Source organism: Abrus precatorius, unplaced genomic scaffold, assembly GCF_003935025.1.
Source record: "Abrus precatorius isolate BTA unplaced genomic scaffold, Abrus_2018 Scaffold6, whole genome shotgun sequence".
NCBI lineage: Eukaryota > Viridiplantae > Streptophyta > Magnoliopsida > Fabales > Fabaceae > Abrus > Abrus precatorius.
In genome coordinates, this window is record NW_020874406.1 from 3,453,507 (window position 1) to 3,516,199 (window position 62,693).

The window sequence follows — 62,693 nt, forward strand, 5'->3', positions numbered from 1 at the left end:
ATTATATCGTCAGGTGACCATACCTCGGTTAATTAATAGATCTATAGGGTAAAACGAGACAAAGGATTAGGTGGACCAAACCAATCTTTCTCTTCTAATCGTTATTAAATTAACAAGTTCGTAGGCTCCTAAAGCTTTCTTAAATTAATGTCTTGCATGACCATTGAGAATGTTAATTTAGAGAAAAGAATATTAATATTGCATGACCATTGGGTATTAATAGTATTCGTATGAATGATTGATAATCATAAGGAAATCGAATTTAGAGTTAAATAAAGAAATAACATAAAGGATTGAATGAGAAAACCCATATGCCCTAGGTTACTCTCCGTTAAGTTTAACCACGACGTGCATTGTATTCCTTGCTCTTAGTTTTATAATTGATTTTATAAATTCTTGTTTTTAATTAATTTCATATCTTTGAAGCTTAAACAATTGAATTAAAAAATTCTTAGTAATTGAAAATCAATTCATGTGGGACGATATTTCAGGAACTTAATTTAAGAACCCTTTATTACTTCTCGATGGGTACACTTGCCCTCCGAACATCTACCCCACTAAATACTTTATTTGATAAAATAATTGAATGGTGCAAAAAATATTATCTAACACAATGTCACAACCCTTTTTTACAAGGAATCGAGAACATTATTTCTACACCACATACTTATTTAAGATAGATAAATAATAGATAATATAAGTATAAAATTCACTTCTCATTCAAAATAAAACAAAGTTTCTTACAACAAATAAACAACATAACAACATAATTTACATTTAGTTCTCAATACTCAAAATACACAAAATTATACTACATAGCTCCCTCTACATGAGGTCTCAAAATATAAGGAAAAAAGACTTTGATGCAAAATTACTCGACTCCAGCTTCAACCATTTCTCCACTGGCCCCTCAGCCTGTGAAGTAGATGAAACACCTGCTACATCTGCTCACGTACCACCGTACGATCATTGCAGTACACACGCACACAACGACATAGAAAGAAATGCAAGGGTGAGCTTATGAAATAAAATAAAATAAAATCTTATATATAGAGCAAAATATTACTCATAGCAACAGCCCCATGCATTACCAGCCCATCTAATGCACAACATGAAAAATGGTTTCCAACTGGTTTTACTGCCTAAGTAATCCAAAAAGAATCGAGCTGGTCCGAGAGTGACCCATTCTGGTATTTGGATCCAGACAGCATAACACAACTTAGCGTGCTCTACTGTTACACGTCTACCCACCTAAACGTGCAACTCAGCTTTATAATGATGCAAGACATATATCTCAGCATGATGCAACACAGCTAAAATCATTTCAACAGCTCAGCGAAGACAAGTTTATAATAAATCAGCCAAATCTCAGTGTTATTAAATTAGTTATTAGCAGCTACAAAATAGAAAAATAACTTTCAAGTATTAAACCCCTTATATCTCAGCTTTTACCAAAGAGATCTAACAAAACTGACACAAACCTTTCTTTAATTGCATATTAAACTGTTCAAAATATAGTTCATATACTAAAGTAAGATCCCCTTACCTTAGAATGGTGATTCACTCTAGATCTACCGAATTTTATTTGTTTTATCGCATGATTCATCGAAGATTTGGCTTTAGAACGAAGTTTCTCCTAAGAACACCATGAACTTCTATGAGAAAGAGAAGAAGAGAAACAAACAGTGAATCTAACTTCAAACTTAAAGAAACTTACTTCAAATCCTTTAAAACAGATGCAGAATCTATGATTTGGAGAGAAATCTAAGCTTAGGAGGGTTTAATATGAGAGAAAATGGTGGTATATGGCCTTGGAACCTTTGAGAACCTTGGATAGGAGTGAAGAAATGAAAATTTTGTGTGAACCCCCTTGTTATAGAAAAATTTTGAAATTTACTGTTCACCATCGGAAACACTGTCACTGCCTTATTGTTCACACTGGAAACACTGTTCAGGACATTATTCACGCCAGAAACACTGTGCACACGTACTGTACACGTATGTGACGTCATGGTATGTCACTGTTCACTTTTATATATATATATATATATATATATATATATATATATATATAATTTCAAACTCCATCTAAATCAATTCCAATACCAAATAATCCTTCAATTAACATTTAACAAGTATGAAGTATTATAGATTACTCAATAATAGATTACAAGCCTGACACACAATATATAATATGTCAATTAATAATAACTCAAATTATACTAACAAATTTCACAATAAAGCAAACACTAAATCCTCATAGTTATAGTATTTTATAACATGCATTTTTACACCAATCTATATGTCATAGTACATGTATTATATCACATCAATTAACGTGTCATAATACATGTGTTATAATCATACTTGTCGATGTATTACAACACATATATCATAATCACATAAATCAATATGTTACAACACATATATTATAATCATACAATTTATATCACATCCATCACAATTTCATATTTTGTTGCCCCTAGGATCCCTTGAGATCTTCCATAAGTATAGATAGTTGCTGGTTAGCCGCTGCAACATGGATACAACGTGTACCAACCCGGTTCTTTTTAGCAAAAGCATGGTTAGAAGTTTAGGCCAAAAGATGAGTGTGAGGCCTATAGTGCTTTTGATCTCATTAATTATGCACAATCCTATATCATATGTATCTATACATATGCTCATCACTTTTCATGACATACATTTTTTCAGCACTTGTCTATCCACTTTTGATCTCATTAATTATGCACAATCCTATATCATATGTATCTATACAATGATTTACATTAATTCTATTTCATCATAACATAAATTTAGCCTTTTCAAACAACCATCTAAAATCACTATAACCTATCATTAAATACTATACGTTTTGATATATCTCATGCAAAGTTCTCAGAATACAAGATATCATGCAATCAATTTCACATCATGTAAATAAATATAATACGCCGAAGGTCAGATACCCTCAGATTCAACCTAATCGAACAATTTTAAAAATATATTTTCGGAGATCAGATTCTCGATCTTAATAAAATCATCTATCCTAGAGTTTCGCATCATCTAATACATATCATTCAGAATAACAAAACTATATATACATAATAATAACAAAATCATAAAAATTTTCTTAGGAACTAATTTTACTCATAACTTTTACCATACAAATCTTATCTAGGTGCTCTTTAAACAAATCAGTTTTCATACCAAAAAATCTATTTTCTACATTATGATTTCAAGAAAATCTTATAGTTTTGTTATTTAGAATAAGGTAATTTGGCTTTCTGAGTTAAAATGCATAGATAAGATTTAGGGTTTGGTGGAACACCCCTATTTTGTTATTTATTAATTTTATATTATGTCTGAATTGTTAATGCTTGCTAATTGAAATTATAAGAGTTTTAGGTGTGTGAATTGCAGGATTTCTCATTGTAACGAGATGTGTTTTGCTGTAGCGAGAAATGAACGTCCAAAATCAGGCTCTCTGACGCTTTCTTGCTATAGCGAGGAGCTCTCGTTGTAGCTAGAATGACAGACGGTAAAGTAAAATTTTGTTTGGTTTTTTTGCTACAGCAAGACAAGCGAGAATCTCCTATTGTAGTGAGAATGTTGCAAGTTGAGGGGTATTTAAGGGTTTTCAAGTTAAGAAACTTGGATTGTAATCCAAGTCACGACCCTTTCCATTCTCTCTGACCTCTCTCCTCATTTTTAGAGGAAAATCCTTGTAAAGCTCCAACCTTTCTTTGATCTAAGCTTGAGAGTTCACTCTCCTTGCTCTTTGGTATGTTCTTAGAGCTTAGTTCTTCATTCCTTTGGTTATTTTCTTGTTTCTCCTTCTCTAAATAAGATTTCTTGTGATATTTAGGAGAAACCCAACGTTTTGAACAAGTTCTTTTAAAAACCCTTCACTAAACTTCTATTTCAAGGTAAGGAGAGCTCTATCTTGTTACTAAGAAAGTGGTATGTTTGTGTTCATGAAAATGTTGTGATGAAATACATGATTATGAGTATATGTTAGATGAGAACATGTTTTTGTTATGCTTGAAGCATGTTTTGTGGTGTTGATGATGTGTATGATCCTTGTTTTGAATGTATATGTATGTATGTTGTGGACTAAGACCGGGGGTGATCAACCTTCGACAACGATTAATTGATATATCACGTAGTAATGAACTTGAGTAAAATAGAGAAATGAAGAGATGGATAATATGATAGAAATAGATAATGAGTTCAGGTTATATTAAATAATAAGTTTAAGTCATAATGACTAATAAGAAGAGTAAATTTATAGTGAGAAATATCAAGATGAGATGAAAAATATGGAAAGAGAAGTGAAATGAGGAAGGAACATGATAAGGACAAGTATGAATAGTTCAGAGGTACACTTGGGGTGTGGAAGATGGAGGCGATTGAGAAATCTTAGGAAAATGAGGGTGGTGGATGCTCTTCTTGAATTGTACATAACAAATGAGTATAAGAGCACCACAGGCCTCACATTTATTTCTTGACTTAAACTCCTAACCACGCTTTTGCTAAAAGGGGCTAGGTCGACACACGTTGTATCCGTGTAGTTGTGGCTATCCAACAACTATCTATGCTAAGGAAGACCTCGAGGGATCCTAGGGGCATTGAAAGTACAAAATGAGAACTCTGAGTATTAAGAGAGAGGAAGAGTAATAAGCTGAATAATTAAGGATTGTTGCATGTATATGAACATGATTTTGTGATGTGATTGATTGCTACATTACTTTGCTGTATTGTGTGACTTAAATGTGAATGTGTGTTCAGTAATAAGAATAGAGACTCATCCTTACATAAACCTTTCAGTTGACCAGGATGACAGCACCTAGAGAGAGCATTAGACTTATAGATAGCTTTGTACAGTGTAGGTTAAATTGTGTATTTAACGAGTATAATAGATTTTGCTATTTTAAGTTGGCTTTACATGTTGATAACATACCTTGTGTAACACCTTATATTTCCTTCCTCAATATATGATAAATTTTCATAAAATTTAAATGGTAAAGTAAATTTTCTTTCAAAAACTCTCAAATAAAAAAGAGACATTGAAATGATATAAGGTTCATAGAGTAAAATTTCATTAATTCATAAGTACTTTTAGAAAAAAAAAGATCCTAAAATTTTCATCAGTAACAAAAAAGAAATAGTAGTTTTACAACTGTTTCAAAAGAATGCTATAGAACTGAAAATATTCATTACATAACTCAAAATAACTAAGTCCTATAGCAGTTCTCATCCATCCATGCACTGTGAGCCTGGTACTATTTGTCCTGGTTTCTTGAAAATGTTGTGTAAGGGTGAGTCTCTACCCTACCACTCATACATAACACATATTCACCATAAAACACATCTTAACACAATTAAAGAAAACATCATGGCATTACATATCATAGTGTCATATAAAGCATGTTCTCATCTCAACCTATATTATATTCCATAGATTCACAATTTCTTTTACTTTTATCCCCGCTTACCGCGCCCTGTGGCCACAGTTATCTGATGTCTCTATGTCGAGGTCTTACACATCCACGTAAATAGTCATTGGATGGCCCAATGCAATACGGATACAACGTATGCAATAGATAGCCCCTTAGCAAAGGTAATGGTCAGGAGTCAAGTCAGGAAACAAGTGTATGGCCATGTGGTGCATTCAAACACAATATTCCGTACACAGTCCCGAATGTCACTCACCACCCTACATTTTTCCAAGATATCGCATATCGTCTCCATCTTCCACTCCCCCAGTGTATCTCTGTAATTATTTACATCATATCTTTTTCCATCTCATACTCTTTGAAGTATATTCACATGTTCACATATGCCATTTCTCATATTCACACATATTTTTCATTATATTTCCACATACTTTTCATCAAATCATAGCATATTCACAATACATATCATTTTTACATGAAACACAATATATTCAAACATAAAACATCCATCTCTTTGTATATTTCATATCACAAAATCATAAAATCATATCATTCATCCTTAATATACCTTATCATGCACTATTTGAACATAATATCACATTTTCACCATGTATTCATCATAAAATCACAAAAACAACCAATTATTCTCACTTTTCACCAATTATTTCTCATAAAACAAGGATTATTCCACATATAATCACATACATGACAAGATCTATGAGAATACAAGTAATAAACATAATAAAATGATAAAGTAGAGCCCCCTTACCTCAAAACAGAGCTTTTACAAAGATTTAACCGAAGATTTTAACTCTAAAACGGAGTTTTTCCTTAGAACATCATGAACATCTATAAGAAGAAGAAGAAGAAGAAGAGAAATGAATTGTAAATCTAAGTTCAAACTTAGAGAAACTTACTTGAAATCCTTTAAACAGACGTAGAATCACAGATCTGAAGAGAAATCTATGTGTACTGTACGCGGATGTGACGTCAACCATGACGTCATGCTGATGTCACTGATGACGTTATCGATCACTGTATATCGGCTGTTTCACTATTCATACGCGGTTTGTATTGTTCATAGGCGGTTTTACTGTTCACTTTTTATTTATTTATTTATATATATATATATATATATATATATATATATATATTCTATCCAAATCTATTCCAATTATACTTTAATAAACCTCATTTTATTTAAATCAAAGTACAGGATGTTACACCTTGTATTATTATTATGCTAGAAACGGAACTATCCTATAGTGTACTTTTTGATTTCCCCATAAACAATAAAATCCATTATACCCTGTGTATGTATCTCTACCAAGACACAGTTAGAACTCTAGTAGCTGTGACATACTTGTTCACGTATCATGATCATGACCACTTTGGAAGAGTAACTCGATGGACTTTTGAGCAAATTACTGGCAAGTAGGCCATTATAGATTTAGGAGATCTTTATCTCGGGTTAGATAAGGACCTTGATTCTAAGAATTTTGCATAGATAAAGAGGTGGCATGGGGAAAACTAATATCTTTTTTAGTCTTTTGGTGGATAGACTGCTCATTAGGACTTGTTATATTTTGTATTTTGTAAATGAGTCCTAATGCGTTTCTTTATGTATATTTTGCTAATGATAACCTCTTGTAAACTCTTTAGAACAATGTATATATATTAATGTTATTTCGATGTTTTCTCTTAAATTTGTTCAATTTCTATTACTTTGTTATTTAAATTTTTATAAGTTTGAGCAAAATAAACGGAATATTTTATAATTCCATTTGTTATACTTCACTAGTAAATGGATTTAACTAAATTATTCCTTTTCAACTCTGAAATTATTTTCATATTGTTTTGAATAAAATGAATATGTTACAAATTACCAAACCGAACTGGGGTATGGGACTAATTTGTCTATTCTACGTACTCTTATATTCTTGCTTAACAAGAATATACATTGATTGATTGTTAGAATAGCTTGTTTGGTTCTCCAAATGGAAATGTATGTGATTTGCTTGCCTTGATTATTTATGTGCACTGGCGTGAATATTTGTTGTTGATAAGTTGATTAACTTCTTTCGATATAGAATCATGACTGGTAGAGGTAGATCCGCCGGAGTCATGAATGAAATCATGAATCATATGACTCAAGTACTAGAAGCTCTAGTGCAGAACCAGGAAGCTAAGATTATCATCTTTTACAAAACACAACCCTCCAAGGTTTAAGGGAAAGTTTGATCCCGAAGGAGCCCAAGGGTGGATCACTGATATAGAGAAGATTTTTAATGCGATGGGCTGTCCTGAAGAGCACACAGTGGGCTATGCCACTTACATGCTACATGAGGAAGCCGAAGACTGGTGGAAATTTGCCAGCCAAACCCTGCCTCAAGAAGAGGGTATATCTCCTAGAAGGCATTTAGGACTTACTTTCTTGGAAACTACTTTCTGAGAGACTTGCAGAAACAGAAGGCGAGGGAATGATTTTACTCATTTTTCTAATATTCTCACCTAAGTGAGAGACATTCTCGCCTGAGCAAGAATAGGTCTAGAGAGCTCTTTTTTTCTGTAATTCCTTGCCTAGGTGAGTCAGTTCTCACCTGAGCAAGAGGTTAGTTAGGGTGATATTATCCTCTCTCTCGAGCGAGAGTGCCCCAGAATGCCTGGTCTAGAAAACTCTGTCTCGCTTAAAAACATAGGCAATAAAAATGAGGGTGTTTCACCCACAAACTAGCATAGGTATGTACCCTTTTGATAAATCTTCAATAATGTATTTGGTTTGAGATAAGTGTAGTGTCCCATTTAAGCTTTGAACAACTTATGTACTTCTAATGTATAGGTATGTAGCCCCGTTCAGAAGAAAAAGAATATGAATTTTAGATATGCGAGGTGCAGTAGATTCATGATTTTGCAGATTAACTTTCCATCTTTCTAATTTTTTCTTCAACTTCTAACTCTATTTTTTTGTTACTTTCATTTCTAGTATATAATAATCGTTGCATGCTCCATTCATCATTGTGTCTTGCATTCTTTACTTGCAGTTGTAGACCTTGTTGCTCACTTAGTCACTTGGCTCTTCTCATCTTCTGATAAGTGTTGGAGGCATCTCTGCTTGCATTGTAGATTCTTTCTAACTCTTTTTCATCAATATAAAATCTTTAGAAACTTCCTTGGTTGTGAGCTAATTTTTCCTAGTCTTTCTAAACATTCTATTTGTGTACTTCTTGTAGGGAGTTAAACATGGATAATGCAATAGAAATTAAAGATGAATAAAAATTCTCTTTTGCGTGGGCATGAACATGATTGTGATATTCGTGTCTCTATAAAAGTCCTCCTAAACACTTCCACTAGAATATGTTAGGAATAAGTGTGTATGCCCAAGACCTAAAGTTATCATGTACTTCATTCCTGTTATAATAATAAAGTATTATTTTCTTTCTTTATATTATATACACTATTTTGACATAATAGTTTATTTGATAAAGGTCCTTGATTAAATTAAAGACTTGTTATCATAATAGAGATTATGAAAAAAAGAAACATCTCTCTCACAATTTGATCTAAATTGTTCTTGATCATAGGATTATTATAATAGATATGTGATAGTATTCATTGGATGAATATTAATATATCTCATTTATTAATTTACATATATAGATAACACACATATGAATGTGGTCATTGAACTGACTCAAATTGAGAATTTTTTATGATTAATATTACCTTATATTATCAATAAAAAATTCCCTAGAAAAATATAAACTTTCCTTTGACCTGAGATTATCATAGTAATCAACAAGTCATTTCTTATATTTTAATTTTGGACACCTATTACTTTAAAGCATTAGTTGAATAGATATTGAATATAATTAAATACTTGTAGGATTAATGATAATTCAAGAAGGGATCCATCAACTGTGACACCCTTACTACTTATTATGCCATCAATATAAATATAATATTAAAATAATCTAAGCAGTAAGAAAGCCACATGTATGAGTTTACATTTGTTCACATTAATAGAAACTAAATACACCATCTGCATCAGTTATCCAAATACGTATATAGCAATCATCTGTCAAAATATATAGTCATCAAGTCATATATAAACATATACACATAGCTAATTTACATACAAAATAAAGTGGGGTCACGATATCAGAGACAACAACAACAAAAATGACCTCACAAGCTTTCCCCCTAGACCCATGATTATCAAAAATACCATTTTCTCCAAAAGTTAACAGTACTCTAGGAGTAAATGGATAAGTGAGTCTCATGGGTACCCTGATGGGGATGGGGTATGCCCGTGGGCCTGGCCCATTTCTATCTAACAAAAAGGTAATAGTGCCAGTATGGGTGAACTGTTGTCGTTTCCAATCGTACGCCCATCTTCTTTCAAGATCATATCTGACCATGACGCTGAACTGGTATGGTGGTCGGGCCATTTGTGTCATCACCTACTAAACATATTCACATACAACATACATAGCAACTAAAAGGGTGAGACAAACCCATTTCAACCAAAGTACAGTAGAAAACACGTCAAGATATTTACAATCATTATAGCAAATAGCAACAACTCAACACGCAATGTACATGCCATGTATGATTCTGTGCATCACCTAATTAATGGCTATACTGACACATGCATGTGGGCCCAAACCATTTTCTTTTTCTTTTTCTCTTTCTTTCTTTCTGGGAAGGATCAGGAGTTCACTGTCACCAATCATTCTTGGTCATAACCATCTCATTAGATAGTTTCAAAGATATAGCTCAACTGATTCTGATAATCCATCGGGTTCTGTCAGGATAGTCTGGTTTTGCAGTGAGAACCGACAACACAGGGTTGCGAGCCCTGGCCTTTGCTCGGCTCAATCACACCCAACTATCCCCAAGACTAACCTGGAGTCTCCCCTATATTTCGTATACTTCCCATCCAACACCATCATCCACGCTTATGATGCATGAACCTAATTTCAGTCTTTTAATTAGGTATTAAACATTTCTTTTCAATCAATAACAACATATGTTTCAAAATTTCACCAACAATCCGGCAGAGTTTCCTCTATAATTTAGATAATTCCAAATTTTCTTCTCTCTGCAAAACAGCCAGAAAATTCCAATATACTTCGAATTTTAAACAGAGTCTCACCACCACCACATTTCACAACTTTTCTTTCATTTCAATGGCTCTTAAATACCTTTTTCCAATTATCACCACATTTCAAAATACTCATTTAAAATAATACTTTAAAATGAATTAAAATCCTTTAAATTATTTAAATATGTATATAGGTATATTTTAAATATATAAAAACTATTAAATAAATTTTGATCAAACCACTTAAAATTAAAGAATATATATTTTTTTAAATATCTTTATTTCACAATTCTCCAATTCTTTTCAACTTTCAACAGACCTTCTATATGCTCACTCCACATGAATGATAGTTCATTCCTCAAGTATTTTAGGTAATCAATTATTTATACTGAATTCAACAAACAATTATCATAGAAACATCATCACACATAAAATCAATTTCAAAAAGGAATATCAAACAATTGTACACTAAGTATGGAAATAATTATAAATTCCTTCAAATAATTCATATATACATAGCAAGGAATAAAACACCCATCTCTCAATGTTTTTCTACTATACCCGTGAAAATAGATATGTCCTCCCTTACCTTGAAGTGTATACCGATTTTTTTTCTCACCAACGATTTCTTTCCACCACTTCTCAAACCACGATCCTAACCAAATAATCACACATAATCATGATCAATGTTAAGAGGCATTAATCACCCAACCCACTACTAGTGAGTTGAAACTATCATTTTCTAATCTTCGCAAAAATGACTTACGGGCCTTACAATTGTTTTCTATGATGTAAATGAAATACTATAAGCCTAAAGGTGATTAAAAATAATTATTTTTCCTTCATAACACTCTTGGGACAACAGCTCTAGACCAAGGGTTTTAAGCCCCCAAATGTATTTTTAACAAAACAAAAAGCACCAAAATTATTTATTATAAAATATAGAATGATTAAGCTAGTTAAAACATAATTTAGAAACAAAATTTTTGGACAAAATCTCACTCTCATGCCACTGTTCCAGCACCCAAAAAGAGGGAGAAAATAAAAAAATTAATCGGTTAAAAGTGTTCAAAATGATGAAAATAGATGGAATATTAAAAAAAATTAATGAACTTACTTGGAAAATTAAAAGATTAAGACCAAAGATGATCAAAGCTCTTTGGAAGAAAGAAAATGGGGCTTACGGAAGTGAAAGGAAGAAATGGGAAGCTTTAGAGACTAATCCTTATCTTAAATAGTAAAAATAATAATATAATATTAGAATTTTCACTAATTCTTTAGTAATTAATTGAAATAATTAGATAAAAATCCCAAAATTTAAAAATAATCATGAAATATATTAAACATAATTATAAAATAATTTTTGACACTATTGATCCTTTAGTTGGTGTCCAAAATTTTTACACGCAATTTCTGCTTGAGCATATAACTAATTTACGTAAAATTAACCAGAAAATCCACAAATACTCATTAATTACAAAAAAATTATTTTTATATTCCAAATAATATTTATAAATAAAATATAAATTTTTTTATAATTTTTACTATTATTATTATTATTTTCAAAATAAAATATTATTTTTAACTTTATACAACAATTTTAACCAACACAAATTGACATTTTTTGAAACTTAAAAATTACCAAAAATTTCTTAAAAATATACCTAACAATTTTGTCTAAAGCATCTCATGCTAATTCTATCCCAATTTTTCCCAAAAAATCAAGTACTATATATTAACTTAGAACTATATTAATAAATTAATCATTTAGCAAAAACGAGGATGTTACATCAACTCTAGGTAATGAGTTTGAGCTCTATTAAAATTAAGACCTTGGCCAGAGTAATTGAATGAAAGAAGAAATGAGTTTTCTTAAGTCATTCATGATAAATTAGCTTGTTAGAATATTGACAAATTATACCATACTCTATAGTTAATTCAAAGCTGGATGAAAGGAAATGTTATATTATTTTCTAATGGTTCTTGAATGTAAACTATATTACTTCATGCTATCCAAACATTAAGGAGTGTTGCTAGACACCAACCTTGATTAGTAAATTAATGATTATTAATTTATTAACGGCTTAATATTAAACCTATGGGGTCACACACTAACGAGGGTTCTAATCTTTGCAAAAGAATTTTTTTATTTGATAATTAAGATTGTAGAATCTATTTTATCAAATAAATAATATTTTTTTAAGTAAAATATTATCATATTTTTTGCTAGCACCAAGAATATTAATAATAAGACAGTTATGACATCCTACTTTTTGAATTCTAAAAATAAATAATAATTTATTGTAAAGTGAAAGAATAAATTTATTTTATTCAATTCCTAAAATATAAATATGTGAGAAAATTTGAACTTTTCTTCAATTGAACATATTTGCAATATTTTTACTATTTAAATTATAAATATTTGAAAGAAATAAAATCAATTTATAAGATAAAACGAGTAGCATAAAAATGCAATGACATTGAAACTTTCTTAAAAATGAATTATTTCATAATACTTTGCAAAAATATTAGAAATGCATTTTTTCAATTTAAAAAAAAAGTTCAACGTAAAAATAATAGGATTAATGAAGTTAACTGATGAATGCTACAAATATAATTTAAATTATTATTTACAATAATTCTTATCAAACCTTTCAATGTTTAAATTCATCATACATTATTTACATATCAGAAATTTAATTCTATTAAGACTAAATCAAAACTTTCACAACTTTAAATACAATTTAAAGCCTACAAAGCAGATTCCTCCTTGCAACATCACTGAAAATATGATCCTAGAACGAACCATCCTTCATTTTAAATTCTTGAAAAATGTTTATAAGGGTGAGCAATCTTGTTCCCAATAATTATGTAGTTTAAAAGTCATCCAAATTAAAACAAGAGACATAGATTCTTGTGCCAACATAGTAAATAATACTGTTTTCAATGCAAAATTAATAAAATCATAGCAGTAACAATCATGTTAATTATAATTTAAATCATGCACCGACATGATATCAATCCAAGCTTTTCACTAACATACGTTCCACAGATCAATAGATTATCCTATCACATCACTATTACATCAAACATTTACAATTTCCTTACTACTTCATTCATTTCATACTGAGCATTATGCTATAATAAGTACACTACAACCATATTAATTAATGCATTATAATACATGCATTATAATTACACCCGTTGATGTATTACAGAACCTGTATTATAATTACACTAATTAATCTGTTATGATTCACCTATTATAAACACATCTCACAATTTTACATTCATTGCCTCTGGGATCCCTTGAGCTCTTACAAATGTATAGATAACTGCTGGTTAGCCGCAACAACACGGATACGTGTATTCCCCCGGTCCCTTTTAGCAATGGTATAGTCAGGAGATGAGTGTATGGCCTGTGAATGCTTTTTCTTTAAACAAATCATTGTGCATTCTCTTAAAATTAGTATTCACCACCCTCATTTCTCCAAAATTTTTCAAATCTTCTCCAAACTCTATACCCCCAGTATATCTCTATAACTATCTATACCAGGTCTCAGCATTTCTCATGACTCTACTTTCTCAATAGTTCATATACATTTAATTTCTTAGTCTTTCTCATTGCAATTCATTTATCAGCACTTCATCATTTCATATGACACATATCTCATCATCATTTCAACATTTTATATTTCTCATAATTCATCAACATTTCCTTTTTTATTTTGATAACTCAAATAACTTTAATTTAACATTAATTTAACATGCTCACTTATTCATGTCACCCCTTTTTATTCATGAATTCTTACTAATAAAATATTACCATTCAAAACAATCAAATACCTTTCACAAGAACACAAATTCACTAACTTTCACATTCATCAGTTATCAAACACGAATTCATATTCATTACACTACAAAATTTCATTGATCACCAATCCACCTATTTCATATCAATAAAGTGTGCTGAAGGTCAATCACCCTCAGACTCAGACCATTGCGCATTTTTAACACACGTTAAGCTAAATCACGGAAGAAAATTTGCTGGAGATTACGCTCTCTTGGTCTTTTATAAAATCGTCTATCCTGGGGTTCAACACTTTTTATCATCTATTATTCAAAGCATCACTAGCAATAATTATACATACATGTTAACCTTAAGGTTAAAAACTTTCTTAAAAACTTGTTTTACTTCTAATTTCTATTACAAAATCCTAGCCAGGTGTGTTAAAAAATAAATCATCTTGCTTTTATATTCCAAAGATCCCAATTAATGAAGGCTTTACTATTTAGCACAAAAGTATTAAAGTTTCTAAGCCAAGACATAGAATAATAGTTAGAGTTCGGGATCTACTCCCCTTACCTGGAAATGAGTCTTTACTAACAAATTCTTCTAGCAGTTCAAAGGGAAGGTACAACACATCTAAAATAAAAAGTTTAGTCCAAAATGTAGAGATATTCCTAAATATTACAAGGTGAACACCTATTGAGAAAGAGAAAACCAAAGAAAAGAGATAAAGCTTAAGATTTGAGCTCTGAGAAACTTATTTGGTTTCAAAATGGAATAGATGTTTAAGCTCAGATTTGGAAGAGATTCAAAGTTTGGTAGAGCTTCTCTTGAGAGAGGATAGAGAGAGAAAAAGAAAAACAAAGAGAGAAGGTTGTCTGGTGAAAAAATGAATATTTTTGGGGTTGGGGTTCCTTAAATACCTTTCTTAGACTGCGCATTCTCGCTTGAGTGAGCAAATTCTCGTTTGAACAAGCTCTACCCTCGTCTGGGCGAGCATTCCTTGCTTGAGTGAGACAATCAGATAGTGAAACTACTCTTTTTTTTGCTATTCTCGCTTGAGCGAGGATACTCTCGCTTGAGCAACATAAAATCTCGCCTGAGCGAGATTGAGTTCAGAGACCTCCTTGTTTTCCTACAACTCCTTGCCTGGGTGAGCTCCATCTCGCTTGAGTGAGCCACTTCTCGCCTGAGCAAGATTCTCTCTCGCCTAAGAGAGATGATAGTTGGGTTAACGTTACCTTTTCTCGCTTGAGCGAGACTCATTTCGCTTGAGTGAGAAAGTTCCATAATGCCCTTTTTAAAAAATATCTATCTTGCTTGAGCGAGACCTATCTCGCTTGGGCGAGAAACCCTGTACTAAAGTTTTTATTTTTCCCATACAAAGGCACCAAAAATTGAAGGTGTTACACTTCTTCCACCTTTTTAGGATTGGTAAAATCTATCACCAAGGGTTTGTAAAAACAGTCGTGAAAGGTTGGTAAAACCATTGCAAATATATTACTAAATATTTTGGGCAACATGCTACATGGACCGTGAATACAAATACAAAAGGGATTTTTTCTCTCTTTCTCATATTTTGTTGGTGATTGTTTCACAGTCAAAGAGTTGACGCAAGAGGCTTAATCTCGGTGTGGATACATGTGGAGTCTTCACACTATTGAAGAAATTTTTACAATTCGAGAAATCAATAGGTGCACAATTTAAAGTTTTTTCATTTGCTCTAATATATTTTGGTAGAAAATAAATCCTATTTTTTTTGCTGCTAGTGTTATGAACACCAATTTAACACTATAGAATATTCCTTTGCCACAATGCTAGTAGCTTAAGGAAGAGAGAGATGGCTAGGGTTTCTCCATATGGTGTTTTGGGTCTAAGCATCTCATACTCTATTTATAAGCATGTAGATGTGGCTAATCCTAATTCTCTCATACCTGTTGTGACCTGCCTCGTTCTTAATGAGTTCGATTGAATAAGGTATTATTTCAGTTCAATTGAAATATTACTTTTTTAGTTCTATGTGTGTGACCTCTATAAGTATTTCTTATATTTGGTTATAATAAAAAATATTAAAGTTTTTAGTGCATATACCAACACTGTAACACCCTAATTTTCATTGTTTTTGTTTTCAAAATGGAAAGAGTTCTAAAAAAAAAGTGTTTTTAGCTTAAGTGAGAAACGTCTCGTTCAAGCAAGAATAGATAGAGATTGCTCATTTGGACTCTCGTACAAGTGAAAATGGATGACACAAATAGGAATTCTCTAGAAGGTTTTCACTTAAGCAAGAATGATTTTGTTTAAGCAAAAATAATAGCAAATGTGTAGAAAATTTTTGTCTAGTTTTCTCACTCAATTGAGAATGACTTCACTCAAGAGAGAATCCTTGAGAAAAAGGGTATCTAAGTCACTAATATTTTTAAAACTTAAAGGCAAATAACCATTCTCATCTCACTTTTAGTTCTCTCATTCCCTTCCCCAACTAGAAACACCTTTGAACTTCAACATCTCTCTTGAATTCGAGCTTGAACATCTTGTCCACGTGATTTCTAGCAAGTTTCTTAAAGATTTTTCTTCTAATCTCAATCCTATTTCATCATTTTCTTTCTTCTCAAGATTTACTCTACTTTGTGATATTTAGGAAGAATTTGGTCTTTGAACAACATTTTTCCATAAAAACTTTGCACCCTTCCTTTTGATCTCAAAAAGAACTTGGTTATAGAGACATCATCTTTCACCTCTTTATTGTGAAAGACTCATTTTCAAGTAAGGGGAGTTGATCGCAAACCCTAACTCCAATAATGTGTTTTGACTTGAAAACTGCTTATTCTAAATAGTAGAGCTATAATGTTTTCTTGAAATTATAATGTCACAAATGGGTTCATTGGGTATGAAAACATAGCTTGGTTTAAGAATCACCTAAAATAGAATTTTAAAGTAACAGTTAAGTCGTAAAACAAGTTTTAAGAAATTTTCATGATTTTGCTATTCATTATCATGTATGTGCTGTTAATGTTGTGAACTATTATTTTTGAACAGTATATGTATTGGAAGATGAAAAATAGGAAATACTAAACCTTAGGATAGGTTTTTTTTTTTATTAAGAACAATAGAACATGATCTTCGACAATGTATCTATAGTAAGTGGTTTAGTTTCAACGTGTTTTAAACTGTATGATTGGGTTGAGTTCGAAGGTATCTGACCTTTGGCATATTGAATTGATTTGTGTAATGTGATATTTTGAACTGTTTAGAAAGTGTGAAATTGATTGCATGGGAAAGAAAATTATGAAAAGAAAGTTGGTGTAAATGGTTGTGAATGTGGATTTGGAGTTACGTTCCCAAAATGGAAAGAATTGTTGAGAAAACGCGTGTCACGAAAGAGTGACAAATATGTGTGGAATAGCAGAATTTAGTGCAAACTGTCACTGTTAAGTTTTCATATAGAAGGAGTCGATTTTAAAAATCTGAGGGAAATGTAGGATGATGAATGATATTAACAAACACAATTCATTTGAAAGCAAATATATCATATGGCCTCACTCATTTCTTAACTTATACTCATGACTATATCTTTGCTAAGGGGCCATATAAGGCATATGTTTTATCTGAGTGTGGTTGTTATCTAATGGCTATCCATATCAGCATAAGTCCTTCATGGCCAGGAAAGACATGTTGGCTTGGCAGCGATTTGGAACTCATGAATACTGAAAGTACCGATAAATGATGGATCCATCAGAATTGAGATGATCAAAGTGGTATGAATTCACAAATTGTACAATCGGATTAGGTTGAGTGCGAAACATTATGTTGTGGTGACTTTTGGGAGAAATTTATATAAATGAGTTGTTATTATTTTAGTGCATACTTGAGTTCGATTAATATTTTCTATATTATTTGTTTGTTATATAAAATAAGGATTTAGTGGGACATAGAATACTCTCCCTTAAAATTATTTTCATGAAGTAAAAATGAAGAAGCAAATGAAGTAAATGAGAATAATATGTTCGATGAAGATTGATCCTTTCTAATATTATATTATTAGTTGTTTTGTATAAGGAAAGATTTATTCTGTTAGGACTTATTTTATTTTGATGTTGTAATAAATTTGATTAAGTCACAATTGAAGTTGATAATGGGATATAAATATTTTAATACTGACTTTAGAATTTATAATATTTTGATAAACTTTGTTTTAAATAATAAATTAAGGAGTATTTGTAATAATTAGTAGGTTAATTATTTTGCTTGTAATTTAAATCTGACCTTATTTAGAAGTTTAATTTGCTGCTATGAAGTTTTGTTTATATCTTAAACTGTTATATATATATATATATATATATATATATATATATATAACATAAAGTAAGTTAATTGCTTAATTGTAACTTTATTCTTTACTTTAATTAAAAATTTAAATTGCAAAGATAAATTTTCATCTTAATTATGAATAAAACTAATGTGAGTTTCCTTACAATTGTGTAATGAAGAAGATTTATAGGTAAAGTTTTAAGACTTTACTAACTTCTATTATTTTAAAATTTATATAAATATGAACTTTTCTAATTTATTTATAATTCTTATCTATTTCAATTAAATTTTATTAAAAAATTATTTATGAAATAATAGAAAATAGTTAATTAATTAAGAGAGTCACAAACACTTCCTCCTAATTGTTCCCATTCAATTATAACTAATACTTGACTCTAACTAAATGAAAAATATACTCCTTAGGCCTTAAAATTGATGCCATTTTGGATGTAAGCTCAAGTTGCTAAGTGAACGTCCAAGTTAATTAAACAATTGGCTTACAATTCCCTTAGCTTTCATGTGGACTACAAGCCTACCTTTAGTGTTCAATTTCTAAGTTGAATCCTAAGGGCAATATTCCTTATGTAAACCTCATTTAACAAATAACAATACAATCCTTGATTAAATCAATTAGACCTCTTAAGTTCCTTAAACATATTTCTAGTTGATTAAATTCTAAATTAACTCCTACGTTAATTTCAAAGCAACAAAAAATTTCTAATTAGTTGAGATTACTAAAGGTCTATAATTGGTAAAAGTGATGATGTTACAATTGTTGTCATAATGAGCTACGACATGAGAGGTCTAGGAAGGAAGAAAATAATGTAAGTTTGGGTTACAAAAGGAATTAAAAGCACATAATTGTGAGAATGATCCTCAGGAAATTGTGGTGAATAGATAAAGTCATTTTTAGTGTAGCGCGAGCCTATTATTTAAATCATAACAACAACAAAGTCTCATTTCACTAGGTGACATTGGCTACAAGGACCATATGATGCTATTGAACTTGCTCAAAAGTTAAATTTTCAAAGATATTATTTTTCATGAGAACCCTTTTGATGATTTCCTCCAAGGTTTTTTTTGGTCTTCATGTACTCTTTTTCTTAAGACTAAAGACCATACAATCAACCATCTTCACTGATGCATCTAATGACCTTATTTGTATGTCTAAATCACCTTAACCAATTTTCTGTCATTGTTTTCTCGACATGTGCTACTGCAATCCTTCCTTTCATATAATAAAACTTTTATCTTGTCTTTTCTCATGTAGACATACATTCATTTTAATATTCTCAATTGTACTACTCTTACGTTTTTCTTGTGTAGTTCTTTTAAAACCTAACATTCACTACCAAATACAATAATTGGTCATATTAGAGTTCGATAAAACTTTCTTTTGATTTTGATATGTAGTTTTTCGGTCACAAATAACTCTTAATAAATTCTACCTATAGTTTCATAATCGGTCCCAAGCCTTAGTAAAGGAGAAGGGTTGTGTTAGACCCTCAAAAGCCAATGTAAAACTTGTAGAAACTCATACATAGATTTAAATCCTAACATGCAAATAAAATTCGTCTAAGGTTATTGTTGATACGTAAGTATGGTAATTAGGAACACAATATCAGAATTACATTTATGTAAATACAGTAATTAAAAATGTAACATGAGGATTACATTTATTAGATAATATTCTCTACTTAATATAGATCCTTGTACACTTGTATCAATTCAGACTTTTGGGTCAAATGCAATACACAACAATATTCAAACAGCTCTTCTCTTTTCCATAGTTATAATTCCATTCTACTACAACTAACCACTGTTGGATGAGATGTTTTGGGAATTTAAGGACTATAAATAAAAAAATCTTTGCAGAATAGATTCTTGTTATAAAAAATGCTTTTGGAACAGTTGCTTTATGAGTTCCTTTACATTTCTATATTGACTATTTAGTGCACTGATTTGTCGTACCTCATAATTATATAATAAGTAATCTAGCCTCGTACCTTTATTATCAACTACACATTCAATGCACTTGATGACAGATTCAATGCTTTAGTATTAGTTGAAATTTAAAAGTGATCAATTCACTTCATAATCCATTGTTTCAATGTCACAAAGGATGATTCTATTACATAAGTGGCCAATATCACCATTGCATTTGATGGTAATATACTACCTTCTACAATGCCAGAAATTTAAGGGCAGAACAACAGTCTATGGGATCAATTCCTATCATTTTACAAATTTTACTGTTCTTTCTTCATGCTAATACAAAGATTTGTCCCCCAAGTGAACATCTATATAATCTAATTTAAAAAGAGGCCAAAAATAAAATGTTAACAGATATTATGAAACCTACCCTGCCTTTTTGCTATCACAACCAATACAGTATGGATGCCACTAAAAAAATACAAGAAAAAGGGAGGGGTGGGGGTGAGAGTGGGTGGATTTACATCATGGTGTTTAATTAGAGAACAAATTTGGAACCTTAAAATCTAAGCTGCATAAAAGGAGGACTAACAATAATCATGCAAAAATTGGAAGTTTGCATTCTCAAGAAGTTCTGCAGGAGGTTTTACTTTTGGCATGGTCTTATCTTGAAGGGAAGTAGGAATCTCTTCAACGATAATAGGAAGACTGCAATTTGAAAAAAGTAAAAGGTGTTACTAAAGTTTTCAGTTGAAACAAAATTTCTTGTATTTGAATTTATATGTCTGTATCATATGAGTGAGTTTACCTTGAATTGTCTTCCAACAAGAAAGATTTGTCGTCTTCATTTTCATCATCTGTCATTAGAAGCTTCAATCTAGAAGTGACCTGCACAAGTACATAAGCATAAATTACAATAACTAATATTCTTATAAGAGAAAATTGCCAAGTTGAAAGAGTTTGGGTATTTTTCTTGCTTTCTGCAACTTACATCTGACGATACACTTTGAGTATTGTCTTTTTCATCACAATAAAATGTACATATTCTATAAAGCTGCTGAGCACTCAGGACCTGAATTCAGCATAGGTAGATGTTAGAGTGACAGAAATATTGAACTCACTTGTCATCTATATTACCATTTAATAGAATCCAGTGATGCCCTTATGCATGTTGCTGATTGCACCTACTGGGATAAACTTAGACAAAGTTATGGATCATTTTTAGCTTTGTGATGGGTTAATGTTTGGCAGTTGAGAATTAGCTATTTATATTTATTTTACAAGTATGTTCATCCATTCAAAGATTTAATTTATTCCTGTTATCAATCACTCGTGTTAGAGGGAAAAACTTACAGGGCAGAGGTCATTTGTAAGATCATCATAAGACAGTCCATCCTTCTGTTGTGCAACCTGGCGAAATTATTGCATCCAAATTACGTTAGGGAGAGAAATGAATTTTTGAGGATTTAGGAAACTTATTCTGCTGCATTCTAAATTTATAATATATTATTAATTATGCATACAGTAATAACAATAAAGGCCAAAGTAAGGCAGTGGCCCTTCACATGGAATCTTACTAATCTTGGAACGGGAAAGGAAAAAAAAAATCGTTCACAAGCCTAGGGAAAAATCTTAATGAATTTGCTTAAATGTATCCAAGGTGAGTGAGACACCAAAGGAGAAAATAAAATATGATGAGAAATAGAAAAGAAAATATTACTTAAAATATCAATGATCAGTAGTCTACTTGAAATCTGTCTATAAAGCAAAAATGTTTATAGATAGAAGTAATAGGTGTACCAAGAATCCAACTGCTTGCGTTGCGTTTTTGAGTTCATCCAAAGATGAGCCAATGCACTGTAAAAGAAATGGTTACTAGCGAAATAAGAACTAATTGTTCACATGATATATGTGGCCTAAATATGGCCAGGAAAATTATTAAAGGGTCAATATAGTGTACCTCTTCTGTTGCTTCATTGCCCCATTGTTCTAGTTGATCCAGCCCTGATTTTATATATTCTCCATTTTTGAAAGTGCAGCATTCTCGATTTAATAGAAGGCTATAGAACATTGCATTGCCAACTCATCACTCAACCCATATATGCTTATAATTAGTCTATTACTATAAAAGGGGCTGAATGAAACAAGACGGCTTACCTATTAAAGAGCTCTGCATTGATGTATTGTAAAATTTGACTAAAAAGCTTATGAACTAGAACAGGAGTCACCTGAAACAAAACTAAAATTTAGATAACAGAAAAAGAAGTGGAAAGGCTAGGCGTGTAAGGATACCAATTCACAGTATTGTCAAACCTTCACATACATAATTTTCTTTCAGAATCTTGAGAAATCTATTTAGGCATTCAATAATGCTGAGCCAAGAAGTAGTAGGTTGACTGTTGTCATTTGATGTTCCATCCGCCTGAAGTCACAATAACATATTTAAGTGGAATAAGCATAATTTCACTGAGATAGTCAACTAGATATAGATTGACCTCCACCTACAGGCATATGGAAGACATCTTCATGCCAACCATGAGCCCCAATTTTATTTTATTTTATTTTAAAGGTTTAAGAGAACATCTTTTATTTTTCCAGGGAAGTACCAACCTAAAATCTAAAACATAGTGTTCAATAATTGCGTGCATATGGAAGTGAACAAGACACCAATATATATAAAGACATCAGGAGAAAACAGTAGAGCAGAAGAATAATATCCAGTGGGAGAGAGAGAGACTTGAGAGGAATAAAAAAAATTAAAATAAAATTCTTGATGATTTGGATGTTAAATAAATTTCAATAGGAGGCTACTGTGAATGTTCTGCACTGAAGACAAAATTGCTGGTAAGATTTGCACTAGATTAGAGCACAAAGTTAAGTCCTGGTAGAAAAAGCTACCACCTATGATACTGCTCCTAATAGCATAAATTTTACTGCAAAATGGAATCATACACATGTAAATACATAAGACTTATTTCATGACAACATATACTGCCACCATACCTTAATGCAGGAAGAAAGCAGGGGTGACAAGTCTTTCTTAAAGTTTTCTCGAATGATTCCATATATCTTTTCCACATAAGCTGCAAGCTGCTGCTTGAAAAGCAAAGCTGGATACTTGGCATCAACCTGATTTACAACATCGAATGCACTGCTGGAAAGACTATTAGATGAGCGGAAACCCTGATACACAACATTTAATTCCATACAGTGAATTTAATGGCATTATCTATAACTACAATCATTAGTTACAATACGTATAGGCGTCTATTTAAAATGAAAATCATGAATGTATGGCTGATACTACTGAGGAAAAGCATAATATTTTTTCATAAATCTATCATTTTTTATCAACAAAAAAATGTTAGACCTAGAACAAGGTGTATAATAGAAATATAATTGAATTACGCAAATTGAAAGTCTATTGATTTTGGATACCAATCCATCCATATTATTTTCCTTTCATTTTCTTTGGCCTTTATTGATAACGATATTTAGACACTAGCATTCTAGAAAGTGTATTCATATAGCATGTTTTGGATAATAAGGATACAAACAAATCCTACTAATAGCCTTCAATTATTGCACTTGTATTTTGGAAGCACTGCATAGCCTATCTAAATCCATAGCAGTGTATAATATATAGCATCTAAGCAATATATGTGTAAATGAAATATTTATGGCAGTATGAGCAAGAAGTTCACATGGCACTTATGTTCAATATCTGTTAAATTAGATAGCTAGAAACAAACTTAATACCTGGGCCACCCTCCCAAAAAAAGATGTTGGAGTGGGTGGTTTTCGTGCTGTAGGTACTCTAAGACATTGCTGAAGATGGAAAAACAAAGCAGATGTGTTGGATAACCAATATACCATACAATCATTATTGTCCTGATCCTGAAAGAAAGTTAAATGGAATACTGTGTGACAATATGAAATAACCGTTGGTCCCAACTTTGATTGTTGCCACTTCCTATGTATCACCCTTTTTAAAGCATCAAGTACACCATTTCTTAATGTGTATTTTGTTTTTATTTTTAGTTGATATGTTTTCATTTATGATTACACAAATGCCACACTGTTTTCACATTCTTTTCAATTTTTTTTCAAGATTTTGTTAAAGAAATGGTGAAAACAAGTTCATTTGAAAATTATTGAAATCAAGAAACAAAGTGAGATGTGCCAACTTTTATGGGGCTTAGTGAAAACATATCAATTGAAAAAGGAAACAAACCAAACCCTACCCTACTTAATACAATACTCACTGTAAAAGATTAGCAAGGTTCAATTCATGTAATAATAGGGATTGGAGTAGGAGGACCAAATCCAAATAGGTATATGAAGATGGTGGGCATTCGTAATTTGAAGTGCCTCATTTTCAGAACATCTACCTTTGAGTGATTTTGGTAAGCCAATTCATGTCCGCATATCTTTGTGACAACTATTGGGATGTCATGCTACACTACACGCACATCTTGAAAATTTTATAGAAAACCGTGATATGTTATCATCTACAAAAATAATAGGCATTGTAGCTTGTAGGTATGGAGCGTTATTTTGATACATAATAATCTGAAGGCATACTTGGTTGTTGTTGCATCCCCCAAATCAATTAAAATATAGTTCTTAGTCCTCTCATAACAAATTTACCCTATTGGCCATTGGCATCAAAGGTCCTCTAAATATTAAGCTTTGGGGTGGCAATCAAGCTGTAATCATACTGCCATGAAATAAGTATTTAACTAGCTGAATTAGACAACCAACTAACTACAAATCATTTTCAGTATTACAAAAATTATCAGTATTTAAGTAACATTGAGCATAGACTAAGATGAAACTAGGATTGTAAAAAATCAATTTGGTTTTATGCTAGATAGGTCTACAACAAAAACTGTATATCTTTTACAAAAGTTGATGGAAAAGTATCACTACAAAGTAAAGGACTTATATATGGTTTTTATTGACATAGAAAAAACATATGACCATGTACCAAAAGAAGTGTTATGGAAGATTTTAGAAATGATAGGGGTTTGTGTAGCAGATATTTGCGCTATACAAGACATGTATGAGGGGGTACCTACATGTATAAGAACTCATGAAGGTGTATCAAAGTACTTCCTTATAGGGATGGATTTACATCAAGGCTCTACCTTGAGCCCTTGTTTAACCTAGTTTTAGATGTGCTTACAAGTTACATATCAAAGATTATCCCTAAGTGCATGTTCTTCATGGATGACATAATGTTGTTAGATGATTCAAAACAAGAGGTAACTTGAGTTATGGAGGAAGACTTTGGAATCTAAGGATTTTCACTTGAGTAGAAGTAAGACAAAATATATGCATTGTAATTTTAGCAAAAAACAAGATGTAGATCATGTGTAGAAGTGAAAATTAGATATGATATTATACCATGAGTCTCCAAGTTCAAGTACTTGGGATCAATTCTATAGAATGATGAGAAAATTAGTGAAGATGTTACTCAGAATACAAACTGGGTGTTTAAAGTGCAGAAAGACGTCAAGAGTTATTTGTGACCATAAAATACCTATCAAGTTGAAAAGAAAGTTTTATCGTATTGCAATACAATCAACTATCCAATATGGTAGTAAATATTAGGCCTTATAGGAAACAACACAAGAAAAAAGATGGGAGTGGTAGAAATGAGAATGTTAAGGTGGATGAGTGGACAAATGAGAAAAGATAGTATAAGAAATGATCGTATAAGTGAGAATATTGGAATAGCATATAGTGAAAAATATAACTGAAAACTATTTAAGGTGGTTTGGTTATGTGCAGAGAAGATCTCTGGAAGCACGAATGAGGAGAGTGAATGACATGACTTTTAATTCGGTAAACAAGGATAGAGGGAGAAAGAAGAACCTTAGAGGAAGTTATTAAAAAGTACCTATTGATTATAATATCTTTGAGAATTTGGTTTTTGACCAAGCTCAATGACTCATGTGATTCATGAAACCAATCTCACTTAGTGGGATAAGGCCTGGTTATTGTTGTTCTTGTTGACTAACATTCACTTTTGGTAGGTATTAATAAGCATCTAAAAATCATTTCCATTACTAGAAATTTTTATAAATCATTTCCAGTACTAGAATCTTTTTCGAACAAAATCCTTAAAAGATTTTACCTCTAATAGACCTACACAAAAATGGTTTGAGTAAACAGCAAGTTACCTCTATTTCAGAACCAATCAGCTGAATAAGGCGATCAAATATGCTCGTCTTTTCTGCTTCAAAAGATTTCCAATGTAGCAGACAATTATAAAGGGTAAATGCTGCAACAGGTTTTCCTTCAGAGAACCCAAGATCTTTTGTCACACATTTGAAAAGAATATCTACACTCTCCTGCACACAAGGAAAGCAAAAAAATAGATAATCTGACTACATGAATGGAAATATATAAAATGCAAATTAAATATATCTAAAGCAACAATTGTTCGGCATGAACATACCTGATGCCTCTCCATAATAGATCTCCTTAGTTTACTATCAGCCTCTGAACCAAATGTTTTTGCTGGTGCAGAACTCTGCGGTGCCTATAGAAAATAGATTTTTCTTCAAAACCATGAGAAAAGGATAGGTGGAGAACTATTTTTCCTTGAAAAATACAAATATGATATAAAATTACTAGGAAAGTAACAGGGATTTCAAATCTAAAAGACCGTATTACCTGCTGACCATTTTCCAACGCCTGTAGTAGCAAGAGCAGGAAAAGATATTAATATAATCTCCAATAAGGGTAAACAAAGATGAAATTATGAGATTATTGAGACCAAGAATTATTGACTCACATTACTCATTAACTTATTTTAATTGAAATTTTCCAAATTGTGCTTGATTATATGTGAATAAACAACTAAGATACAATTACTTGGACTAAGTTTCAATAAAAAATTATTTAATTGAGAATATTTTAAAATTTTAAATTAAATTTCATGGGGATTGCGAATAGATAATTAAGCATACCAACAGCCTCACTTAATAAACAATGTTTTGTATTTACCGTAGTAGTAGCAGGTGAAAATTTTCCTGACATTCTCCTGGACGACGAACTCAACAAGGCTTGCTGCCGCAAAATTTGATTCTCAGTTTCCATATCTGACAATTTTTCTTCAAGCCTAGCACACAGCAGAGACAACATATTAAACTAAGGAAAACAGAAGGTATTCCTTTTAATGCAACGTTTAAGAAACAAAGGCCAATATACAAACTTCTGCATATTTGTCTTTATGTCAATTATTTTTGATTCTGTCTCTATAATTTGATTCATGCGCTCTTCACTAAGCCTGTTACATTCTTCATATTTCCTTTCTGTTTCATCAATTTTTCTTTCCAATGAATTAACCTGGTCCTGCAAAGTAGAAATGGTTTTTTTAGATATTATGATAACCCAGAACATAATTTCAAGCACTTCATTTGAAATTTACACCTTAAGATGTTCATTTTCTGCATTAAGCTTATTGATCAATTCATTGTCAGTAACATTGACAGGAAGCTCCTGTGCAGCTTTCTTTTCCAATGAATCAACCAGTTCCTGTAAGGCATCAAAAGTAACAATAACTTTGGATACTATAACACAGCTAGAATTAAAAGTTTTTCAGACACCTTTTATGTAATCCTTACCTTGACTTGTTCATTTTCTGCAGTAAGCTTATTGATTAATTCACTGTCAACATTGACAGGAAGTTCCTGTGCAGTTTTCTTTTCCAATGAAATTACCAGCTCCTGAAGGCATCAAAAGTAACGATAACTTCGGACACTATAACACACCCAGAGGCATAAACTTTTCCAACACCTTTTATGTAATGCTTACCTTGAGTTGTTCATTTTCTGAAGTAAGCTTATTGATCAATTCATTGTCAGTAACATTGACTGGAAACTCCTGTGCAGCTTTCTTTTCCAATGAATTAACTAGTTCCTGTAAAGCATCAAAATTAACAATAACTTTGGATACTATAACACGTCCAGAAGCATAAATTCTTCCAACACTTTTTATGTAATGCTTACCTTAAGTTGTTCATTTTCTGAAGTAAGCTTATTGATCAACTCATTGTCAGTAGCATTGACCGGAAGTTCCTGTGCAGTTTTCTTTTCCAATGAAATTACCAGCTCCTGAAGGCATCAAAAGTAACAATAACTTCGGACACTATAACACACCCAAAGGCATAAGCTTTTCCAACACCTTTTATGTAATGCTTACCTTGAGTTGTTCATTTTCTGAAGTAAGCTTATTGATCAATTCATTGTCAGTAACATTGACAGGAAGCTCCTGTGCAGCTTTCTTTTCCGATGAATTAACCAGTTCCTGTAAAGCATCAAAATTAACAATAACTTTGGATACTATAACACGTCCAGAAGCATAAATTCTTCCAACACTTTTTATGTAATGCTTACCTTAAGTTGTTCATTTTCTGAAGTAAGCTTATTGATCAATTCATTGTCAACAGCATTAATAGAAGTCTCCGGTATAGTTGGAGCATTCTCAGCTACTTGCTTAGCAGCATCACGTTCCTGAATGAGCGCTGCCTTAGTTTCTTGGAACTGAAGCTCCATCTCTTGCAAAGCTTGTTGTAGTTTTTCATTTTCTTTTGTCTTGACTGCCTTAGTTTCTTCAAATTGAAGCTCCATCTCTTGCAAAGCTTGTTGTAGTTTTTCATTTTCCTGTGTCTTGGATTCCTTAATTTCTTGGAACTGAAGCTCCATCTCTTGCAAAGCTTGTTGTAGTTTTTCATTTTCCTGTGTCTTGGATTCCTTAGTTTCTTGGAACTGTAGCTCCATCTCTTGCAAAGCTTGTTGTAGTTTTTCATTTTCCTGTGTCTTGGCTTCCTCAATATCACAATGAACCAAAACAGTTAGAAAGTCAGTGAAATAGTAACTAAGACAAAACATTTAGAGGTAATAGAAAAAAATAATAGCAATAGTACACATGAAACATTTTCATACATCTACATCTACATTTACTGTAAATTAGTAAATTACCCTCATTCTCTTCTCTGTTTCTAGACACAAAGTTAATTCTTCGACTTGCTTTTCAAGATTAATTTTGGCAGCTTCAAGAGCCTTGGCTTCCTTGGCAGCCTGAAGGAAGTTAAAATTTAGATATTTCTCAGGCAAGATAACAGATACAAGAAATCCATATAGAAAACAGTTGTATCATAGCAAGTTGAAAGGATCAAATTCACATTTCAAAAAGATATACCCATATTATTTCACATTTTGGGGGCCGCGGGTGGGGAGCAACACTTTTCCAGTGATAAAACCATTTTCAAAATCCATTTTTATCAGTTTGTGCAAACTTATGTATTCCATGAAATAATATCAAAAGAATCACAAAATTGAATTCCAACGAAATTATACTATCTAAAAGCAAAGAAGTATAGTATTAGTGACATAAATAAATTTTCAAAGACTTGTAAAGGGGAAAAAGTGAAATAACACTAACAATAATAAAACTTTTCAAATTCTTTCAATAAAAAAATCTTGCTGATGATGAAAGAATTAAGGAAAGAAAACAAGGGAAGAGGGAACACCATTTTAAGCTTTCGAAGTTCTCTACGCGCCCTTGTTCTCCTCCAGGAACATTGGACCGATATTGTTGCTTTTTTTAACCTTTTGAAATAAGTACGGGCTAAATAACCTCTGCGGTGACCCTATGATAAAAAAAACTCCCACATTATTTAACCATGTTTTGTGTGCATTAGTGCACCAAATATCATACAATATGAATATAAATGATTATTCAGGGATGAAAAATTGAGCAACACTTTGAATTCTTTAATCCTAGGCTATTATAGAAAATGAAACATATTACTTTGAAAGAAACGGTAAATAGAATACTCAAATTTCTGTTGAGACATCTAGTTGACCAAGAAAGTGAATTTCAAAATAAGGTAAGGAATATATAATGGCCGGTCCAGTAAATGAAGTTCCTTCCATTTCAGTGTCAGGACAGACAAAATGGAGTCATAATAGCCTTGATTGAAAAGAAAACAATGCTAACATGGGAAATATATAAATTGGAAAACTAAGCACAAAAGCTTCCGATAATAGCCCTGTTTGATTAAGAGAAAATAATGCTCTATCCTACCTGAATAACAATTGCAGCTTGGGTCCTTCTCCTGAATCTAAGGTCATTTCTAGCAGCCATCCCACGCATACCAGTTTGAATATAAATAGCTGTGGCATAAATAGTTTTGTAAGCATTTCTGGAAAGATGCATGCGGAAATGTCTCTGGATTTTCAAAGAAGCAGCTTCCCTCCTCATGCATTCATACTGATGTCGTGCAAGTTGTCCTACATTAAATTCATACAATAGCAATATATAATCAAAATTCAATATTTCATTGATTTCAAAGTCAAAAGCTGTAAATAGCCCTAAAGGATTCACATAATTGACACCTCTAGCAACCCTTTGAAGTTCTGTGGCAGACAACTGCAGTAGAATGTAGTGTTTCTGACAAAGAAATGTGAGGACTTTTCTCTGGATAATGGTTGCAGATCTTCCCAAGACCTCAGCACGACATGCATCTAGTTCTGCCATTTGACCTGCTCTAAGAAACACTTTCGTCTTTCCAATCTGCAATTGCAATAATTCAGCAAGAGTATTTTTCTTTCCTTGTATGCTAAGATTTATATCCAGAAATCACAAAAGCACATGGATGCAATAGAAGTAAACTTGTTTAGTAACAAGCTGGAATATTTCTTTCTTTCTCTGGGGTGTTAGTTTAAACCAGTGGAAAAGGAACACTATAATCTCCTACAACATGTTATTCTACTCATTGTTATAATATAACGTGCTAGGAACAAGTAGCATTATCTCATTCAAGTAACCAGCAAGAAGCGTAAGTATTACAACTCAGATTAATAGAAATTCCGGTTGGGATAAAATGGCACCTGATAATCTTTTTTAAGGTTTGATTTATCTAGAATCCTCTTGCAAGCATTCATCTCTTCAGGGCTGCAAATATATGGTTATTATTAATTTGTTTCAAATATTCCACAATCACTTTCATCTATGACTGCGAAAAGGAAAACAGAAAATGGAAAGGGTTGAAAATACCATTCTTCCAGAACCTTAGGTTCTAGGATACTGAACCGCTGAACAAATTCATCAAAGTTCTTTCTAGTAGGATAACCAGCACAACTTATTCGAATTGCCTCCATTACTCCCTGTGAATGGAATCCTTAAAGTCTCAAGTCACTTCACAAAAATAATCATGTCATATGAGAGAATACGGACAAAATGGTGTAGAACTTACTCCACATCGAAGTTGCTGCAACACATTGTTGTTCTCAAATATCCCTGGCTTAAGAAGATTATTTGGCTTTACACAACGAATGTAGTGTGGTTCGGTAGCATTCAGTGTTTCAAGCAAAGTTTGCAGTTGTAGCTTTATAATACATGTATTAAGAATAGACATATAAATACAAGGCAGATAATTTTCATTTATAGGCTTGTGCAAAACAAAACAGACCTTAAACTGAGTGGCTATAGAAGAGAACTTTGTTGATTTAGTAGTTTCCTCAGGTAAAGGTGGGAACAGCCCTGAAACGAATGGGCACTTGGAAGCACTGAGTAGGGCAGCATGCTCTGGAACAACATAGTCTTTATTTTTGTCAAGGAAAAGATCAGTTTGATAAGTGACCTGAAATTAAAGATTATCATATATTAAGCCTTTTTTCCTTCATCATTGATGGTGTATAACTGTGTAAACCAAAATATGCTTCACTTACATCACCAGCATAGTGGTTAATGGTGAAATCAGTGCGAGACAACTTTGGCTTGCTAAATCGTTTATTGTCTTTAAATGTTTGGTAAAGCTTTTCAGCAAATGTTTCATGCGTTGATCTTGGAAACATACTACAAAACATACGCAGGAAAATCTCAATCTCAGAGTATATGAATATACAGATGTCACTATACATAGACAAATACGTAATGTAAAATGTTAAATACTAGCTATTCTATATTTAAATGAATAATCATATTAGAAGTATTTGCACACTCAATCATTAAATACATACCAGGCCTCATCCAGGAGAGCTATAACACCACCAGGTTTCTGAAGTTAAAACAATACATCCATTAGAAAAATAAAATAACTGGTAGATTTCAAGCATATAAGCAGTTATATGTACAAGCTAGCAATCTACATCCTTTATAAAAAACTGGTAAGATAAAAAAGAAAATAAAAATAAAAACTGTATCAATGCCATTATTTTGTCAAAATATCTAGGTGCTAATATCATCAATAGAATAATCTTTCTTCAAACAGATTAACTTACTTTTAGGAGTATTTAATACTGATTTGAATGGGAAGTTTGAAAATTAAAAAATCATAATGAAGATGTGATATAATATACATGTAGTATCACTAAATATTATGATCTTAAATCAATGGTGGGATCATCAAAATATAAATGAAAGTACATTTAATACAAGAATGAGATGATAAACTGAAAGAACTTTACTAGAACGACATAATGATGGAAGTGTGAATTGCACCTTCTCTATGAGATCAAGAACATCTTGATTATCAACGAACTCTATATAGCTCCAATCAATCTCTTCCTTTGTATATTCCTCTTGCTCCATTTTGAATACATGCTGCACAATGAAATGTTAATTGAGTCAACAGAAATAGTTTGCCAGATAATGAAACCCAAGAAGACTGAAAAATGAAAGAAAAAAACCTGGTTGAAATGTTGCTGTAATTTCTCATTTGTTAAATTGATACAAAATTGCTCAAAGCTGTGAAGAACAATTGAATATTACATGAGACATCAAAAGATTAGTAATAAAGGCACAGAAAAAAATTGATCCAGACATTGCATGATAGTCATTAATTACAAGAAGAACATTACAAGCATAATAATTCTTCATTGATGACAGCCGCACATAAGAAAATCTGTAAGTGAATATGAATTTCTATATATGCCCATTTACCTGTCATCTTTACATGTAGACTTAGGTTACAGCGCAAGCTACATTAGAATCTTGTGTGCATTATTTCTTTAGTATCATTATTTTTTAGTTCATTTATCCCCTGTGAGTACATCAAGCAAAACAAAAAACTACCACAGTCAAAGAAGAAAAGAGGCAAAGCCAAGAATATTGTTCCCTCGTAGAGTACTTTTACAGTAGAACATCAAAAGTCTGGGACAATATCCACTAATGCATGAAACAAAAACCAACTGATTTATCAACTTTTGTATTATAACGCACAGGCACAAAGCATATAAGTTCCTTAGTTCATAATCCTAATTCATCTATCAAAATTATTTCACAAAATTCTATGCATGAAATTTTATTTTTAACACCGAGCAAAATAGCGTACTGGCTATGGACCTGTTTGTCTTGAAACTCTCAAATCCATATATATCTAGAACGCCAATCAAGTTCTTTGAATCTGGATCTTGCCCAATAGAGTTGTTAATCTTGTCCACGATCCTGCATCAATTGAATTACATAAGTTCATGCATATTGTTGAGAATATGAATCAGTATCCATTATTAGAATTTATTTGTTATATAATGATCATTGTTAGTGGTAATAGTAGGTGTCATGAGCTGTTACATTTTTATGGGTATTTACATTTGTCATTTATTTTCTCAATTGATAAGTAAAATTATTCTCATCAGTTATAAATTTCTTGTATTTAAAGGATTTAGAGTTAAGAATATATTATATTACTACTATTTATTGTAAATATTTATTGTCATTATCTTTGTAATTAGGCCATCTTCAATATGGTGTACATGGCGCACATCACAGAACACCTTGCTGACACTGAAAGCCACGCTCTCGTTCGGCTCACCACAAATATCATTCTATTCATCGGGACCTCCTTTATTGATTGGGACCCTTTTCTGCCCAAGGGGGACGTTTAGAATGTTGTTTCTCCAAATTGTTAGAATCTATTAGAATCTTATAAATATAATAACTGTATATTTTGTAATTATGTACTCTTCTCTATAAATTGGAATAACTCCGTTATGTCCTAAATACACGGATTCAATATTTTCTCTCTCAACATGGTATCTAGAGCCTAGAGAGGCAATCCTCACTACGCTTGAAATGAGTTTTTGGAGCGCTAACTTAGATAGTAGTTAATAAAAACCGCTTTGTAATTATATATTTAGAGAGCAGTTCTCTATTAACTGCTCTCAGATCTATACTTCTGAGAATGGTTCTTTGTTAACCGCTCTCAGATCTATACTTTTGAGAGCGGTTCTTTGTTAACCGCTCTCAGAACTATACTTCTGAGAGCGGTTCTCTATTAACCGCTCTCTAATATTATTAAAGTCATTTATAAATGAACACGCTCTCAACGCATTTCTTCTTCATAGCTAACAAAGCTGTTCTCTTTCATTGTAAGTTTCTTCTCTACTCTCTTATATTTTCTTCATCTTCTCTGTTAGCCTACTCTATTCGTCTTCTCTCGCTGACAAATTGGTTTTTTTCCAATCTGTAGGTACCTCTTCATTATGTGTTAATATGCTCTCTTCATCTTCTTTACGCTAACAAAATAATTTTTTTTTTCTCTTCATCTTCTGTAGGTACTTCTTTATTCTCTCTTTCTTTCTTCTTCTCTTTGTTAACGGTGAATCATCCATTCTCTTTTTCTTTCTTTTTCTCTCTATTAATGTTAAAAATTATCCTATTAATTTGTTCTCTTTTTTCTCTGCTTACTTGTGTTTCGTTCATGCAGATGTGGACTATTTGGTTAACACCAAATATATAAACTCAAGATTCAATTTTGATTTGTGATAAAAATGAAGAAAACTTACAAAGAAATTAATTCTAAATTTTGATTTAAACGTAATAATAAATTTTTATTTTGCAACAGAAAACTCACAAAGAAATCAATTTCAAATTTCGCAGTCTAAATTTATACTTTAGAGAGCGGTTTCAGGCGGAACCGCTCTCTAATTTATACTTTGGAGAGCGGTTCCACGCAGAACCGCTCTCTAATCTTACACCTATACTTTGGAGAGCGGTTCCGAGTGGAACTGCTCTCCAAAGTATAAATTAGAGAGCGGTTCCGCCTGGAACCGCTCTCCAATCTTAATATCTGATTGTGGTTCTTTAACCGCTCTCTTAAATATAACACATCAGATAGCGCAAGATTTTAGAGCAGTTCTAAACGCTCTTTAATTCAAAACAAAACCGCTCTCAGATCTCCATTTTGGCGTAGTGCCTAATCCATTTTTTTCGGTGGACCCACTGTTCATTGATGCCGTTTTTTTTTTTGCGCTGCTGCTACTGTTCGCCATTGTTCTGGCATTGCCGCCCTCATTTGACATACGATCACTACAGAAACTCCGCCGTTGTGGTTGCCCTTGTCAGATTGGCCGAACCCCGCTAACTGCGCCTTCATTGGAGCCCCCACGCACCGCCTCTCCTTAGTCTGTTTTCTCACGCACCACCCTCTCTCCCTTTTTTGATGCCGTCGACCGGGGTTTGCTCGCCCCTCTCTCCTCTACCTGTATCTGGTCTCGGTTAGCTATTTGGACATTTATTCGCCCTTGTTTTGCCCTTTTTTGTTGCTGTTTAGGCATTTTCTCTCTCTTCTAGTTGACCAATGGTTGCCTCTAGCACTCCAAAAGTCGACACCCAGATTTTTATCAACATGTCACTGCACCTTTCTCTTCTGAGCAGTTGGATGGTAAGCACTACTCCTCCTGGGCTTCTCACATTGAACTTTGCCTTGTTGGATAGGGTTATGAGACACATCTCACCCAAACAGCAGATGATGTCTCGGAGGCCGACCGTCCTCTGTGGAAAAAGGTTGACGCTGACTGTGCTATATCATTCAGGCCACCATTCACCCATCTCTTCATGATGTCTTTCACACTCACAAAACCTGTAAAGCTATTTGGACACAAGCCTAACAACTCTTTACAAACAATTCTTGGCGACTCTACCAAGTTTGTATAGATCTCATGATTGTCCTTAGTGCCTATCAGATTAAGGATTCTATGTCAACCTATCTTGGCTCGGTATCAAGCCTTCTTTGTGAGTTCAACGAATTTCTTCCTCCCGCTGCCACTCCCTTCAAAAAGAGAGTTAGGGTTCGGGGAGAGTTATTTTTCCCTCTCCGTTCAAAATTCATTTGATCCTCTCGTTCCCAAAGCCCTATTCCACTGATTAATTATCTCCAAAGCCGTTTGAGAGCGAGATTGGAGCTCAGATTTGTGTAGAGAACGTTTGGAGGTGAGTTTTAAACAGTTAGGGTTTTCATTTTCCTTCCCTTTCTCTGTTCTTGGTGATTTTCGGGGTTCTCATGGAATTCTTCCATGTGTTTAGGCCGAAAGTCATGTGGGGAGCATTTCCATAGTTGAGTTCGGATGAGGGTCTTCAATCCAAGGTAAGGGAGGACTCTACCCTACTCCTTTATAGTGATTTGCTGATATTTTGTGTGATATTGTGATGTGGCTGTGTAGAGGGTAGGAAATTGCTGAGATATGTGATGTGGGCACTTGTGCTATTTATACATATGTGTATATTTGAATGAACATTGTGAAAATGTGGGCCCGAAGGCCGTGTAATATGAATGGAAATAGGCTAGGGGCCGTGTGGCATGAATAAATTGTGGGCTATGTGCTATGTGTGCTGTGAAAATGAAATGTGGGCCTAGTGCCGTATAGTAGAACAAATATGGGCCTAGTGTCATGTACTGTTAAATGTGGGCTATGTGCCTATATTGAAATGTGTGTGACTGGGGTGTAGTAGCGCCGCTGTAATGTGCTATGAATGGTTTAGCGATACACTGAGAATGTAAGAGATGAGGACGGTAGAAATACTTTGGGGAAGAGGGAGTGGTGGTGACACCGACTGCGGAACGGGTGCACCACGGGCCACACACTCTCTTCCTGACTAGACCTCTGACTGCTATCTTTGCTGAGCGACCCGTAACTGCCCACGTAGTATCCATGAGGTGGGGGTAATCGATGACCATTCATGGCATAAATCTGTGATCACAGTACTATAGTGAGTGTGGCTGGTATGCGTATGTATAGATTTATGTTTTGTACTTATGGATCTGAAATGCTGCTTGTGATTGTGTTTGTTTAATGTATTGAAATGTTCTGGAGGTGAGACTTTACGCTTATTGTGTGTTTTGGGTAGTGTAGAGTACTCACCCTTACATTCATTTTTCAGGTAACCAAGACGATCAGTACTGGGCTCAGTGAAGGGACGGATGGACTGCTATAGGACTTAGAATTTATTTTGAAAACGTTGTAATTGAACTAGTCTTGTAGCAGTTATTTGATATTAAGTTGTAACCCTTCACTTATTTTGAAATCTTTTATAAAAATTTGGTTATCCGATTTGCGAAATCATTATTTAATTGAAATTAAATTTAAGGTGTTACAAGCAACGTCTCCACTTCTGATTCATGCTCTATTAGGACATCCAGGTCTTGATAAGTTGAAACAGCAATACCTTAGTCTTTCTAAGTTAGAGTCTTTGTCTTGTGAGTCATGTTAATTAGGTAAATATGTTCGTAATTCTTTTTCTAGTCGCACTATCAGTCGGGCTTCGTCCCCTTTGGTTTTTAGTTCATTCAAATGTTTGGGGTCTAAGTCGTATTTTCTCTACATTAGGGTATAGGTATTTTGTTACTTTTATAGATGATTTTTCCCGTTGTACTTGGCTAAACTTAATGAAAGAAAGTTTAGAATTTTTTTCTATTTTTCAATCTTTTTTTATGAAATAAAAAATCAATTTGGTATCCCTATTCGCACTTTACAAAGTGATAATGCACGTGAATATCTGTCTACTCAGTTTCAGAATTTAATGGCATCACATAGTGTGTTACATCAAACATCTTGTCCTCATACCCCCAACAGAATGGAATTGCAGAACGCAAAAATAGGCATATACTTGAGACACTCTTCTTCTCTACTCTCATGTTCCTCATTAGTGTGTTACGTCAAACATCACCGTATGCCTTCCTCTGTTTTACAAGGTAAAATCCCTCATCAAGTTCTATACCTCCACCACTCTCTTCATCCTTTACTACCTCAGGTCTTTGGTTCTACATGTTTTTCTCATGCTCTTGGTCCTGGCATTGACAAGCTCTCTCCTCGGTCTCATAAGTGTGTTTTTCTCGGGTACCCGGCCATGATCTCAAAAAGGATACAAGTGTTATTCCCCTACTCTTCGCAGGTATTCCATTTCTGCTGATGTTACTTTCTTCAAGTCCATTTCATTCTTTGAACTTAGAACATCTACACTCGAGTCTTCCCCGTCCACGACTTCCCCTAATTTAATCCTTTTCTGTCCTCCAGAGGCGTTTCCATCCCCTCCACACCCATCTCCTCCACCTTTGTAGGTATATCAGCGTTGTACTCGTCCTGTATTAGAGCCACCGAGCACTCTGAACTTGACATTCCCACTGCCATTTGAAAAGGTATATGTTCTACTCGTAATCCTTCTCCTCATTATATTTCTTTAAGTTATCATCGTCTTTCTCCTTCCTATTATTCTTGCCTTTCTTTCTTGTCCTCTGTTTCTATTCCTAAGAGTGTAGGTGATGCATTTTCCCATCTGGATGGAAACAAGCTATGCTAGACGAGATGTGTGCATTACAGAACAGTGGGACTTTGGACCTCGTTCCTCTACCACCAAGGAAGTCAGTTGTTGGTTGTCAGTGGGTGTATACAGTCAAGGTTGGTCCAGACAACAAGGTTGACCGGCTTAAGGCCCGTCTTGTCGCCAAAGGCTATACTCAAATCTTCAGGTTGGATTATGGCAACACCTTCTCTCCCGTGGCCAAATTGTCCTCTTTACAACTATTCCTGTCCATTGCTGTCATACGTCATTGGCCTCTCTATCAGTTGGATATCAAGAATGCTTTCTTACATGGTGATCTGCTCGAGGAAGTCTACATGGAGCAACCGCCTTACTTTGTTGCTCAAAGGGAGTCCTCTGGTCTTGTATGTCGACTGCGAAAATCTTTATATGGCCTTAAATAGTCACCCAGAGCATGGTTTAGCAGATTCAGTACTATGATGCAACAGTTTGGTTGTTTATGTTGATGACATTGTCATCACAGGTAGTGACCATCATTGCATCGCACAGGTGAAGCAACATCTCTTTAAACATTTTCAGACAAAGGAACTTTGCAAACTTAAATATTTTTTAGGAATAGAAGTAGCATAGTCCAAAAATAGGATCATCATTTCCCAAAGAAAGTATGTAATGGATATTTTGGAAGAAACAGGAATGTTAACTTCCAAGCCAGTCGACACTCCCATGGATCCCAATGTCAAGCTCCTGCCATATCAGGGGGAGCCTCTTCTAGATCCTGAAAGGTACAGACGATTAGTAGGGAAGCTAAACTACCTCACTATTACCCATCTAGATATCTCATTCGTAGGGAGTGTAGTAAGTCAATTCCTCAACTCTTCATGTAAGGAACATTGGGATGTAGTGACTCACATTGTTCGATAAATCAAAGGAGCTCCAGGAGAGGGTCTTTTATATGAAGACAAAGGACACACTCGAATTGTGGAATATTCTGATGCAGATTGGGCAAGATCTCTCGTAGATAGAAGGTCCACCTTGTCTCTTGGAAAAGTAAGAAGCAGAATGTTTTAGCCTGGTCGAGTGCGGAAGCATAGTATTGAGCTATGGCTATAGCAAGCCAGGAGCTTATATGGCTCAAATAGTTGCTTCAAGAACTAAAGTTTAGAGAGGTCACACATATTTCACTTATATGTGACAATCAAGCCGCTATGCATATTGCCTCAAATCTAGTATTCCATAAGAGGACAAAGCACATTGAAATTGATTGTCACTTTGTCAGAGAGAAAGTCATGTCTGGAGAAATATCTACTAGTTTTGTCAATTCCCATGACCAACTAGCAGACATATTTACTAAGTCACTAAGGGGTCCTCAGATTAACTCCATATGTAACAAGCTTGGTGCACATGACCTATATGCTGCAACTTGAGGAGGAGTGTTAGAATCTATTAGAATCTTGTAAATATAGTAACTGTATATTTTGTAATTATGTACTCTTTTTTATAAATTGGAATAACTCCGCTGTGTCCTAAACATATGAATTCAATATTTTCTCTCTCAACACAAACCAATATGTTCTCGTTAAAATCTGTGTTTTTATTTCTGCACCATGGCTGAACAAAAGAACTTTGCTGCTCTCACTAAGATAAATTAGAATGCTTGCGAGCCATTATCTACACTTGATCAAGTAACTCCTTTGGCACTTGCTCTCTTGTCATGACTACTAAGAATTCTAGTTTTTCTTCTTTTAATAGTTCATGATCTGTACCTGGGGATATTTGGATAACTGGCTCTAGTACTTCCAATCACATGATTCCTAATCCTTCTTCTTTTACTTTCTATTCCACTTTATTTGGTACAGATCACATTACACTTGCATGCAATTGGTTTGCAAATTCCCATTTTTGGATGTGGTAATATTTAATTCAACAACTCACTTCCATTAAAAAATGTTCTTCATATCCCTGAGCTCTCCAATAACCTTATCTCTATTCATAAACTCATATGTGATATAAATTGTGCAGTAACTTTTTTCATCTATTATGCTTTTCAAGATCCTGTCTTAAGGGTTATATTACTTTCAACCAGTGCAAAATGAAGTTGAAGACAATGTTGGAAGAAGGGAGGTCGATTCCTATAATCCGTCTTCTTTTGGCTTCATGTCGTTGAGCTCTCCAATAACCTAATCTCCATTCCTATGTCTCCTCTCAAATTTGGCTTCAACATAGGCCCCTCTAGTATACCTGTGAGCATGTTTCCTTCTTTGTTTTTGAGAAAATCAGTTGAGTCTTTTCAATGTGATGTTTGCTTATATTTTTGGAGCTAAATGGTTTGTGTTGAATTTGGGCTTTAAGCCTAACTCAATCTTAAAAGTTAGCTTGTAAGGTGAGAATTGCTATAGCCTTTATAAGTTCTTATTTAGTAATATCTATAGTCGATGTAGGACTTCAACTATTTGTATCATTTATTGATGATTGCACACATGTTAAATGCTTACAGACAAGAATATGTGAACAAAAAGTTGTCTCAATTTCTAAAAGAGAAAGGAGTTGTTCATGAGTTGACGTGTGTAGATACCCCTTACAAAATGGAGTTGTTCTTGGAAGTTACTAGAGCTTTACTATTGCAAATGACACTATCAAAATCATACTAGAGAGAAGCAGTTTTAACGGCTGCTTATTTAATCAACAAGTTTCCCAATCACATTTTGAATGGCTCTAGTCCTATCCAGTCAATGTCTACATTGCATCCTTCAATTCTTATTATGAATAGCCTTCAAGTTCATGCCTTTGGTTGTTTTGCCTTTGTTCATGTTCACAATCAACATCATGGCAAGTTGGCTCGTTGTGATGTTAAATATATTTTTATATGGTATACTCAAAATAAAAGGGCTATATATGTTATCATCCTTCGAGTCGATGTTTCCTTTAATAATTAGAGTCATTTTATTCTTAACCTCCACTTTAGGGGAGAATCTACAAGAAGTTGAGTCTATTGATCCTCATGAATCTTAGTCATTCCTTCCTCTTAATCCTTGTCATATGCAAGAATTGGCTCCTCCTTCCTCCTCAGGAAAAGAAAAAAATGACTTAGTGCCAACAAAAGCAAACACACCTACCTTGCTCCACAAGGGAGAAGAAAACCTAACCTGGTCCAAAAGCAACTTCAATTGGTCGAACCCGAGGTAAGTTTTTGTTGAAGAAGAGAGGATAGAGAGAAAGAGAGACACAAAGAAATTAACCTTTTCTGAATATTATTGAAAGAAATCTATATCTAAATAATAGCTTATAAAGGATAAAGCAAGCCTCACCTTACGAGTTAGCTTAGGGTTGAGTTAGGTTTAAAGCTCAAATTCAACATGGTATTAAAGCAACTTATCTGGCCTAGTGCAATTTACCTGGTCCTGCAACTTTCCAAGTGCCACCTACCTAGTCCTGTGGCTTATCTAGTGCTATATTAAAAAAAAGGAAAGTCCTACGATTCCACTGTCTAGATGTCCAATCTATAGCCTAAGAGGATGTGTTGAAGTCCCACATCGACACAAAACACATGGAGGTAGACATCTTTGTTCATGAAAAATTTGTTAAACAGGATCTAATCATTTGACATGTTCCAAGATCAATATGTTGATGTTCTAACCAAGCTCCTTGGAAGTACTACGTTCATAAAACTTCGGAGCAAACTCAGAGTAGTTGACTATTTCACTGAAATCAACTCTTGTTAAGATCTCTCACCTTCGAATTAAAGGGAGAATGTTAGAGTAATACGTTTCTGTTGTAAGTAATCTCCAGTAGGCTTGCAGTTAGCTAGTTATCACACTTCACCAATATATATATTGGTGCTATTGTATTTTGTATTTTGATCTACTGCATTAATTCATTCTTATTTCTTCTATTTTCTCTCAATTTCTTTCATGTTCAAAAATTTCAACACAATGGTTATTTGCTGGAGGAGAAATATATTGAGCAATCTGCAGGTTTTGCTATTAAAGGACACGAAGACAAGGTCTATTTGCTGAAAAAAAATTTGCATGACTTAAAACAAGCTCCAAGGACTTGGTACAACATAATTGATGAGTTACTAAGTCTTGACTTCACACAAAGACTTTGTGTCAACTCTCATTGTACAGTGCTTGAATTCTGAAATTTTAATTGTTTCTTTGTATGTGGATGACCTTTTGGTAACAGGAAACAAAATTGTTTGGTTGAGGAGTTCAAGCTAAATATGATGAAGGTTTTTGAGATGACTGATGGTAGAGAAATGACTTTCTTTCTTGGGTTAAAAGTCAAACAAGATGAGAAGGTGTTTTATCATTCAAAAGAAATTCTAAAGAAGTTTCAAATGGAAAATTCTAAGTCTATGGGTACTCCAATGTTTCAAAAGTTGAAACTAAGTAAGGAAGATGGTTCAAAAGAGTTGATGAGACTGATTATAGGAGTTTTGTTGGCTGTCTCATGTATTTTATAGCAACAAGACTTGATATTTTGCAAGCTGTAATTGTTCTTTCAAGAGTTTAACATTATGCAAGTGAAGTGCATCTTGAAGCTGCTAAATATGTCCTTAGATATGTTAAAGGAACTACTAATTATGGAATTTGCTTCAAACATAATCAAGAAATTTTTATGGATTCTTTTACAGTGACTGGGGAGGTTCTTTAGATGATATGAAAAGAAATTCAGGCTATTGTTTTACATTTAGTTCTCGATTCTTTTCTTGGGCCTTAAAGGAGTAAGATGTTGTTGCATAGTCAACTGCAGAAGCAGAATTCGTATTTCTCTGCGAATGCTGTTAATCAAGCTTTGTGGCTGAGTAAAATTCTACTTGAATCACAAATGACTCAAACAGATTTAACCATGGTGTTATAGATAATCAAGCAGCAATTGAAATTTCTAATAATTCAGTTTTTCATGGAAAGACTAAGCATATAAATGCTAAGCTTTATTTTCTCAAAGAAATCCAAAAGTAAGGAGAAGTTTCATTGTAATACTGCAAGACAGAAGATCACTTGGCAGGCATTTTCACAAAAGCACTTCCTAAAGGGAGGTTCGATAACTTGAGAGAAAAACTTGTCGTCAATAAATACTAATCCAAGGAGGAGTTTTGAGAATATAAATCAGTATCTACTATTAGAATTTATATGTTATAACGAGCATTATTAGTGGTAATCATGGGCGTTATGAGCTGCTACATTTTTATGGCTATTTACATTTGTCATTTATTTTAAGAATTAGGTAAAATTGTTATCATCAATTATAAATTTCTTGTATTTAAAGGATTTTAGTATGAATGAAAATGTGTGTTTGCAGCTAACCTTTCTATATTTCCTACATATATTAAAATGAGCTTGCATAAAGATACATAAACATATTTATATTTTCATAAACTTCACAGAATTTACCAGTCAAAAAGCCTTGAATAAACTATTTTAGCCAATGCATCCCTACTGAGAGCTGCAGAAGTTGGATCAAGTGATTTTGTTATGGCCTCACCACGAGTCACCATAACACGTTTGCAGAAAGAGTCTTCAAGGGACTTCTCATCACACCTGCCATAATCAAATAAAAAAAAAAATACTTGTAGATGTTATAGATTTGAATACTAATCTATAAGAGAAACAAACAATAAAGAAAGAAATTCACTTACATAAAAAGCTCAGCTGCAGTTTTTAGGTGGAAACGGGATTGTTCATCTTTGGGTTGAGAGGAATCCATCTCGTCCTCCTCTCCCTTAATAAATTCAATGTTTCCTAAATGAAGTACAGCAGCTACTATTCGAAATATAGCATCCTGAGAAGAGAGATGAAAAATTCTTTGAATGAAAATAGAAAGAAAAAAAGAGAAAAAGAAAACTCTCCAATAAGGATGCTACTGAGGTTTATACTTGCTCATCAGAGCTGATCCCAACAACCTCCATAGCTCTCCTAGTTGCATGGTACTCCTTAGAATCATCGACCCCATCCAGTTCAATGCAATTTGATTGATTAAGGTAATGAAATGTCCTTGGGTTTCCCAATTTGTACCTATCAACGTTCTAGACATGGAGAAAGCTCAAATAAAAATAAATTCACATCATACACTCATAATCGTAGACTAAGTTAAAAAGATTAACAAACAAGCAAAATTCGAATCCTGGATTTTGAAGCTCAGCAACATCAATAGGGTGTTCAGTAACTTTTGTAAATAAACCGTGAATCTCACAATATCCTTGCCCCTTCAGTTCAGGAGCATTTCATCTATGCAAAATGTAACAATCACTAATTGCTTTGAAATAATCATTAAAAATTAGGTAACATATTCTTTGCTACCATGATTTTAGTCTTAATTTAAGATTGTATTTATAATGCTTTTCCTATGTAATCTGCTGCTAAACTTGAACTTTAGAGACAAAGACCAAAGGTTCTTGTTTGATAAGAGCTAGACAGAGTCAATTGGGTTTTTTCATTGTGATATATGTGAACATGCTAGACAATATCATGTAAATTTCCTTTCTAATTTTGATGAAAGTGATGAATCTTTTTCTAATATTTTTGGCTAAAAACAGTTTTCTAGCTACCTTCATTGGAGACTATATCACATATTACAATCCCACAATACATAGAAGATTGCTTTATGTTAAACATTTATTAAAAATCATTGAAGCGGATCTTAATTCATATTGGACTAAATTTATTTTCCAGAAGGGAAGGATTGTGTACCTCTTGTGATGCAGCACAAAGCATATAAAAGCAATGATAATTTCTCTCAGGATCAGAAACTTGACAAACACGGGATCGTTCCAGCAAATAAGTTCTGATAGCAGCTCCTGAAATTCTCCCCTTTTGATCAAACTGAATCTCCACAAACTTACCAAAACGACTGAAATTATACTATGTAAGCTTAGAACAGATTTTAAATCAATTAAGAGATAAACGGGTGGAAATTCAAAGCTGGGGAAAAGATGACCTTACTAAACAATAAATTTAATACCTTGAATTATTGTTTCTAACAGTCTTTGCATTGCCAAATGCTTCCAAAACAGGATTGGACTGCAGAAGTGTGAATAACGAGCATATGAATAATAAGACCCAAAATTAAATTTCTTATTTCTTAAGCACAATCCCGACCATATCCCCTCAATATTTAGTTTTCCAGGAATGCTAGCAACACACTTGTCAACTTTTAAAATGTTAAAGAACTTTTAAAAAGTGATCAATTTATGGACCACTTCGTGTGATTGATCAGAATGAGTGATACATGTCTGGAAATATTTTTGTAATGACATCGTTGGATACACTGCAGACACAAACAAACACAAATGGACACGTTGCATGTCATGGTGCCTTATAGAATATATTTTGGCAGTTAACCTACGAGGGAAACACAAAAGGATAATGGATTTGTTTTTTATTTTACTTTAGCAACATTTTTTAGCTGAATGACATCATGTTCAATGAACTTTGAACTATCACTGTTAAGGTTTTGAACTCCAAACTTTAATCAAATTTTTATAAAAAGAAAAAATAAATTCAAAATTCAAAGCTAGATAAGTAATAATTAAAATTTGACTTTATGTTAAAGACTTGAATTTTTATGTTTAAAATATTTTATTTTGTGATGGAAATACATTCATTTTTTTATCTTTTGCATAATGTATTGTTGCCGTGTTGTGTCACCGTGTCAGTGTCGATTCATGTCCGTAGCTCGTCGTGTCTGTGCTTTCTAGTTTAACAAGGAATGTGGGTAAGAATATGTTTAAAAGAGTGTATTGCAAACATTTCTATGACGTTTCTTACCTCTAGAACTTGTTGCTCCACAGACCGTCCTTCAGTTGCTGCTCTCCCTCCCAAAAAGGCAAGATAATGCATAAGCATCTTCGTACTTTCAGTTTTACCAGCTCCACTTTCTCCACTAACCAAAATAGATTGACTTGTTCCTTCGTTTATCATCTTCCTGTAGTAGATACTTATCATTTTTGGTGAATTAATGCAGACACATCTTTTCATAATTTAGTCTAATTTGCTACAAAGTTTTGGATTCTAGTCTTGTTGGTCATGGATGCATAACCCAAAAACAAAAATATTAAATGATTTCCATTCCACGTTGCAATTGGATTATAAAGAAAATTTAGGGGTTATTTGGTTTCAGGAAATGTTTTTTGTTGTAACTTTAAATTACAATTTTTTTTTCTTCTTGATTCCTGTTTTTAAATTGTTTTCATTGTTTCATTTACAAATATTTAAAAACAAGAAACAAAATGAAAAAGATGTGATTTTTTTGTAATTAAAAGTAGAAATAGAAAATCAAATAAAAAGACATTTCCTAAAACCATACAGCCCAAAATAATATTTAAAACCTTTATGCAACAAGTTTTAGAATGGATTGTTACAAGAGTAAACATTCACTTTAATCCTTGAAATATGCAAGGTCATTCAAATCAATCCCTAAAATTTTAAATTTAGTCCATAGAATTCACCATCGTCAATCACATTAATTTTTATCATTAAAAGACATTAAAATTGAGTAATAAAATAATAATTTATCATATTAAGTGATACGTGATAGTTCATTTTAAACACAAAATAATATCGTTTTAGAATCTTTCTAAAAATAGGTCATTTTCATTCTTGAAATTTAAAATTTTCAAGCAACAAGGTCCCTATCTGCTTTCTTCAATGATGTTTTCTTCTCTTCCTCTGGCCACCACTATAATGGCGTTCACACTTCAAACCTCCTTCATATCAGGTTTTCCCACATGAGCCACTAGATTCAAGACAAATTGGATGAGGAAGGAGGCACAGTAGGGACCGATTTTGATGAAGTCGGAAAAGGTTTGGGCCCAGCAACGTTGGTGGGGTCTAAGGGAGTTGTGAGGTATGGAATGGGTTGATAGAAACGTTAGATTTGAAGGTGATTTTGATGGGTGCGGCAATGGAGGGAGAGGAGGTTGAAGATGAGGCTTAGGTTGATGGGAACTTGAGCTTGTTGAGTTGTGTTTGAGAGAGAAAACATGGGATCTTGGGTTGAACAAATGGGCAAATTGTGGAGAGTGAGACATAGAATGTGGAAGACCAAATAGTCACCATGGAAGAAGAAAATGTCCTTAAAACGGTGGCCAAAAGAAGGTGAAACAGAAGATGAGGCATAGACCTTATTACTTGAAAATTTCAAAAATCAAGGACAAAAATGACCTATTTTTAAAATATTTTAGAACGTCACTTTGTATCTAAAATGGACTATCATGTGCCACTTAGTATGATAAATTATTACTCAATTACTTATTTTTAATATTTCTTAATGATAAGGACTAACAAAATTTACTAATTATTAATTTTAGGGACTAAAATTTTAAATTTCAGAAAGTAATTTTAATCAAGTTGTATATTTTAAGGACTAAATTGAGAGTTTACTCATTATCAATGTAAAAAATATGAAACGTTCTTGAACAAGCCAAGGAGGACATAATTTGACAATCTTTATATCACGTGGTGCTTCAGTTGTCAAAATTGATATTTCAACTTTATTTCATTTCTTATCAACTATAAAATTATCTGGAACTATTATCATCTTAAATCCAAGAATACTTAAAAGCGATGACCATAGCACAAAAAACTGAGAGAAGCAACAAGATACCTATATGCATAACTTGCAATTGCAAAAGGATGTGGGCTCTGCTCGCCAAAAGCTGCACCTTTATACTTTGCCATGGTACTATGTTCAGTCAAATGAGGTAACCTTTGAAAAGGGTTCACTGCTATCAATATATTTCCCGTGTAAGTCTGTAGACGCCATCAGCAAAAGTTAAAGCTTCATCAATAATGACTATGATGACAAAACAAAACACTTCCCTAAACATTTCACAAGATAGATTAGAGAAGTCAAAGCAGAAAACAGAGGTGATATCTTACATAAATTTCATTTATGGTATATCGAATTTGCAAATTTTGAAGTACTCCTGGTTCATGAAGATATGCCAACCTTGTCATATCTTCTACACCGTCGGGGGGGAATTCAGGATCTTTGGGATAGATGTTAGATGATTTACTCACCACCTGCAATAGAGATAGTTTTAATATGATATGACTGTAGAAACACATGAAAAATTTCTACTTTCTTTTTTGCTGTTATGAGCGCTTTGAATGCTGTCATAATCTCAGTGTAAATGAAGCAATTTGACTCTGTTGAGATCTTGCATCAACTACAGATATGGGTAAAGTAGAGCTTATTAAGGGTTAGACAATTCTCACCAGACAAGTTAGATTTTAGGGTTGACTCCAAATATGTAGCAATAGACAAGCTTACATAGAATTATTTTGATGAGATTTGAGTAAAACTACACAATTCATTGCAAAAGAAGTATCAAAATTCCCATTGAACTATATGTTTGTTGGCAACAACACTTAAAAGATAGTGAGTTCTAAGTTCTAACTCAAATTTATAAAAAAATGAAATAAAATTGAATCAATGTTCAAAGTATTGCTAAAACTTGAATATATAGCACATATGACATCAATTACAAACAATTTTACTCCTCAAGACTCATGATATACAACTAAGGGCTTATGATAGACATTACCAACTAAAAAGTGCCTCAAGAGGTAAAATGTATTCCAGAGATGTACTGTATGTGGAGGAAGAATATTTGGTTGAAACATAATGCGACCAATTTTATGCAATAAATTCAATCATTTCTAGCTGCTTTACATAGGATTGTGCATATTACTACAAGGGTGATTGCTGTCATTGTCAACGCTTCAGGGAATTTATTTGTGTCATTCAAACAGATATATATTCTTCTATTGTTGATTTCTTTGTTTCTACATTTGTGGGTTCAACAAAAACATCTACTTATGTTGTCTCTTCTATTTCTAGTATTAAGATCACTTTCTCTTATACAGGAAAAAAAAATGAAAAGAAAACAATTTACATATATAACCAATATGTCTTCCTATTGCAGTTAATGAAATCATTCATTAGTAATCCTAAAAAGGCTGGTATAGCTTATCATTCCATATGAGCAATAAACAAAATACTGTACAGAGATCAATAAAAAAGAAAAGAAATGAACCATACAAAATAAGAAAATCTTGTGTGTGTATGTATCGATAAATAATAGATTCAGGAGACTCACCCTCGTGCCCGATTCAAAGTTAACTGTTATCTCTGCATCTTTAGATTCCTGGATCTCTCCATCTATCCAGGCTAAATCAGTGTCCTCAACCCAAACATGAGATCCCACTACAAAGCTGAGTTGACCAGCCTGTGCATTCAACAGAATAATCATTGCCTTTATCGACAGAATAGAACCTTGGTTTCAGTTTATATCTCCCACATTACAAATAAAGGTCAATCATAAGTGAAAACCAGTACTATAATAACATTGTATAATAATAATATAGTATATGCTTCTTGAGCTCCTTTAAAACATTGGCATCCATAATAAAAGTAAAAACATATATCACAAACTTTAGAGTAATTAGAATGGAAAATAATATGGCCATATTGTTAGGATTTGTGCAGTTCAATTTGTCAACATCACAATAAAGCACTTACTGCCTAATATTTTTCCAGTACTAAACTCAATTTGAGAAAAAGCTTATGAGGGGTGCAGACACTAAGGAGAATACAAAGTGAATATGAACTTCTTATTTGAACCATTTAACATAAGTGAAGCTCATTTCACTGAAGGGCATAAAAAGAAAGCTAACACAATGGGAAATTGAAAAGTGTAGATAATTACCATTGTTAATAGAATATTATGCACCCAAATGAACCCAGTGATCAGCTACTCAAACCTTGGATTCCATCACCAGAATCTACCAACCAATGTGGAGCAAATAACTTAGAATATTCAATCGCTATGCTGAAACGCTGGTTAATTGCTAATGGATACAATGAGTAAATTATCTTGCTGAGTTATGTATCTTTAACTGAAAGAAACATGTTATATCCTACTGTAAAGTTTGTCTTCTTGTCGTCAAAATTGGAATATGTAAAAAGGGAGTCACCCCGGGAAAGTGTCGTTGCAGAAGAGGCTTCACAATCACGGGGCTTTCCACAAGAAGAAGATCCAACTAATGCTAACCCCTCCTCTGCAACTATCTCCCCTTCAATTTCTTGCTTTTTGCCTCACTCTCTCTTTCTATGTTCAAACAAAATTGCCTTGTGCTTGAGGCTTCCTCTTGTTCTCGTTCCCTACGCGTGTTCTCCAACAACGTGAACGCGTTCTAACATGATATTTTATGTAAAATCAGTGATCAGAAACTATCTTATGTAACTCGAACACCATGAAATCCAACGTGACATGGTGGCCTAATTTCTCTCACAAGATGCCACATACACTTCCAACTAAAATAAAAAATCTCTGAATTCCTTGTTGTTTCTTCAAACCTTGAATTCATTGTTTGCACGTGAATCTCACACATCTATGTCATCATGGGATCCCCTTTGGTGAATCCAAAATCTTGAGCCTTGTTCACATCCAAAAGCACAATGTCTTGTGAATTCTTGAAACATGTCAAGAATTTCGTGTGTAATCATCTTAGAAAGTGTCAAATCTTTCTCCCTTCCATAGCATCAATCATTGATCCTATGATAAATCCAAATAAAAGAAATTGCAGAAAACTAATGATGGAGACAATCTACACCTTTTTTCTTGAATCAAAGCCTACCCTCAATGTTGAAGAACTAGTTAGCCAAGTTTACGATGCAACATCGCCAGTGAGGTAGTTTTTTAACCATTGAATTGAATCTGAATATCTGATAGAAAATTTCTTTTTGGCAGAATTCAACGGTTTAGAAAATGTCACTTACTAGTTCTGTTGGTGCAACGGTGGCACGTTAAAAATTTGCCTTGAGATATGAATCATGGCAATGTTTTACCCCTATTCAAGGAAAACTCGAGATTTAACTAGTTTTGCTACGTGCTTAAATCTACGTACTTTTCTATTTTTATACTAATATTTACTATTATAGTACTATTATACTAATATTTTTATACTAATACGTTAAAAGCAACATATGGTTACAATTATTTTTTGTGTTTTCAAATAGGCATAGAAAGCTACATACTTACACGGATTAGCTATCACTCGTAAACGAAAAAAAGAAGATATAAGGGAATAATTAGTTGGAGAATATTGAACAAGTAATATCACACATTTTGTATAATTATGTTTAAAACGATTTTACTTTCATTTAATTATGCGTTATATCATGTAATTAAAAGAGTTGGACTGTGATCATAATTATTTTATATTACAATTTGACAATATATAAGTAATTCCGCTGTAATATAAAATTTTAATTAACTAAAATTGAAGCCATATCTACAGAGACATACGCTGTTAAACAATTAACTATGGTCCAACATTTTTATATCTTTTGTCGAAACCCTTTTAAATATTTTTTTATGAACCTTAATGTAAGATTTTTAAGAAAATTTTAGAAGTATTTATTAATTTTTCATATTTATATTTAATGAATATTGAACTTCTTTAACTTTTCAGTAATGAGTAGCATAATAGAATTTAACTTTAAATAAGAATGATCTTAAAATATTATAATTGATTTTAAAAATTAATACAGTAACAATTTTCTAACCGATATATATAACTTAGTTAAAAATATATTATAAATAGGATTAAATAGTGTATCACGAAACCATACTCTTCCACGAAAGAAGAACAGATGAGTGTTACTCCAATAAGGATCCAAATGAATGCTATCATGAAGCACTCAAATATGGGGAAAAGAAAAGAGGTTAGCACAATAATTAATTTACTGGGATTAACTTAATCAATTATAAAAGGAGAATTATTTCTTGAACTACTCTCTCTCTCTCTCTCTCACACACACACACACATGGTACTCTCGTTTGTTAGTTGGAGGAGTTTTTTTTAATCACTCCCTAAATTTTATCTTTGATAATATTAAAGGGAGGTATTATTAAGGTTCGTGAAGGCTCCAAGACTCATCTTTTTCAAGAAACGAGAGGCTTATGCGCTAGGGCTTCTTGTCCTAAGGGTTTTCCTGAGAGCCTAAGTGCTGTCATCTCTCAAGAATTCAAGGGCCTACGAAGGTGTCATCCCAAGGGAAGTTCACCGCCCTAGTGGCCTTTGCAGAATAGAGTACCTTGAAGTTGAAAAGCACTCAACAAAGGAGTTGGACCAGATGAATGGAACACAAAAAAAGTAAAGGTCAATACTGAGTCACCTATGGAAGAGCCGAGGGACAACATGCAAGAGGAGTCCTTTATAGATTTGCATACAAATCAAGTGCCTTCTTAACTTGTTAGATCTGAATATATCTCTTATAAAAATAAGGTCTTGAGTATAAAGAGTTAAATCTCATTCTAGGAGATGAGAAAATAGTCCAATTTGTGCTTGAGGACTTTAATATTAACTCTGAAAATGAGAAGCGTGGAGAAATTTTATATAAAAATCATGATCTATCACTACGCCAAAAATTGGCTTTTGGAGCGCCAAATTAGATATTGGTTAGTAAAAACTGTTTTGTATAAAACACTAAGAGAGAGGTTTCTCCCTAACTGCTCTCTAAATTTAACTTCTTAAAGCGGTTCCTCGCTAATATATATTTTTGAGAGCAGTTCATTTAGAATCGCTTTCTAATATGTACTTCTGAGAGCAATTCATCTAGAACCGCTCTGGTAATTGTATTTTTGAGAGCGGTTGTTAAATAATCGCTCTCAGAAGTGCTATACTTTAGAAAGCGGTTCACATGTGAAACCGCTCTTACAACTTTACAGAGCGGTTGACATGTAGAACCGCTTTGAAAGGTGTAGATTAGAGAACAGTTATTTCTTAATCGCTCTCAGATGTTACAATTTTTAAATTAAACCCTAAGCCCTAATCTGGTTGTCCCTGTCGCCGCGCTAATGAATCCATATTTTTACTAGTACTGTACTATAGTTTTAATCCATTTAATAAAGAAAATATGTTGGAAAAAGTAGAAAAACTTATAAAAATAGAATAATTGAAGGTTGTCTTTAAATATATAGTTATTTCAGCATTTGTGAATTTTTTGTGTAGAAATTAATAATTCAAGCACATTTTTGTAGAAAATTCTGAGCAAAGTTCATGAAGATGGAAAATCAATGGAAAGATAGAAAAAAAGTAGCAAATCTGGACTCAAAGAACAAGGTTTATGAGTTTGAGCTGGGCGTGATCACTATTGTCAATGAAAGTGATTGATCCAGAGCTTAAATGAGAAGTGAAGTTTGTGCGTAATCACTCTTATCCATAAGAGTGAGTGTTCCAGAGAGTTTCTCAGAAGAACACAGTGCGCGTTGTCACTTTCACTAGTGAAAGTGAGTGTTCCAGACAAGCTCTAAACTTTGTAAGTAGCGCGTTGTCACTTTTGCTGGTGAAAGTGAATGTTCCAGACAAGCTCCAGACTCAACAAAGAGTGCGTTGTCACTTTCACTGGTGAAAGTGAGCGTTCCAAAGGAACTCCAATCACAGCAGAATAGCGCGTTATCACTTTCGCTGGTGAAAGTGGATGTTCTAGAGAAGCCTCAATCTTAGCGAGTAGCGCATTATCACTCTTGCAACAAGAGTGATTTTTCCAGAAAGGCATGTAGCAAAGCAAGTTGCGCGTGGCCACTTTTACTCATGAAAGTGAACACGCGCACAACTCGACTTCTAGCGTTGCCACTTTTATGAATGAAGGTGATCATTCCACTTTTATGAAGATGACTCTTCTGCGTTCTTTCTCTTCTTCTCTTTCTTTTTCTTTCTCTGCTGTAATGGCTGTGTAATTTCTTCATAGTTAGGGATTGTGCATCCAAAACGAACGTGTTGAATTGATTCTGGATCTAGATTTCAAGTATTGGAATGGATTGAGTGATTGATTCTGCACTTTACATAGTGATTGAATGGAAGTTTGATTAACTCATTACAGAGGAACTCTTGTCAATGGAAATTGAATTTGTTCTTCAAAGATCTGAATCAATCAACAGGATTATAGATGTCTTAGGGATAAGATAACTTGATTACGCAATCTTATGGTTTCTCATACTTAAAGCAACATTGAATTAAACTAGATCTAAGGAATTAGAGTGATTTGATTTAATGTTAGGTTCACTAAGTTAAGGAATTAACCTCTGAATAATAAAACGTGAAATTGATTGTCATTCTTTCTAATTTCTTGAAAGTTCAGAACTTTATTGATTTAACATTGAAGTTTTGGTGAAACAACTTCCTAGCTATGTCTTCCACATCTGTTAATCACACATTTGTATGTTCAGTGTTCTGTTTTTCTTCTAATTTTAACAATTGCCAATTTTAATTCCAAACACTCTATGAAATTTGTGAAGTTCAACTAATTGTGGCCTTGTGAAGTGGTAATTGAACACTTTTATTCCCTGAGATCGATACTTGGGACTCTAACATAGTTCTATCATTTTTATAACTTGCTACATCAATAATAGTACACTTACTAGTCAAATCAACTTCTGTTTGAAGTGTGACACGCGCCAAGTCTGTACTTCAAATTTTTGTCTATGTTCAAAGTTTTTCTGAGAAATTCTTGCAGAAGAACAAGTACCATTGACATCGCATTCAGAATTTTAAGGTATATTCATAATCGTTTCTTTGTTTTCTGGCTATGTTTGGACTTTCGCACTCTCTTATTCTCTCTATTCACTGAAACGCACTTGTATTATTGACGTTAAATAGTTACAAACGTCTGTCCTCTATAAGTGGCTTCAAATGAACTGTACAAATTAGTGGAACTTCTTTCATTCCAGGTTAGTGCTGTTATGTTTGTATGAACTGATTATATTCAAATTTTAACCATTGCTACCTGAAAAAGAGCATGAAATCTGTTTTTATTTTGTAAAAGTTGATTTGAAAAGGTTGAACATTAGGTTAGTTAACCTTTGAAATATTGTTCGAATGGTTTTTTAGGATTTGTTAAACATGATAATAGGACACTGGTTAATTATAATGCAAGAGATTAATGTGAAAATTCAACATTGGTTAACTGTAATGAAGGTAATTAATGTGAAAATGCATTTGATTGTTGTAAAAATTGATTTTCTGAATTAAAGTCTCATGTTTTATTGTGTTTGTTTTTTTTGTTCCAATATAAGCAGGGAACATGCTGTTATATATGTCGTTTTGGGACTTGAAATAAGTTTATGTATTAAACAAGAAATTGTTGTTTGTTTTGCCTCTGTTATGTATATTTGCTCTGTGTATGAATGAAATTGATGTTCTGTCTTATAGAATGTTATGAATGCATGATTATTGTTAGTGATTAAATTTGTAGGGTATGATTTGAAATCTAAAATTGAGTGAAACCTTAGTTTCCCGTTTGAGATTGAAAATAATGATTTAATAAATTATTATTTTCAATCTCAAATTGTCCAAGTTGGACAATTTATGAACAAACTTATTTGTTCATTGGTTAGCATTTGCTTCTCATAATGTTGTAATTAATACTTAACAAAATTTGAGTTGGAGCTTTCTCATTGTCTCTTGGTGCATGCTTGATTGAGGTAAATCATCTCATATTCAAGTTGTGTACTAGGAGACTAATGTGAAATGCTGCCCAAATTTTGTCAAGTAAAAAATACAACATTTAAGTAGCAAATGTTAATTAAGGTACGAAAAAGTTTGTTCTCAAATGGGATAGGGCCCTACCATGTGAGAGTTAATAAGACATTCACATTTGTAAATGCTGTTACCGTAGTTGGAGCAAATATGGATCAAAGTTGGATGGTAGCTGACGTTTAAGTGAAGAATACGAAGACGAAGTCAAAGAGTTTATTAGATTTGTGATTAAGCATGCAACTGATCTCAACCATATTCCTTATCCTTGTTGGTATTGTTTGAATATGTTACATGTAAATGTGGAAAAATTGGAAGAACATCTAATGTGCAATAGGATAGATGAAAAATATACTTGTTGGACAAAGCACGGTGAGATACAAGGTGGAAGTACATCAACTAACATGGAATCGAGTGTCAATTATTCAGAGACATTTAGAACAAATGAGAGTGGTCATGCTGAACAAATTCTATATGTTGTCGAAAAAGATCTTAGAGATTGTCCAAAGATGTTTGAGAGGCTGAAAGATGATGCAGAAACACCATTGTATAATGGATGCACAAAGTTCATAAAATTGAGCTTTGTTTTAAAGCTTTATAACTTAAAAGCCTCGAATGGATGGATTGATAAGAGTTTCACAGACTTGCTAATTTTATTACATGAGATGCTACCAGAGGATACTGTGCTACCAAAGAGAACATATTATGCTAAACAAGCACTTGCTTCCATTGGATTGACCCATGAAAACATACATGCTTGTCCTAGTGACTGCATTTTGTTCCAAAATGAGTATGCATCACTAAGTCAATATTCAAAGTGTAATGTATCACGATACCTAAAGAAAGAATCAACACCTGCGAAGGTCGTGTGCTATTTTTCAGTAATACCCAGATTAAGACGTCTATTTCACAGTGCAAAAAATGCAAAGCAGATGACTTGGCATACTGAAGGAAGAATTAGAGATGGAAAGCTTAGGCATCCAGCAGATTCTACACAGTGGAAAAAATTTGATGACAAATATGAAGAGTTTGCAACTGAAACAAGGAATATACATTTTGCGTTGCAACCGATGGAATGAATCCCCATGGCATGCAAAGTAGCACCCTTAGTACATGGCCTGTGATTTTAATAATGTATAACTTACCTCCATGGATTTGCATGAAGCGGAAATATATGATGCTTTCTTTGTTAATCTCTAGTTCTAAACAATCTGGAAATGACATTGATGTGTACTTGTCTCCTTTAATTAAAGATTTGAAGTTGTTGTGGGATAATCGCACAGAAGTATATGATGGATTTAGTGATGAATATTTCATGGTCAAGGCAATATTGTATGGAATAAGTAATGATTTTCCTGCATATGTGATGAATCCATATTTTTACTGATATTTTAGCATAATTCTAACACAATTAATAAGAAAAATATATGAAGAAAGTAGAAAAACTCAGAAAAAAGAGAAGAAATTGAAATTTGTTTACATATGTAGTTATTTTAGTAATTGTAGAAATTTTGCTTAGAAATTAAGTTTTTAATCTTGTTTTTGAAGGAATAAATTGAGCAAGGATCATGGAAATGGAGGCTTGATGACAAGGAAGAAGAAAGAAGCAAGTCTGGACTCCAAAAACACAAGACCAAGAAAGTGCAGACTAGGCGTGATCACTATTGTCAGTAAAAGTGATCATTCCAGAGTTCAAAGAAGAAGAAAGCTTGGGCGTTATCACTTTTATCAGTTAAAGTGAGCATTCCAGAGAGGCAAATATCAGGAAAAGCTCTGCGTAACCACTATTATCAGCGAAAGTGAATGTTCTAGAGAGCCTTCAACCTGGCGAGTTGCGCGTAATCACTTTTATTCATAAGAGTGATCACACGCAACCACTTGAACTCTGCGTAGTCACTTTTATCAGCAAGAGTCCAAAGAGCCTTCAATATCAGGAAAGTTGTGCGTGGTCACTTTTTCTCATAAAAGTGTTAACGCACAACCATAAACCTTCTGCATGGCTACTATTTCTCATAAAAGTGATAACGCGTAAATCTGGGAAATTCTATAAATAACAGAAACGTGCAGATTTTTGGGAGTTCAGTTTTATTTTTCCATTTTTCTGTTAGATCTCGTTGAGAGAGATTGAGAGAGAAGATTGGAGTCAAGTCTTGAAGCTTCCATAAAGAGGAATCGGATTGGAGCTTCCGGCTACAGCTTCTTGGAGTTTTTCTTCTTCTTCTTCTTTCTCTTTCTCTTCTCCCATGTCTGAGTAGTTTTCTTGTAGTTAGGGGTTTATGGAACTCGAATTGATGTATTGATTTGAATCTTGCTTCTGAATTTTGAGTTCTTGGATTAATTGAATTGTGAATTCTGTTTTTCTTGCAATCTATGAATGGAAATTTGTTTGATTCATCTTAGAGGAACAATTACCAATAGAAGTTGGATTTACTTCTCCGATCTGAGTTAGCAATTAGAATTTGGGGATTTCTTAGGGATAAGGAGACCTAATTCTGCAATCTTAAGGTTCTAAGTCTTAATGCAACTCGAAATTGAACTTCACCTAAGGGATTAGGGTGGTTTAGTTGCTTGTTAGGGTCAATGAGTTAAGGAATTAACCTTTGGCTATTGCTAAGCGAAACTGATTGTCAATTAACCAAGTTCTTAAATGTTCAGAGGCATAATTGAATTAATACTGATATTCTTGTGAAGTAAATTCCTAACTATTCTTCATTCCTATCTCATTTCATTACATACTCTATTTTTCTGCAAGTTAATTCTCTGTATTGTGCTAGTTTACTGCTAATATACGTTACAATTCTCTTTCTAAAATTTGTATGGCTCAAATGGTTATAATTCTGTGAAGTGGTACTTGAAATCTAAATTCTCTGTGGAGACGATATTTGGATCTTAAATTTACTCATTACTTGCTGCAATCCTAGTGCACTTGCTAGTGTTAGATTGCGAACAACAAGTTTTTGGCGCCGTTGCCGGGGATATTTTGCATTTCAATATCATTAGTAGTAGAAAAGTAACTAGATTGAGCATTTATTTTGTTGCTTTGCTTTCAAATTGCTTTCTGCATAATTTTACTGCACCTTGTGTAGTATTCTGCATAATATTGCTGTCTGCTGCATAGAGTTTTTACATTTTTTTTATCTGCATAATTTCAGTTTTCATTGTTCTTCATATTTGTAATTGTCATTCTGCATATTTTTACATGATTTTACAATTCTGCAACTGCTAGATTTAAGTTTCTATATGCTTTTACTGATAGATTTTGCATGATTTCTGTTGTGCATTATTGAATATCAATTGTAGTCTAATTTGGTTTTAATCTGATTTGTATTGCGTGATAAAAACAAGAATAAATCAATTCTGGTCTTTGATCCTGACATAGACATAACTTTGAGAAGATTGAGAAAAGAGTCTAGAGCAGAAAAAGTCATAGGGAGTGATAGTGAATTAGAAGCTGTCCATTCTCCAGAATTTCAGAGTAATCCTAGAGTGAAAAGAACACCTACACCTTTGAGACAACCAAATCCAGCAATAGAAATGGCAGAGCAAAATAGAATTAGAACATTAGAGGACTATGCTATTCCTAACATGCAAGGTTTTAACTCTTCTATAATTAGGCCAACTATTCAAGCCAACCATTTTGAGATTAAACCTGCCCTACTACATTTAGTCCAACAGGATCAGTTTTCTGGAGGAAATTCTGATGATCCTAACTTACATATTTCAAATTTTTTGCAGCTATGTGACACCATAAGAATGAATGGAGTTAGTGAAGAAGCTATCAGATTGAGACTATTTCCTTTTTCCTTGAAAGATAGAGCAAAATGTTGGTTACAAGCTCAACCACAAGGAAGCATCACAACCTAGACAGAACTTGTGAATAAGTTTCTAACTAAGTACTTCCCTCCATCCAAAGCTGCTAAGTTGAGAGGAGAAATTATATCCTTTGTGCAGCAAGAAAGAGAATCATTGTATGAAGCTTGGGAAAGATACAAAGAATTACTTAGAAGGTGTCCACATCATTGTATCCCAGATTGGATGCAATTGGAAACTTTTTATAATGGGATGAATGCAGCAACAAGAACAAGGTTGATGCTGCTGCTGGAGGTTCATTAAATACAAAGTCCTTGGAAGAAGTTCAGAGAATTATTGAGATGATGGCATCTTCAATGTATCATAATTCAAACTCAAGAAATCAAGGAAGAAACTCTGGTCATGAAGCTAAGGTTCTGGAAACTTTTCTTGCATAGAATCAGCTACAAAATCAAATGTTTTCAGAACAATTAGCTGCCTTAACACAACAAATCAGCAATCTACAAACAGGGAGTATGCCTACCAGTCAGCTAAGTTGTGATTTTTGTGGAGGAAACCATGTAAATGGTGCATGCGAGGCATCTACAAGTGAACCACAAGAGCAAGTGAATTATATGAATAATTTTCAGAGACAACAGCCATTATGTCCCCCTGGATTTCAATTTTCAAATAATAGAACTCAGTAGTATTCTAATTGGAATAATCAATATTCTGCTGCAAAGAATTCTAACTCAAATTTGCCTTTTTCTAATGTAGGACCAGCAACATAACAGCCTTATTTTTAGAGGAATTCATCCACTCAACCTCAAGGAAATCAGAAATTTTCCAAGCCTATGAATGAGAGGTTGACTGAGATGGAAGAAACTATGTTGCAATTCATGAAGGTGACTCAAACAAGCTTTAAGAACCAAGAAGCTTCCATGAAGAAACTAGAAACACAAATCGGACAATTAGCTAAACAACTATTCAGCAGGGATGAAGGAAGATTTCCAAGCAATACAGTAATCAATCCTAAAGAGCAATGTCAAGCTATAACTACAAGGAGTGGAGCTGTAGTTGCAAGTCCTAAACCAGCAAAAAAGAAAGTAAATGATGCAACAGAGAGAAAAATTGAACAAGATCTGCAACAAGGAAATTTTAAGCTATTGAAGAAAGACCATTCAGAAGAAAAAGTAGATGTTCCTATGAATTCTGAGAGGAAAACCAAAAAGCAACTCTTTGAGGAAACTTGTAAGCCAATATATCCAGAAAAATACAAGAGGCTGCCCTATCCTCAAAGAGTCCAAAATCCTAAACAAGAGGAACAATTTGAAAGGTTTATGAATGTCTTTAAGAAATTACAAATTAACATTCCTTTTGCAAAAGCTTTGGAGCAAATGCCTTCATATGCAAAGTTTATGAAAGAACTACTTTCCAGAAAATGGAAGCTAGAGCATGATAAAACAGTACCTTTGACAGAAGAGTGCAGTGCCATTCTCAAGAGAAAGCTTCCTCAAAAGCTGAAAGACCATGGATCATTTAGCATTCCTTGTGAAATAGGAAACTGCACTGTGGGAAGAGCATTGTGTGACTTGGGAGCAAGCATAAATCTGATGCCATTGGCTGTTCTGCAGAAACTTGGCATAGAGGAAGTGAAGCCCACCAACATTACACTGCAGCTAGTTGATAGATCATACACTTATCCATATGGAGTTGTTGAAGATTTATTAGTTAAAGTTGATAAGTTCATTTTTCCTGCAGATTTTGTAATTCTGGACATGGAAGTGGATTCTAACATTCCTTTGATCCTAGGGAGGCCATTTCTTGCAACTAGGAGAGCCTTAATAGATGTGCAGAAAGGTGAACTTATGCTCCGAGTTCAAGATGAGAAGGTAGTGTTTAATGTGTTTGAAGCTTTAAAATATCCAATTGAAGATAGTACATGTATGAAGGTAGATATACTAGATGCTTTTATTACACAACACCATATTAATGAAATTGATGAACTTGCTGTGTTAGAAAAAATAATATCTGCAGGAAATAACAAATCTGAACTTCTGCATGAAGAATACATCATGGAAGTGCAACAGTAATTAGAAGCTCTGTCAATTCAAAAATCTGCAGAAAATGCAGTAAAGGAGAAGCTGGAAAAGGATGATAAAGAAGAAGAAAAGCAAAAGCTAGAGCTAAAACAACTTCCTTCCCACCTGTGGTAT

At 33.3% G+C, this 62,693-nt stretch overlaps 1 protein-coding gene and 1 non-coding gene across 2 annotated transcripts; both read right to left on the reverse strand.

Moving 5' to 3' along the window:
* Positions 1–20,950: 20,950 nt before the first annotated feature.
* Positions 20,951–50,399, reverse strand: LOC113870028 (myosin-10-like). Its single transcript, XM_027506624.1, has 41 exons — positions 50,247–50,399; positions 49,024–49,167; positions 48,749–48,894; positions 46,912–47,068; positions 46,106–46,164; positions 45,835–45,994; positions 45,021–45,170; positions 44,784–44,926; positions 44,539–44,685; positions 33,953–34,054; positions 33,298–33,355; positions 33,110–33,211; positions 32,629–32,666; positions 32,338–32,464; positions 32,079–32,249; positions 31,863–31,994; positions 31,664–31,773; positions 31,498–31,561; positions 31,003–31,180; positions 30,692–30,897; positions 30,135–30,254; positions 29,584–29,682; positions 28,999–29,307; positions 28,805–28,909; positions 28,228–28,329; positions 28,034–28,138; positions 27,816–27,955; positions 27,608–27,722; positions 27,275–27,295; positions 27,057–27,140; positions 26,779–26,949; positions 24,350–24,487; positions 23,594–23,773; positions 22,914–23,012; positions 22,748–22,818; positions 22,551–22,650; positions 22,391–22,447; positions 21,944–22,000; positions 21,582–21,662; positions 21,399–21,478; positions 20,951–21,298 (listed from the first exon to the last, which is right to left on the reverse strand). The coding sequence occupies exons 1-41, from the start codon at positions 50,397–50,399 to the stop codon at positions 21,178–21,180; spliced, it is 4,902 nt and encodes a 1,633-aa protein (XP_027362425.1). The 3' UTR covers positions 20,951–21,177.
* A 10,207-nt stretch (positions 50,400–60,606) lies between these two features.
* On the reverse strand, positions 60,607–60,713 carry LOC113870527. The gene has a single exon (XR_003505550.1). It is a non-coding gene; the product is annotated as a small nucleolar RNA R71 (small nucleolar RNA).
* Positions 60,714–62,693: the final 1,980 nt, after the last annotated feature.

Bases quoted from the DNA above. Each gene is read 5' to 3' on its own strand.
- LOC113870028 (XM_027506624.1), bottom strand. From the start codon at position 50,399: ATGATTATTCTGTTGAATGCACAGGCTGGTCAACTCAGCTTTGTAGTG. The intron at 46,165-46,911 runs GTAAGAAACGTC...ACACTTCTGCAG, and splicing joins TGGAGCAACAAGTTCTAGAG to TCCAATCCTGTTTTGGAAGC. The intron at 44,927-45,020 runs GTATAAACCTCA...CTCTCTTCTCAG, and splicing joins GGATCAGCTCTGATGAGCAA to GATGCTATATTTCGAATAGT.